The sequence below is a fragment of the Mustela lutreola genome, chromosome 18 (assembly GCF_030435805.1).
Source record: "Mustela lutreola isolate mMusLut2 chromosome 18, mMusLut2.pri, whole genome shotgun sequence".
Taxonomy (NCBI): Eukaryota; Metazoa; Chordata; class Mammalia; order Carnivora; family Mustelidae; genus Mustela; species Mustela lutreola.
This window is the reverse complement of record NC_081307.1, coordinates 833,459-905,547: the sequence shown is the minus strand read 5'-3', so window position 1 is coordinate 905,547 and position 72,089 is coordinate 833,459. Positions and strand designations below refer to the sequence as shown.

The window sequence follows — 72,089 nt, the reverse complement described above, 5'->3', positions numbered from 1 at the left end:
TGCGTGCTCCACTCTGAGGAAGGAGTCTGAGCAGAAGGCAGGCCTGTCCTGTACCTCTGGTCCCAAGGGGACAACATCTCCTTGACCACCTGTCCTTAGGGCAGACTTGGGCTAGCTACCAGGTGCCATACCAGGAACTCGCAGAAACAGCTCCCTCGAGAAACGGGCAGTCACATGCCATCTTCCTCCAACATGTGACAGCGTTTTAGGTGGCAGGGGGTTTGCAGGGGAAGGAGTGGGGACAATCCCCCAAAGCTCCCCAGACCAGTGAACGGGCGGTGTTCAGGGATCCTGTCGCCTCTCCTCTCCTGTGGGGAAGGGACTGGCCTTGTCCACGAGTCCGCCTAAGGTCCAGTGCCAAAGGCTAAGCGTTGCCTACACCAGGAGATGGTAGTGTGCAGAGAGTGCCATCTTAGGCCTCGCACGCTGCTGCAGGGTTATGACTGTGTCTGCTTATTTCGGCCTGGCAGGGTGAACACAGGGAGCCAACATGGAGCCCGGGAAAGCAAGGCACAAGAGACACCGGTTCTCCCGAGGCTCTTCTTCCCCGATGCGACAGAGCGAACACCCAAAGCCTTGCTGAGGAAGCAGCAGGGAAGTGCGGTTCGTGCCAAGCCGAAAAACTCTGCGAAAGCATAGCAGTCGCTGGGAAATCAGAGTCGGTTCTGTGGGCTGCAGTTGCTGCTTGCTTAGCCTAGTATTCGCAGCACAATGGGAGAAACCCGCATAGAGCGAAAGCCTCTTTGCCCTGGCATCCCCTATGTGAAAGCACAGCATTCTTTGTGAAATCAGAGTCCGGTCTGAGGGATGCTCCTGTTTGCCTGAGCTGGTCTGCTCAGCACGGTGTAATAAACCCGCATTGAGGGAAATCCTCTATGCCTGGGCATCCCCTCTTCCTGAGAGAGAAGCACGGTTGCACCTGTGGAAAGAGCCTTAAGGAAAGGGACACGTTTTCAACTGCGGTCTCCGGGAGCATGTCTGTGGAAGGTGCAGCATGCTTGCCCTTCTGGTCTGGAAATGGTTGCGAAGCAGGAGAGCCGGCTATGTCAGGAACAATGGCCGGTGGCAATACAAGTGTCACCCGCTCCCAGTGCAGAGAGACAGAAGCCTGGCTGCTATGGAGACAGGAGGGGATGAAGAGGGCAGGGCGCATGCTCCACTCTTAGGAAGGAGTCTGGGCAGAAAGCATGCCTGTCCTGAGCCTCTGGGCCCAAAGAGATAGCAGCTCCTTGGTCACCTGTCCCTGGGGCAGACATGCGCTAGCCACCAGGCGCCTACGCTGAACTCGCAGGAACAGCTCCCTGAAATAACGGGGAGTCATATGCTGTCGTCCTCCAAGATGTGGAAGCTTGGAGGAGGCACGGGGTTTAAGGGGAAGGAGTGCGGACAGGCCCCCAATGCTCCCTAATCAGTGCACGTGCCGTGTGCAGGGATCCTGTCGCATCCTCTCTCCTGTGGTGAAGGCACTCTCCTAGAACCCGAGTCTGCCTGAACGCCAGAGCAAAAGGCAAAGCCTAACCTACCCCAGGAGATGGTAATAGCCATAGAGTGCCCGCTAGGCCACGCACGATGCTGCAAGGTTGCAACTGCGTCTGCTTAGTTCGGCATAGCAAGGTGAATCCTGGGCATAAACTCGAAGCCCGGGAAAGCAAGTCCCAAGAGGCACAAGCTCTCCCGCGGCTCTTCCTCCCTGCCGCGACAGAGTGAACCCCCAATGCCTTTCTGAGGAAGCAGCAACGAAGTGCGGTTCGTGCCAAGCTGAAAACCTCTGCGAAAGCATAGCAGTCGCTGGGAAATCAGAGTCTGTTCTCTGGGCTGCTGTTGCTGCTTGCCTTAACCTAGTATTCGCAGCACGATGGGAGAAACCCGCATAGAACGACAGCCTCTTTGCCCAGGCATCCCCTCTGGGAAAGCACAGCATTCTTTGGGAAATCAGAGTCCGGTCTGAGGGATGCTCCTGTTGCCTAAGCTGGTCTCCTCAGCACGGTGTAATAAACCCGCATTGAGCGAAATCCTCTATGCCTGGGCATCCCCTCTGCCTGAGAGAGAAGCGCGGTTGCGCCTGTGGAAAGAGCCTTAAGGAAAGGGACACATTTTTCACTGCGGTCCCCAGGAGCATGTCTGTGGAATATGCAGCATGCTGCCTGGGAAGAAGAGCAGGAGCCGTTGGCCTTCGGTCTGGAAATGGTTGCGAAGCAGGAGAGCCGGGCCTGGCAGGCATAACGGCCGGTGGGAATACAAGTGTCAACCGCTCCCAGTGCAGAGAGACAGAAGCCTGGCTGCTATGGAGACAGGAGGGGATGAGTAGGGCAGGGCGCGTGCTCCACTCTTAGGAAGGAGTCTGGGGAGAAAGAATGCCTGTCCTGAGCCTCTGAGCCCAAGGAGACAGCAGCTCCTTGGCCACCTATCCCTGGGGCAGACAAGCGCTAGCCATTAGGCACCTACACTGAACTCGCAGAAACAGCTCCCTGAAATAACGGGGTGTCAGATGCCGTCTTCCTCCAGGATGTGGAAGCTGGGGGGAGGCACGGGGTTTAAGGGGAAGGAGAAGGGACAGTCCCCCAAAGTTCCTATTCAGTGTACTGGCAGTGTGCAGGGATCCTGTCACCTCTCCTTTCCTGTGGGGAAAGCACTGGCCTAGTCCGAGAATCCGCCTGAGCGCCAGAGCAAAAGGCAAAGCCTAACCTCCCCCAGGAGATGGTAATAGGCGTAGAGTGCCATGCTAGGACACACAAACTGCCGCAGGGTTGTGACTGTGTCTGCTTAGGCATAGCAAGATGAACCCAGGGCATGGACTTGGAGCACGGGAAGCAAGTCCCAAGAGGCACCAGCTCTCCCGCGGCTCTTCTACCCTGCCACGACAGAACGAACACCAAATCCTTTCTGAGAAAGCAGCAGCGAAGTGCGGTTCGTGCCAAGCTGAAAAACTCTGCGAAAGCATAGCAGTCGCTGGGAAATCAGAGTCGTTTCTGTGGGCTGTTGTTGCTGCTTGCCTTAGCCTAGTATTCGCAGCACGATGGGAGAAACCCGCATAGAGCGAAAGCTTCTTTGCCCTGGAAAACCCTCTGGGAAAGCACAACATTCTTTGGGAAATCAGAGTCAGGTCTGAGGGATGCTCCTGTTTGCCTGAGCTGGTCTGCTCAGCACGGTGTAATAAACCCGCATTGAGCGAAATCGTCTATGACTGGGCATCCCCTCTACCTGAGAGAGAAGCACGGTTGCACCTGTGGAAAGAGCCTTAAGGAAAGGGATACGTCTTTCACTGCGCTCCCCAGGAGCATGTCTGTAGAAGGTGCAGAACGCTGACTGGGGAGAAGAGCAGGAGCCGTTGGCCTTCTGGTCTGGAAAAGGTTGTGAAGGAGAGCCGGCCCTGGCAGGCAGAACGGCCGGTGGCAATACAAGTGTCACCCGCTCCCAGTGCAGAGAGACAGAAACCTGGCTGCTATGGAGACAGGAGAGGATGAGTAGGGCAGGGCACGTGCTCCACTCTTAGGAAGGAGTCTGGGCAGAAAGCATGACTTTCCTGAGCCTCTGGGCCAAAGGAGACAGTAGCTCCTTAGCCACCTGTCCCAGGGGCAACATTCGCTAGCCACCAGGCGCCTACGCTGAACTCGCAGAAACAGCTCCCTGAAATAACGGGGAGACAGGTGCCGTCTTCCTCCAGGATGTGGAAGCTTGGAGGAGGTACGGGGTTTAAGGGGAAGGAGTGGGGACAGTCCCCGAAAGCTCCCTATTCAATGCACGGGCGGTGTGCAGGGATCCTGTCACCTCTCCTTTCCTGTGGGGAAAGCACTGGCCTAGTCCGAGAATCCGCCTGAGCGCCAGAGTAAAAGGCCAAGAGATGCCTACACTGGGAGATGGTAGTATGCATAGAGTGCCATCCTAGGCTACGCACGCTACTGCAGTGTTGTGACTGTGTCTGCTTAGTTCGGCCTGGCAGGGGGAACCCAGGACGAGAACATGGAGCCAGGGAAAGCAAGGCCCAAGAAGCACCAGCTCTCCCGCATCTCTTCTTCCCTGACGTGACTGAAGCCTTGAAGAGGAAGCAGCAGCGAAGTGCTGTTCGCTCCAAGACAAAGCCTCTTCAAAAGCAGAGCATTCACTGAGAAATGTTCTGCGGGCTGCTGCTGCTTGCCGGAGCCCAGTCGCGCGGTGGGAGAAACCCGCATACAGCGAAAGCATCTTTACCTGGGCATCTCCCCTGGGAAGCTCAGCATTCCTTGGGAAATGAGAGTTGGGTTTGGGGATGGTGCTGCTGCTTGCCTGAGCTAGTCTCCGCAGCTCGGTAGAAGACACCCGCATGGAGCGAAATACTCATTGCCCTAGCATCCCCTCTGCCTGAGAGAGAAGCCAAGTGTGGGGAAGGCGCAGCACGCTGTCCCTGGAGAAGAGAAGGAGCCATTGGCCTTGGGGTCGGGAAACGCTCGGGAAGCAGGATAGCCTGCGGTGGCACGAACAGCAGGCCGGTGGCAAGACAAGTGTCAACCGCTCCCTGTGTGGAGAGATGGAAACCTGGCTGCTAAGGAGACGTGAGGGGACGCCTAGGGCAGAGGCGCGAGCTCCACTCTGAGGAAGGAGTCTGGGCAGAAGGCAGGCCTCTCCTGTGCCTCTGGTCCCAAGGGGACAGCATCTCCTTGGCCACCTGTCCTAAGGGCAGACTTGACTTGATACCAGGTGCCATACCCAGAACTCGCAGAAACAACCCATGGAGAAACGGGCAGTCAGATGCCGTCTTCCACCAAGATGTGGCAGCGATGTTTGTGGCAGGGGTTGTGCCTGGGAAAGAGTAGAGACAGTCCCCCACAGTTCCCCATCCGAGTGCACGGGCCGTGTGCAGGGATCCTGTCGCCTCCTCTCTCCTGTAGTGAAGGCACTGGCCTAGACCCGGAGTCTGCCAGAGCGCCAGAGCAAAAGGTAAAGCCTTACCTACCCCAGGAGATGGTAATAGGCATAGACTGCCATGCTAGGACACGCACGCTGCTGCAGGGTTGTGACTGTGTCTGCTTAGTTCGGCATAGCAAGATGAACCCCAGGCGTGAACTTGGAGCCCAGGAAAGCAAGTCCCAAGAGGCACCTGCTCTTTCGCGGCTCTTTTCCCTGCAGCGACACAGCAAACACCCAAAGCCTTTCTGAGGAAGCAGCAGCGAAGTTCGGTTCGTGCCAAGCTGAAAACCTCTGCGAAAGCGTAGCAGTCGCTGGGAAATCAGAGTCGGTTCTGTGGGCTGCAGTTGCTGCTTGCCTTAGCCTAGTATTCGCAGCACGATGGGAGAAACCCGCATAGAGCGAAAGCCTCTTTGCCCTGGCATCCCCTCTGTGAAAGCACTGCATTCTTTGTGAACGCATTGTCTGGTCTTAAGGATGCTCCTGTTGGCCTGAGCTGGTCTCCTCAGCACGGTGTAATAAACCCGCATTGAGCGAAATCCTCTATGCCTGGGCATCCCCTCTGCCTGAGAGAGAAGCGCGGTTGCGCCTATGGAAAGAGCCTTAAGGAAAGAGACACGTTTTCCACTGCGCTCCCCAGGAGCATGTCTGTGGAAGGTGCAGTACGCTACCTGGGGAGAAGAGCAGGAGCCGTTGACCCACTGGTCTGGAAACGGTTGCGAAGCAGGAGAGCCGGCCCTGGCAGGCACAATGGCCGGTGGAAATACAAGTCTCACCCGCTCCCAGTGCAGAGAGACAGAAGCCTGGCTGCTAAGGAGACAGGAGGGGATGAGTAGGGTAGGGTGCGTGCTCCACTCTTAGGAAGGAGTCTGGGCAGTAGGCAGGCCTGTCCTGTGCCTCTGGTCCCAAGGGCACAGCATCTCCTTGGACAACTGTCCGTAGTGCAGACTTGGGCTTGCTACCAGGCACCATACCATGAACTCGCAGAAACAGCTCCCTCTAGAAACGGGCAGTCAGATGCCAACTTCCTCCGTGATGTGACAGCGTTGTCGGTGGCAAGGGGTGTGCTGGAAAGGAGTGGCAACAATCCCCGAAAGCTCCCCATTCCAGTAACGGGCGGTGTTCAGGGATCCTGTCACCTCTCCTCTTCTGTGAGGAAGGCAAAGACCTGGTCCGCGAGTCCACCTGAGCGCCAGAGTAAAAGGCCAAGCGAGGCCTACACCGGGAGATGGTAGTGTGCATAGGGTGCCATCCTAGGCTCTGCACGTGACTGCAGGGTTGTGGCTGTGTCTGCTTAGTTTGGCATGGCAGGGTGAACACAAGACACGAACCTGGTGCCCGGGAAAGCAAGGCCCAAGAGGCACCAGCTCTCCTGCAGCTCTTCTTCCCTGAAGCGACTGAAGCCATGCTGAGGAAGCAGCGGCGAAGTGCTGTTCGCTCCAAGCCAAAGCCTCTGCGAAAGCACCGCATTCCCTGAGAAATGTTCTGCGGGCTGCTGCTGCTTGCCTGAGCCCAGTCTCGCGGTGGGGGAAACCCGCATACAGCGAAAGCCTCTTTGCCTGGCCATCTGCCCTGGGAAAGCACAGCATTCTTTGGGAAATCAGAGTTGGTTTTGGGGATGCTGCTGCTGCTTGCCTAAGCTAGTCTCCGCAGCACGGTGGAAGATATCCGCATGGAGCGAAATACTCTTTAACCTAGCATCCCCTCTGCCTGAGAGAGAAGCGTGGTTGCACACGTCTGTCACAACGCTTCCCAGGAGCAAGTATGGGGACGGCGCAGCACGCCTCCCCTGGAGAAGAGAAGGAGCCGTTGGCCTTGGGGTCGGGAAACGCTCAGGAAGCAGTAGAGCCTGCCGTGGCACAAAGAGCAGGCCGGTGGCAAGACAAGTGTCACCCGCTCCCTGTGCGGAGAGATGGAAACCTGGCTGCTAAGGAGACATGAGGGGACGACTAGGGCAGGGGCGTGTGCTCCACTCTGAGGAAGGAATCTGGGCAGAAGGCAGGCCTGTCCTGTGCCTCTGGTCCCAAGGGGACAGCATCTCCTTGGCCACCTGTCCCAAGGGCAGACTTGGGCTTGCCACCAGGTGCCATACCCGCAACTTGGAGAAACAACCCCATAGAGAAACGGGCAGTCAGATGCCATCTTCCACCAAGATGTGGCAGCGATGTGGGTGGCAGGGCGTGTGCCGAGGATGGAGTGAAGACTGTCCTCCACAGTTCCCCATCCCAGTGCACGGATCCTGTGCAGGGATCCTGTCGCCTCCTCTCTCCTGTGGTGAAGGCACTGGCCTAGACCCCAAGTCTGCCTGAGCGCCGGAGAAAAAGGCAAAGCCTTACCTACCCCCAGGAGATGGTAATAGGCATAGAGTGCCATGCTAGGCCATGGACGCTGCTGCAGGGTTGTGACTGTGTGTGCTTAGTTCGGCTTAGCAAGGTGAACCCCGGGCGCGAACTTGGAGCCTGCTAAAGCAAGGCCCAAACGGCACCAGCTCTCCCGCGGCTCTTCTTCCCTGACGCGACAGAGCGAATGACCAAAGCCTTGCTGAGGAAGCAGCAGTGAAGTGCGGTTCGCGCCAAGCAGAAACCTCTGCGAAAGCATAGCAGTCGCTGGGAAATCAGAGTCGGTTCTGCGGGCTCTTCTGCTGCTTGCCTGAGCCCAGTCTCGCCGTGGGTGAAAGCCGCATACAGCGAAAGCCTCTTTGCCCGGTCATCCCCTCTGGGAAAGCACAGCATTCGTTGGGAAATCAGAATCGGATGTGTGTGATGATGAAGCTGAATGCCTGACCTAGCTCCGCATCATGGTGGAAGATACCTGCATGGAGCGATATCCTCTTGGCCCTAGCACCCCTCTGCCCGAGAGTAGCGCCTTTGCGCCTGTGGAGAGAGCCTTAAGGAAAGGGACACGTCTTTCACTGCGCTACCCAGAGCATGACTGTGGAAGATGCAGCTCGCTGCCCAGGGAGAAGAGCAGGAGCCGTTGGCCTTCTGGTCTGGAAACGGTTGCGAAGCAGGAGAGCCGGCCCTGGCAGGCAGAGCGGCCCGTGGCATTACAAGTGTCACCCGCTCCTTGTGCAGAGAGATGGAAGCCTGGCTGCTACGGAGAGAAGAGGGGATGAGTAGGGCAGGGCGCGTGCTCCACTCTTAGAAAGGAGTCTGGAAGAAAGCATGCCTGTCCTGAGCCTCTGGGCCCAAGGAGACAGCAGCTCCTTGGCCACCTGTCCCTGGGGCAGACATGCACCTGCCACCAGGCGACTACGCTGAACTCGCAGAAAGGACTTAGGACTTTTTTTTTTAAAGGACTTTAAACAAAAGACCTTTTTAAGAGACAGTTGGCTGTTTAAACCAAAAGTACAACTCACTGAGAGAATCGCCGCATTATTTATTCTGGTAGAAAGGACCTGGAATGTAGAAAGACCCATTCTGCAGAGGAAAAAATAGAATCACTAACAGGCCTCATGCCTTGCACAGCCAGTGGCTAGAATCCCTGCCTCATGAGACCCTGTGCTAGAAGTCCTCTAGAACCATCTCAACTATGTTAGTCTATCTTGGAAGCCAGCAAATGTTTGCCCAGTTAAGAGCACGGTAACAATCAGTCACGTTATGTTATAATGATTGTCGATATCTTTAAAAGCCTTGTCAAGTTCCTTTTTGAGTAACCCTCACCCCACCCTTAGAGAAATTTATCTGTGGTTCACCTCTTTGAAATACATCATTGTTGTTCCACATTTACCATAGCCCCAAAAAAAAAAAAAAAAAAAAAAAAAGCTTTTTATTAACAAAGTGTTCAAAAGGGGGCGCCTCTGTAAACAATGAGAGTTTTTGCTGCAGGGACAACTTTGTTGCAGAAACAGCTGAAAGCAATCAGGTCAGACAGAGCCAAGTGCTGGAGGGATTTTCAAAATTACAAAACCCGAACCAAATCAAACCAAAACAAAAATCAAAACCAATGGCCAAGATTTCAAGTTTGCTACTAAAGGTATGACATTCTTCTAAGACATGCGCGTGACTTGATCAATATATTTATATATTTATATTTGAAGAAGAAGGAACTATTTGATGCAGCAAATCCACATTGATTAAAAATTACCAGATATGGGGGCTCCTGGGTGGCTCAGTGGTTTAGGCCTCTGCCTTCGGCTCAAGTCATGATTTCAGGGTCCTGGGATGGAGCCCAACATCGGGCTCTCTGCTCAGTGGGGAGCCTGCTTCCCTCTCTCTCTCTGCCTGCCTCTCTACCTACTTGTGATCTGTCAAATGGGTAAATAAGATCTTTAAAAAAAGAATTACTAGGTGTGAAATACATCGAGGCTATGGGAAGGAAAATGATTTCACTTGATCAGACTAGGAAGTGGTTGAAGCCTGAATTAAAGTGCTATAAAAAGAGTAAAGGGGATGCCTGGGTGGCTCAGTTGGTTAAGCAGCTGTCTTCGGCTCAGGTCATGATCCCAGCGTCCTGGGATCGAGTCCCACATTGGGCTCCTTGCTCAGCAGGGAGCCTGCTACTCCCTCTGCCTCTGCCTGCCTCTCTGTCTGCCTGTGCTCGCTATCTTCCCCTCTCTCTCTCTAATAAATAAATAAAATTTAAAAAACAGCAATAATAACTGGCTGCTCTTTATTGATCCAGATCCTGCGGTAGGCAAAGAAGAGCTGGTTTTAGCCAGAGGATGATCTCCGTTTGTCTTCATGATCTGGCATTTCCTGCAAGCCAGGCATGGGGCTCTGCACTAGAGCTGCAAATGCTGGGGGGCCCTCACTGTCCCTTTTCTCTTCTTAGGGGGACAACAGGCATGTCCATGGTGCAGTGTGACAGGCTTTACCACAGGTTGGTTAAAGACTGCCAAGGGTAGGTTGGAGCTGGGAAAAGCCAATTAGGAACAGATTTTCAGGGGAGGTGATAGACAAGGGCAAAGCGAAGAATGAGGATGAGTGTGTCAAGTTTCAAAGTGCCAGGAGGCAGCACAGTGCATTCGGGAAACTACAGCAAGTTCCTGACAACCGACAGCTGATCTCACAGCATCACCTGGGGATGGAGGCTGAGCCCCGGGGTTAAAACTGGGGATGAGATGGTTTGTATACTATGCCGAGGAGGTGAGGTACTACACTGTGGGGGCACAGGGAGCCAACAGAGGATTTCAAATATCAGAATCATAACCATAATAGTGTATTTAATTGCATCCTAGCTTTCATCAAGAGTAAGATGCACTATAGTTTATGTTCAACTAAGAAAGAGAAATGCTGTCAGTTAAACTAGGATATGTCATCAAGTGCAAGGTGAGTGCCACCTTAAGAGGTATTAAAATGGGGGGGGGAGGACAAATCTTAGAACAAGTAAACTGTGGTACTAGAATAATTAAGAAAGGTCGAACACTTTGATCAACAAAATACGTGATTATTGCTTACCATGTGCACCAAACTATATTAAGTCTTAGAACAAGAGACATTCTCATCTTGATGCCCCGCAGCTGTTAGCCCCAAAGTACAGAGGGCAGTAGCCAACGACCAGCAGGCCCCAAGTGCCATGTGCAGACTCTAAGAGCAACTGCCTTTGATAGAGGAAACGGTTGAGAGTGGGCTTTCTGAGGTAGAGAATTATTAGCTGGGAAAGTAGGAAAATTGACACAGAATCAGAATTGATGCCCCTACATGACAGAGTTGGTGAAACTTCCCTTCTCAGAGATCTTGAGGCTCCTCAGAAATGTATTTTCATTTTGGACGGAACATTCAGGATAAATATGATCTTTTCAGGACTGTTTCTTAGGCTTCACTGGCACAAGAAAAGGGTTTTGGTAGTCCAGGATAAATCCTGACAAAAGCAAAGCATGGTATCTATGAAAAACTAACCACTCAGAAGAGAACAACAGATAAAAGGCCAAGCTGACCTGACCCTGCAGGATAGGTAAGGTTGGTCCGGCAACAGGGGTAGAGGGGTAGTGCCCATCTCCTGCTAGAAGAGCTAGACATATATAAAATTGGTTCATATCCGAAATATATAAAATTATAGGGAAATGACACCCTCCATTCCATTATGAGTAGAGCTTTTAAAATGCTATTTGTCACAACCTGTCATCTTGTCATTATGTAGCATTATGTAGCATTTAAAGAATGTATACTCTTCACTATGAAGTCTTTTAGAAATCTAAAATATGACTTTCTATGGTTTGTGTTTCCATATTTCGTTATTGCCAGTTTGAACAAATCCACATGCTTTGATTCAAAGGTAATAAATTCCTCTTATTTGGAAAAATGATTTTTATTTTTGTTCTCTCACCCTTAGCAGGTGGTTTCATTTTAGCACACTTCAGAGTTATAATTTCATGATTATTAAAAACATTTTTATGATCTACATAGATGAATGAAACTTTCATTTTATTAAATTATTTGCCAAAAAATCTGTAATTTTTAAAAATGTATTTCCTTTGAAGGGTTATTTTAGAGCATTCAGAGAGGATCTAGGAGTGTGGTATTATGCAATTTTTAAGTAGGTTTTAAATGGTTATTTATATGATTGTTTCTTTAAGGCTTTTGTCTTATTTTGGGTTTTTTTTTGTCTATTTTGTCCATTATATGCTATAAAATATTTTGAAAGTAAATTTAAGGTATGTTTTACATAGTTTATTTTTGGAAAAAAATATTGAAATGACTTATGAAATTCAGTATACTCTCAACATTAATTTATTCTGAAATTTACCAATTGTCTTCTGTACCTATTATATGGCAGATATTACTTCAGACTACACTGGTAAATGAAATACTTGGCTTTGTAGAACTTTTATTTTAATGGGTGAGACAATTAAAAGCTATAAACCTTAATAAAAATTGCATAGTGCATTCAAAAATGATGAGTACAATGGGGAAAAAGAAAAATTAGATCAGGGTGAGAAAAATCAAGGTTGCTAGGCAGGGGATGGGGAGTTAAGAATTTTAATAGGAATATCAGGGTAGTTACAGTGAAGCTGACAATTGAACAAAGGTATGGAAAGGTGATGAATTTGCCCAGAACTATCAGCAATAAGGTCACTCCAGACAAAGGAATTGGCTATCTTGAAGGCCATAAGGTTGGATCGTGCCTGGCTTATCTGAGGAATAGCAAGGAGGCCACTGTGAGGGACTGAAGAGTAGCAGGGAAAGAGGTCACAGAGGTTAAATGAGTGGCTAGATCATGTAAAAGCTTAGAAGTCATTGTAAAATTCTAGCTTTTATATTTGGAAACTTACTGTGTGATAGATTTTTTGCTAATAACTGAGAGTTCAAATGTCCATAAAATTTCAAGGATTCTTATTCTAGTAAGACAGAATAAAGAAAAAGAGTTCATATTTTCACATGGTGAAACAAATGGTTGGAGATCCAAGTGTAGGAAACTATGGGAGCACAAAAGAAGGCACTAAAATCACACCAATATATTTGATGACTGTGACTATATATAAATTTGTATTTTCTAGATTTTTTTATAGTCATGGAATCACACAGTATATACTATTCATTGCCTGTCTTTTCTTTTCTCAGCACCATTACTTTGAGAATCTCCAATTGTAAATAGTTCATTTTGATGTTGAATAGTAATCTCTTTAATGAATAGCTCATAATTTGTCTTTGCTCTATTGATAGACATTGATGAACATTTCCACTGTTTTCAATTCTTAAAAATAAAGCTGCTATAAAATTCATCTACAAGTCCTTGTACGAACATAGGGTTTGTTTCTCTTGGTTAAATGCCTAGATGTAAAATGGCTATTCGTGTAACGGCAACATATTTTGCATTTAAAAAAATTTTCAAACTATTTTCCAAAGTGGTGGTATCATGATATATGCCAGCAACAGTTTAGATTTTTTGTTGCTTCTCAATCTAGCTCAGACGAAGTAAATTAGCCTTTATAATTTTAGCCATTCTAATAGATATGTAAGCATGTCTCATTATGATTTTAATTTGTATTTCTTTAATGTCTAAATGTTGAGAAATTTGTCATGTGCTTATAAGCCATCCATATCCTTTTGGTGACATGTCTCTTCAATAATTTTCTTCACATGTAAAATTGGATACTCTGTTTGGTTATTAGTAAGGTTTTTTATTTTTATTCATTTTTTAATAATCAGAGTTGATGTCCATTATCAGATATATAATTTGCAAATCCCTTCTCCATCTTTACGGTTTCTCAATGGAGCTTTGATAGCTGTGTCTTTCAAGAAATATGCTACTTCTTTCCTGGTACACGGACGTATGACTAGAACATTATCAATGTTGACCTTTGCAAAGAAAATCATGGCTTAAGATATATGTAATCTGCGGTTGTTGGGAGTGTTCTGTAATATCAAGCATATCTAGTTAGTTGATAATTTTGTTCAAGTCTTACATATCTTACCAATTTGATGACCATTTGTCTATATAATCTTAAAGGTTTTGAAATTTTTTTCCATTTCTCTTCTAAGGTAGAAGTTATGATTTTTGTTTTTAGTTTTTCCCTATATATCCCCAAATCTGTTATTAAGTATTAAAAGTCAAGAATTATTATACTCCCTGATAAATTAATCCTTTTACTCTTCTGTAATTTTGACTTGATCTTTATGTCTGATAATGAAATTTGCTTTAAAATCACTTTTCATTATCTTGATATAACCACCAAAGTTATAGTGTGATTAGTGTTAATATAGTATATTTTTTTCTTTTACTTTATAAAGCACTTTTATATTTAATCCTGAAAAAAAAAAAAACCCAGCTTTTTAGCTCTGGCAGCATCTTTCTAAATTATCTTTTCTTTTTTTTTTTTTAATGAATCTGTAGCAACTTTTTTAAGGGACCTAAACTGAAAGTAGGTTTAGAACTTTATTTATTTATTTAGTAAAATAAATAAAGGAAGCGCACAAGCGGGCGTAATCACGTGCAAAGGGAGAGGAAGAAGCAAGCTCCTTGGGGTGCAAGTAGTCCCATGCAGGGCTGGATCCCTGTACACTGGAATCATGACCTCAGCCAAAGGCAAACATATGCTTAAACAACTGAGTCATCCAGGCACCCCTAGAAAATTAAAAAAAAAAAAGACCCTTTAAAAACATTTTGTTTGTTTCTTTTTTTTAAATATTTTATTTATTGGACAGACAGAGAGACAGGAAGAGGAACTATAAGCAGGGAAGAGGGAAAAGGAGAAGCAGGCTTCCCACTGAGCAGAGAGCCTCATGTGGGGCTCCATCCCAGGACCCTGGGATCATGACCTGAAAAGAAGGGACACTTATGGAGGAAGCCACCCAGACACCTCTTTTCTTTGTTTTTAATATATGGCAACTGATGCTTCCCAGCCACGATTAAACCTTTGATAACAAACTATTTAAAAAGGTGTGTAAATATATACTTATTCAGATTTATACACTTTGTGTTTTCTTCATAGTTTGGGGCTGGACCCCATGGTCACAACACTGCTTCCAGTCTTTGCCTTCCCATCTTTTGATACCAGGTATTTGGTCAGCAAACAAATTAGCTTCAAAATTATTAAGCCCTTGGCACCATATCTCTGGAGCAGGGGTTGCTCTTAGCCAAGGCCCAGAGCAGTTGACCTCCCCCCGCTAGTGCTATAGCCCCAAGGACTAGGTCTCTGCCACCAGAACTCAGTCTTACATGTTATGCTAAGCAGACAAAACCAAAACAGGAAAGCTCTGACAGCTTTCACTGGCATGCCTCATCTCCCACTCCCTTGACGTCCAGGCAGTACCAGATGCCAGGGAGGGGTCTTGGTTCAACATATGGGAGGGAAGGAAGTAGCCACGAGCAAGTACCTGCCTCTCTGTGCCTTTCTTTCATGAGCAGGTTGTAAGGATGAGGAAGAGGAAGGGGAAGAGAGGTGAACTTCAAGGGCTGAAGGCCTCAGGTAGGCAGCTGGCTCCTGCCAGTAGGAAAGGGACAAAGGAGAAGGCAGTGAGTCTTGCAGGGAGGGTGTGGGGTAAGGGTTACAGCTTATGACGGAATCTGGACAGGAGTAATAGGTATACTAGTCATTTGAGTCCACCATTGGCAAGCTGGGCTGGGTGTCAGGGCAGATAGGCCTCTCTGGGCAACGGCACATGAGAGAAGGTGGAATTCTTCTCTGAGGAGCAGGTGGAGCTTTGGGTGTTGGGAAAGCATAGACAGTATTGTTCCAGGGCCAAGGACAGGTCCGGGTACTCCTGGTTGGAGGTCAAGGCCACAGTATGATCCAGGTCTTCTACCAGCAGCTTGAAGGTACCACATGCCAGCCACCCCTCATTATTGTGTATAACTCTCTGGTGCACTTATTGGCTTATCCATCAAATGACTCCTTCAGCAGCTTGAAAACCACCTCCACAGGCACTCCAGGATATGGGAGGCTTCCAGAGTGAAGATTTTGCACAGGATCACCCCAAAAGACCAGAAGTCACTCTGGTGGATGTAGATCTGGTCAAACATGGCCTTAGGGACCATCCACTTCACAGGCAGTCCACTGTTGGTTGTCTTTTTATAGTAACTGATGTGGTGATATCTCTGGCAAGGCTGAAGTATGAGATCTTCATCATGTTGTCCTTTGTCACCAGCACTTCCCTGGTGGCCAGTTCTTGGTGTATGCACCTCTTGGAGGCAAGGTGCTCCATGCCTCAGGCTACCTGATAGGCACAGGATACCAGGTCCTTGGAGGAGAGTTGCTCTGCTGCATTGTGGCTGATATTGTAACAGTACTCCAGGTCAGGAGGCCTCTGGGCCTGCAGGTACTCCTGTATGTTGTCTTTGGAGGCATATTCCATGAGTGTGTACGAAGGACCGTCCTGTGTGCAGGACCCAGCAGGTTGATGGTGTCCTTGTGCTGTCCAATCATCTTCATCATCTCCATTTCTGAGATTAGGTTTGACAGGTCTTTCTCTGTTGCATCTGACTTCAACATCTTCACAGACACTTTAGTCAAATGGTTTGATTTGTCTTTGTCCAACCCAATGGCCTCCTCCAACACCACCTGCCCAATGTATGCCTGTCTTAGGGGTCTGCCTAAACTGCCTACAACCAGCCTGTCTCAAGGCAGTTATGAACTCTAGATTATCCTCAAAAACATTAAACCACAAGCTAAAAGTTTTCTTCACTAGGTCTCTGTCGCAGGTCTAATTTTCTTATCTTTCATCATTTATCTTTTTCCTAATTCTTATTTTCAGTATAGTTTATTTTGCTTCCAGGTGTTTCCCCTGGTTTCTGTATGCTGTTTCAGAGGGAAGAATTATCCTGTCATAAAATTATTTCTTGAGCATTCTTTACATCTCTCAGTTAAAATGGGTTCTTTTATGGTATTGATTCATTTGAGTTTTCTCAAAATGGGAAGAATTTTCAAAATGGCGTTTTCCTCAAAGTTCAGAGTATGTCTTAGCCTCATCTTTACTCTTTTTGAAATTCACTTTTCAAATCCTTGTCCCTCTTTTTATCTTTTTAAATTTAAATGTTTTATTTTTACTATTCTTTTATTTGAGTATAGTTGATATTCAGTGTTACATTGGTTTCAGTTTTTCAATATCTCCTTATATTATTCTATGATCACTACAAATATAGCCACCATCTGTCACCATATAACACTATTATAATATCATTGACTATATTCTCTACACTGTCCCATATCTCTTTTTAAAATCTCTGATTTTTATGTTTTCTGTTATTCCAATTTTCGACCATCATTTTACTTGGTTACTTTAATAAAATATGCCTGATTACACACTCTTTGCTGAAAACCATAGCATTTGATTTATAGTATTCTTCTTCTTCTTTTTTTTTTTTAAATTAACATAAAATGTATTATTAGCCCCAGGGGTACAGGTCTGTGAATCGCCAGGTTTACACACTTCACAGCACTCACCACAGCACATACCCTCCCCAGTGTTCATAGCGCCACCACCCTCTCCCTACCCTCCCCACCCCCCCGGCAACTCTCAGTTTGTTTTGTGAGATTAAGAGTCTGTTATGGTTTGTCTCCCTCCCGATCCCATCTTGTTTCATTTAATCTTTTCCTGTCCCCCAAACCCTCCATATTGCACCTCCATTTCCTCATATCAGGGAAATCATAGGATAGAGTCTTTCTCTGGTTGACTTATTTTGCTAAGCGTAATACCCTCTAGTTCCATCCATGTCATCGCAAATGGCAAGATTTCATTACTTTTGATGGCTGCATAGTATTCTATCATATATATATATATATATATATATATATATATATATATATATATAAAATTCATTTGTTGATGGACATCTAGGTTCTTTCCATAGTTTGGCTATTGTGGATATTGCTGCTATAAACATTTGGTGCACGTGCCCCTTTGGATCATATAGTAGTCTTCTTTACCTCTATCAGAACCCCCAGAAGCTTTATTTATTTATTTACTCACATAAACAGATGATCCAACACAACGTTTATTGATGTTCAAATGTATTATAATGTCTTACTGCTTAACACTATGCTTACTGTTCTCTTTCACTGTCTGACTAAATCCTCATCATCACTATGCCATTTAATCAGAAAGAGCATTTGAACTCAGAGTTCTCTCCATATCAGCGAATGAAGACTCCACCCTTCTGTTTGTGCAGGTAAAATAAATGTTGATATTGTCTGTCCTGCACATACTCCATCCTGTTCACCAGAATATTCACCATCAAAATATATACAAAATAAAAACCATACCTCACCACTTCTATTACCACCCAGCATGCTAAAAACACCATCATATGTTCCTGAATTATTGACTTGATTGTTAACCCCAATTCCACACATACTGCACTCCTCTCTCCCTGGAAATTTATTTTGTTACAGCAACTAAAACTAAAAATCAAGTCAGATGATTTTATTCTGCTGTTGAAAGTCTTTTGGTATCTTCCCCTTTCATATTAAATAAAAACTGAAGGTGTTTCAATGTACTAGAAGGTCATGCATCAATACGTTCTTCCTCTCTCCACCACTATGAACTCATTGGCCTCCTTGCTTTTCCTCAAAAGTAACAGACCAGCTGTTCACACAAAGTCTATATACTTACTTTCTATGCCTAGAGCAATATCTTCCTTTAATATTTGTATAGCACCCTCCTTCACTTGTGCAAATAACATCTCATAAATGAGATATAACCACCCAACACAAAATAAAATTAACTTTCATCGCAGCATTCTCCAATGGCTTTTACCTTTCTTGTATTTCTTTGTAACACTTATCACCATCAACCATCAATCATTATTCTATTACTGGTTTATTTTCTTATTGGAGACAGAGAGAGAGAGAATTGGGAGGGGTCGCAGAGGAAGAAGAAAACACCCCACTGCCTAGAAAGCCTGCTGGGGAGTTACATCCCAGGACTCTGAGATCATGACCCAAGCCAAAGGCAGTCACTCAATGGACTGAGCCACCGAGGTGCCCCTCTATTATTGGTTTATTTCACTATTATATTTCAAAAGAATGTAAGCTCTTTGTGGTCAGGTATTTTATATGTTTTATTAATTGAAGTATTCTCAGAAAGGTAGCTGGCAGATTGTAAGGGATCACTAAACTGTATTTTGTTGTTATTATTGGGCTCCTTTATGGGCTTTACCTCTTACGCTAGACATCTATCCTTCAGATGTAAGCAATAAGAATCGAGCCCTGCTGCCTGTTCAAATGAGTAAAAAGCCTGTATTAAGTGGATATTTTAAAAGCTAAATGAATGGCTTAATAGTTGTATATAGGGGGAAAGGGAACATATTTTCTATGGTTTAGAAGTGGAGTTCTTTTATTGAGTTCTTGCACAAGCCTACACTATTGAACGATAATGGGCAGTTGTACATTCCAATTATACAAACACTTTGGTAATTTATATCCTTTTTCTGTAATTCATGACTACATCATTTAATTCCTTAGGAGCATTATAGCATTTCAACTTTTCATGTTCAATAAACTTATTGGGGTTGCTACCTTTTTTATTCAAATGGAGAAATAGTCATGATTTAATCTAAATAAAGTGTTATTGATTGTGTTGTTTTCTAGGAATGAGTCGCACATGCTAGTTAAAAGTTTTGTTAAATTCCCAAGTCTGTCACCGATAAAAGCCTTTTGTAGATTAGTAACTTGATCAAAACAGAAAAGTTAAGTAACACTCAATTGTTATACTATCTTTGTTTCCATCTTGCATTGTAATAACACCCATCTTAACTCTATTTAAGACAAGTCATCGCCAGATGTCTTTCTGGCATTGATTGCATGATATGAAATCTAGTATAACTAAAAGTTTTTGCTTTTAGTAGCATATAAATCAATTTAGAAAAATATATGTATTTCAATATAAGGTAAAGTTTTTAATTATTTGGCAATAGAAAACTAAACTTTTTTTTGTAAATTTTTATTTTCTAAAATTTCATTGAGCTATTTTGCAATAAGAAACAAGTTACAAAAAATTAAGGTTTATTTACCCCAATTCAAAATTATTAGGAATATAATCATAGAGGTTGAAGTATTTAAAATATTGAACCCCAAATATTTTATTAGGTAAATTCATGAATGCTGAGCATTCACTGTTAAAATATACTAATACTATTGATAGACTGTTAGAAGCCTAAAATCAAATATTTATTAAATATTTATATCCATATCTTTTCATGGCTTGGTAATTCTTTTCTCTAGCATTAAATAATATTCCATTGTTTGCATGTACTACACTTCATTTGACCTTTCACCTATGGAAGGATATCTTGGTTGCTTCCAAGCTTTTGTCAGTTATGAATAAAACTACTATAGACATCTTTGTGGGTATAGATTTCATCTTCTTTGGATAAATACCAAGAACTGCTACTGCTGAATCATCTGGCAAGAATATGTTTAGTTTTGTAAGAAACTGCCAAGTTGTTTTCCATTCTTTATTCTCAATAGACATGGAAGAACATTCCTGTTGCTCCACATCCTCACCAACATTTCATGTTCTGTTGTCAGTGTTCTGGATTCTGGGTATGTACTGGTGTCTCTTTTTTGTTTTAATTTGCATTTTCCTGATGACATAGGATGTGAAGCATCTTTTTATATGCTTATTTGCCATCTGTAATATTTTCTTTTGTGAGGTATCTGCTAAGGTCTTTGGCTCATTTTTAATCAGGTTTTTCCCCCATTGTTGCGTTTTAAGGGGTCTTTGTGTATTTTTGATTAGCAGTCCTTTGCCAGATGTGTATTTTGCAAATTTTTTCTCATAGTCTGTGCTTTGCCTTTTCATTCTCTTGGAATTGTGTTTCACAGAGTAGACATTTTTAAATTCAGTGCTTGTGCTTTCGTAGCTAACGTTATTGCCAAAACCAAGGTCATTTAAATTTTCTTCTATATTACCTTCTACATGTTTCATGTTTAGGTTTATAATCCAATCTGAGTTAATTTTTGTGAAGAGTGTATGATATCTGCCTGGATTTATTTTATTTTATTATTTTATTTTATTTTTATTTTATATTTTTACATTTAGCTTCACCATTACTCCAGAACCATTTGTTTAAAAGATTGCATTTTGCTCTCTTGTATTGCTATTGCTTTTATATTAAATATAAAATATAATTGATAATATATATTCTGTTCCTTTAATCTAGTCTTCCTGTGGTATTACAATATCTTGCTTACAATTATCGTTATGGTATACTTTTTTTAAGATTTTATTTATTTATTTGACAGAGAGAGAGATCACAAATAGGCAGAGAGACAGACAGAGAGAGAGATGAGGAGAAGCAGGCTCCCTGCTGAGCAGAGAGCCCAATGCGGGACTCGATCCCAGGCCCCTGGGATCATGACCTGACCCGAAGGCAGAGGCTTAACCCACTGAGCCACCCAGGTGCCCCATCGTTATCGTAAACTTTGAAGGCAGTCCTCAGTCTTTGTTCTCCTTCAACACTATGTTGAATATTGTGAGTCTTTGCCTCTCCATATAAACTTTAAAATAAGTTTGTTAATATTTAAAAAAAAAGAACTTGCTGGAATGCATTAATTGTATAGATAAACGTGGAAACCAGTGACCTCCTGAGCTTAGCAGGAGATAGACCATGGACATCAGTTGTCACAGTGGTGCCTCTGGCAGAACCTATTGCAAATCCCTAGGCAAAATGAGACCTCAAGGATCTGAGAGAATGTCTAAGAAGTACTTGATACATCCCTTGGGTATGGTTTATTGAAGTGTCCACCTGTCTGAAAGCTGGGGAATCTAGATAAGGGATGGAAAATTAGTTATGATAAAACATATCAACAAACATCAGTAAATTTTGTAAAACTAATTGTCATGGCTCATATACAATATGACCAACAGAAGAACCATCAAAAGGAAAGCATCCGTTATGTTTATTGTGAAATATTTTATTCAAAATAAAGCAATGCGAGGGGATGACATAATGAGAAAATTACCATTTTTTAAATGGTAAACTTCTTACAAAATGGAATAGGTTTTATATTCTAAGTAGTATATTGAAAAGTAAAACATTGGGGCGCCTGGGTGGCTCAGTGGTTTGGGTTGCTGCCTTCGGCTCGGGTCATGATCTCAGGGTCCTGGGATTGAACCCTGCATCAGGCTCTGTGCTTCGCAGGAAGCCTGCTTCTCTCTCTCTCTCTCTCTGCCTGCATCTCTGCCTACTTGTGATCTCTGTCTTTCAAATAAATGAATAAAATCTTTTTACAAAAAAGAAAAGAAAAGTAAAACATTAAAAAATAAAATTTAAATTTAAAAAAAATTATGTAATTTTTAAAAAAGCTTAAAAACAGCAGAACCATTTTTGTTATAACTGGAAAATACATTGTATATATATCTATCAAAAATAACATGTCGGGCTCCTGGGTGGCTCAGTGGGTTAAGCCCCTGCCTTCAGCTCTGTTCATGATCTCAGGGTTCTGGGATGGAGCCCTACATCGGGCTCTCTGATCAACGGGGAGCCTGCTACCTCCTCTCTATCTCTGCCTGCCTCTCTGCCTACTTGTAATCTCTCTCTGTCAAATGAATAAATAAAATCTTTAAAAAAAATTAACTTGTCATTGTGGCACCTGGGTGGCTCATTGGGTTAAAGCCTCTGCCTTCGGCTCAGGTCATGATCCCAGGATCCTTGGATCGAGTCTCACATCGGGCTCTCAGCTCAGCAGGGAGCCTGCTTCCCACTCTCTCTCTGCCTGACCCTGCCTACTTGTGATCTCTGTCAAATAAATAAATAAAATCTTTTATATAAAATTAAAAAAAAATAACTTGTCGTGTCTGGAATCAGGAGCATATGGAAAAAAATAATATCTGAGGACAACACTTCTGCCATGCTTTGTGCCTTGTTAATATTTTTAAACAGTCAGGGAACTTTTAGCTTTATTGAAATACCTGCTAAGATACCAGCAGTGCCTTTTGGAGCACTATGACTATAAAAATTAATTGCAAATATTCAAAATGTTTACTATGGTGTCACTATTTAGGCCCACCACCAAGCATGTTTCAGAAGTAAGCATAACTGTTACTCTTCCATATGGCAAAAGGGCATATTTTCAGGAGTTCCATCTGCTGTACCAGGAGGTGAATCAAGTAATGATTTTTGTCTATAAAATAATTCACTTTTCAGTCTAACATTCCTCATTCCACATTATAATAATAAAAACTAGGAGGAGACTAAAACAAACAAACAACTACAACTACAACAACCAGCTTTTCCGTCAGTGGAAAAGTAAATAGAACCTTATGAGTAGCCTGAAATTTATTTTTAAATATTTTTAAGATAAGCGTTTTTGTTAAAAAACCATATATTTTATATTACTAAGAAACAACAGGCAAAGTTTTAGTAACTTCTAAAAAGTCTAGTTACTTCTATTTATCTATTAACTCATCTCTTTATGAAGTAGAACATGATCACACCTATTGTATCTACCCAAGTTTGTATGCTTTGGTTATTTTATGTTTGCTATTTCCTTGCTTAATTTTTACAATATTTGATACATAATAGTATCTTTAAGTCCATCTATGGTTTCACAGAATTTGTTTGAACTTCATAAAAATGTACCATACTTTTTGCCCTGCCCTTGTTTTACTTCTCTATTAACTTTCCAAGATTTACTCTCTTTAGAGTGTGTAGCTATCATTTATTTTTATTCCTCCATAATGCTATGTTTACAAATTTGTATTTATCTGTACTTTTAAAAATATCTTAATTATATACCATTTCTCATCTCACGTAACACTCATGTTACTTCTACACTTATCAGATATTATGTAACTGAAAACCACAACTCAGCAACAATATTGCAGCATTTTTCAAAATTAAATGGCTTACCAGAATTCTTTAATTCTATCCTTTATTTGTATTAGATGACCCTTTATTCTGTTATTTGGCATTGTTCATATGGAGGAAAGCTTATAAGTTGATATTCCATAAATAGAAGGATTTATTATGATTGATTAATTATTTTCATTTAGAATGCATAGAATATGGTTGATTTAATATTTCTTTCTTACTCTCTGCCTGGAACATAGTGCTATCTATGTAATCACCACTAAAATATTAAGTTAATCACCTAGACTTTAAACTTCATATGAATAGGAATAACATACAGAACTCTTCTCAGATTGGGACTCCTGGGTGGCTCAGTCAGTTAAACGCCTGAGCCTTTAGCTCAGGTCATGATCTTAGGGTCCTGGGACTCAGTTCTGCAACAGAATCCCTGCTTAGCCGGGAGTTTGCTTCTCCCTCACCCTGCTGCTCCCCCTGCTTGTGCTCTCTCTCACTCACAAATAAATAAAATTAAAAAAATAAATTCTTCTCAGATAGCTAATATAGAATATCGTCTTTGTATTCATCAAAGGGAAAGTGCCATATAATAATGAAATTCAGACTACTTCAAATTCATTCTTTAACCAATAAGAAAGTACTGGAAACAAGCCAAAAATGTCTTCAATGAATTAAAGAGATAGATTGATTTTCAATATCTTAATGTTTCTAAAATAAATTGAAAGATTTTTATACTAGATATCAGTGTAAATATTCATTATTCAAGGATATTCTAAAAATAAACGTGAGAAAACTACTTGACATATATGATGACAAAAACGAGTTTGACAAAAGTCAGTTTGGGTAAACTTACAACACCTACCTAACCACCTGAAACTCTTGTTCTATAATTTAATTATTTAAATTTACAAAAATACAAAAATAATATTTCAGAGTAAGTCTATTGATAGCTTTGAAGGTATGCTCTGGTTGTGCACTGTTTACTATTTAAAGAGGAATCAAATATGTGATGCTTATGGTGTGACTATATTAAAATTCAACAAGTTCAGAGGCATACGAGGAATAGAATAAAGACAAAAGATGACCCTTACTTATCCTAAAGATAGACAATGGTATATATGTGCTAGTTGGGGAGAGAATCCAGTCAGTAGATGGAGGATGTGGTAGTGGAAAAAAAAAAGACACAACGTTTTGGTTGAACGTTTAGCACTATATTTAACAAAGTGAAATTGTGTGTTAATAGCCTTGAATAAAATCCAAAAAATATTTTCAATTCATTGAAGATTATTTAGGAAAAACTTGAAAAATACAACTTGATTAGGATTCCAATAAAAGATTCATAAGCAATACAAGTTTCAGAATTTTTAGTATATTTTCCCTAAAAAGCCATTTGATTTAAATTAAAAAGAATTCTATTTACCTGCCACTTAAATAAGAGGAAATTATTTCGTTTTGTAATAAGTCAATAAAGTAAATTAACATATCTTGAGAAAACAGATATGCACACTAAGTTAAAAATAATAGTGCTTAAGCTGTTCAGCAAACATTTGTAAAATTCCTTGCCATCAGCTAGCTCTGGAGTTCTGCTAGGTGAGTAAGGCCATGTATGTTACTGCTCAGAGTACTGACGCACAGCAATTGTTACCTTCATATCCATTTTTTGCCGTTGATATGTCATGCTATGTTGTTTAGAGATACATAGATGGCCCTACATGAAGGCCTTTTTTTGTGTGTATATGGGTGACTGGTGATTTAACTTTCAAATCAGATGGCTCCTGATTTACAATGATTCAACTTACGATATATTTGGCAATGATGTGAAAGTGAAAGTGATTCAGTAGAAACTGTACTTTGAATTTTGAATTTGGGTCTTTATAAAAAGGGCCAGTGACATGTGGTATGGTGCCGTCTTGTGATGCTGGGCAGGGGCAGTGAGCCACAGCTCCCAGTCAGCTAGAAGATTACAGGGGTGAACACCTGATATTCTTACAACCATTCTATATATAAGGATTCTTCTTTTTTTGTGTAATATTTAATAAATTGCAGGTGATATTTGATACTATATTATAAAATAGGATTTGCTTAAGATGATTTTGCCCAAAATGCAGGCAAATGTAAGTGTTCTGAGTATGTTTAAATAAGCTTAAGGTAAGCTATGATATTTGATAGTTTAGGGGTATTAAATGCATTTTCAATTTTTTATGTGTTTCTCTGTACATAGCCCCCTTGTAAGCTGAGGAACATCTCTATATGTATATGTAGCCTTGGTATGGCTTACATATTATTGGCATGAAACATCTAGAACAGTACGTGTGCCCTATAATTGTCTACAACATCAAACAAGTTTCTTGAAAACTTGTGCCAAAGGGGTTATGTCTTTAAGGATTCTTATTTCAGAAGGGTTCTCTCAAATGTAAGATTTTTCAGAAGTTAAGTGAAAATCTGACCAAACTAAACATTTTTCCATTTTCCCTAGTGAGCAAAGATAGCTAAAATCTATCTGCCATTTTCAACACTGTACTCAACGACTGTAATTCTAATTTAAGAACATATTATTTATATCAAAACCACATGTTGGCCTAATCTTACACAATATTCATAAATCTCACTCAGAGCCTTGGACACTTTTATTTGTTGAGTCTATATGGTACTACGGACATTCATCTTTTTTGACCTCATAGCTTCATGTATGTCTATACTTTTGAAATACATGCATCATAGTTCCATTGTAAAATATCTGGGTTATAAAATGTGCTATGCTATCAAAATGGTAATAAGAACATACAAATGACCTGATGTAATGAACTGGATCAGATTGCCAGATATCACATTTCATACCAGAAAGATTCAGTGGTAAGTTTTAAAATGGCCAGCTATACTTCGACTGAATTAGAACTCATTTAACTTCTTTCTTTGTGTACAGTATTATACATTAGTCAGTATTATAGTAAATAAGTACTTTGGACAGATGTAAATATGCTGTAATAAAAAATGTTTTTCTTCTTTCTTTTAGTCCTTTTTACTTGTAAGACTAGCCACAAATACCATGCCTCCTCCAAAATAATTTGCAATCCAAATTTATCTCTAAATGAATTTATTGCACAGAAAAAAAATATATATATATACACTTAGAGCAGACATGTTCAAAAATAGTTACACATCAGCCAGGCCCTAATGTAAGCAGTATAGTTGTTTTGTTTTATTTTGTTTTTTTTTCTTTAAAAAAAAAAAAGAGGTTATGTGAAATATTGGAATTTTATTTCGAGGCCTAGTATTTCAAGACAGTTAACTACACTTTCGGTGTCAACAGCCTCTTGTTGGCAGTATGATTTTATTGGCTCCATGGAATAACAGCAAGAATTTACTATTGCTTCTTTCTTTTATGACAAACACAGAAAAAAAAAATTGACACATTTGCTCAAGACCAACCAGAATCATTTTAACCTATCAAAATTGATGGGAGGCCTTCACTGCCAAAGTCACTGCTGGGTTTTCACAATTCATTGCAGACAATCTGCTACTCCCATTATGATAAAGGAGAGAAGAGTCATAATCAGGGAAGAAAGCTAGATTAATACTTGTAATTATCATTGAATTATTTAGCCTGCTATAGGATAATTATTATTAGTGTCATTTGATAATTTTCTCTCATTTTATTAAACACAACTGTGAGTAATTACCCTACCTAATATTTCTCTGTATTGGCTGACTAGCTAGCAAACATTCATGAAAATATCCATTAGCCACACGTATAAAATGCTGCATTATGATGCTGTTGAATCAAAACATACCACTACCTGATCCTGTAGCTCTTTGAGGATTTGCAATTCAATTAATTGTATGTTTATTGGATTCTTCCCATACAATTAGAAAATTTATAATAGAGTCCATGAACATTATTAGTTTTACCATTTTAAAACAGCAATCACACTTTGATTTTTACAACAAAAGCAGAAATATAAACACACACATTTGGGTCAATTTTCTGTTAGTCTGTCTGGACTTCAAAATCCTATTCCTCAAGATAATGCACACCAAAGTTCTGGATTAAACAAGAAATTAGATGGCACCTGAACACTTGGTTTAATATTCTCCAAAGGACTATGCAACTTATTTCTTACATTATGGCATTGTTTTACAAAGATCCACACTTTTATAATGTTAGTATTTTTAATAATCAATAAAGTCAATTAATCCTGATTAAAAATCAAACATAAAAATTTCTACTTTTTGCTTTTGCCCCCTCCATTTAGAAGTTATTTATAGCCTGATAATTCAAAGGTCCCTATGTTTATGAAAATCTGGACAGAAATAGCCCTAACATCCCATTCAGAACTTGATATTAATCTAAGTCTTTTGGCTCCATTTATCCTGAGAGCAAAGAGTAGGACAAAGGATTTGAGTACTGTTAGTTTATCTTGGAGATTATCCAAGGTAGAAAAGAATGGGAAAGTGATACAGTGAAGAAGCAACTTTGTCAAAGAGGTACATTGTTGATATAATTGTTGTGGATAGAAAAGGAAGGCTTGCTTTTACTGAAAGGTCCTGAGAAACTTCTTCAAGTTGTCCTCATGAAGACCTGAAAACTGACAATTTTATCTATGGTTCTTATTTCCACTTCACTGAGAGCTGTCCTCAGAGGACATTAACTCTCGTCCTACACTTTTGGGTTGTGTTGGACACATTCTAAAATGAGAGAGAGAACATGAGATGCTATCAGTGTTAAGTAACTGCAATTTCCCATGGAACTATCCACCACAGGTTTGGCTATAATCAGGTGTTGGGCCTTGATATCAGAGGGATTTGAGGCAGTATCATTTTAGGTTAATCATTATATCTGAAATTTCCAAAAACTTCAACTGATGAAACTTTGATTATAAATCTATAAATATAACAATAAATCTATAGTATTCAAATTATTTTCATAGAAATACACAGACAAAGCATCAATTGATTAATATTTATATGTTACAAAATACTGAACTGAAAGAATTTGGTCATATAACAACGTGTAAGAAGTATAACTTAGGTTTAGGTTAGAACTAGGATGCATTTGAGACTCAGTTAAGAAATTGAATATAGGGACGCCTGGGTGGCTCAGTGGGTTAAGCCACTATCTTCAGCTCAGGTCATGATCCCAGGGCCCTGGGATCGAGCCCTAAATCGGGCTCTCTCTCTGCCTGCCTCTCTGCCTGCTTGTCATCTCTCTCTGTCAAATAAATAAATAAGATCTTAAAAAAAGAAATTGAATGGATGTCTGACTATCTTATAGGTTTGCTAAAAATCAGTGACTTTGTGTTCACGTGTGGCTATGCAGGAATTTTTAACTTTCTCGAAGAAGTTATTAGATTTGATTATATAATAGCAGTAAAGGATGGGGAAAAGCAAAGTACAAACCCAATAAAGACAAAGATACTGAGTATGAGAAAAGAGTAATTTTCCTCAATGTATTTGAGGAAAATGGGAATTGAAATACACAATGATTGTTGACTTTTTTAGATGGGGAAAACAATACTAGCTTGCAAGAAGGAAATAACAGAAGACATGTTGTGATGTGAGACAGAATCCTGGAAAAGGCAGTAACGTGGAATAAAGGAGTAGGGAGAGCATATCAGGTAATTTGGATAGGAAGGAGTTAGGAGGTAATTGCTTGATAAATTTTATATGGCCCACTTAAATGCACAGATTTCTCTTCTTTAATTTATATGGAGAACAGGGTGTCCTTTCTCTTCCCTTTCAGAGCACCAGAGGTGTACTCTTTCAGACTGAAAACCTGAAAAGCTCAGGACTCAGTTGCTTAAGCACAGCTGAAAGGACATATTTCAATTAAGATTTACATTTTGCTGTATGTAGTAGACTTTCAAATGTGGTTTAACCATATTTTTTCATTTAACAAGATGACTACAGAGATTGTTTTCTGGTATTGGTTCAGAGTCTTAAGAAAGTCAAGTGAACTATCTTAGAGGTTTTCATGGCTTTTTATTCACAGTTGCAAAAATTGCTGTTGGAGTTCTCACTATTAAGCCCACATTTCTGGCAGAAAGATAGAGGTAAAGAGAATGATAGCTTGTACGACTGATACTTTGTCATATGCATACAATATAACTAGAAAAGAGACAATAAAATATTTGATGTTGTTTTAAGTTTCCTTGTTGTCAATCCCTCAGTGCTTTCTGATATTAAAGGAAAAAGTAGATGTTGATATTTGACCTGGCAACTATCAACACCTGTCAATCTCTCTTGGATAACCAATATCTCTATAATCTCTTCTTCCAGTAAAAAAAATAAAATATATTCATAACCCACACTGTGTCATCTCAAGTTACTGCACCAGAATAAAATTACAATGATTTTCAGTTGTTCCAGTGGACAGAATACCCTTCCTTATGATATCATGTCTTATAAGATAGATAATTGGCTTGCTACCAATATACCCAGATGTGACTGTGGAAGAGCCAGGAAAAATCTAATAATATTTATTTATTCCTTGGGTTGACCCTGTTTACACAGATGCATTACTATTAGAAAAGGTTGGTTTGGGACATTGGAATGAATTTACTTAATGGGTCTGTATGTAGTTGGGTTGGAGGAAATTTTTAATTTCTACAAAAATTAATAGAATTCTATCTTATTCTCTTTTGTTAACTTTCACATGTTAACAAAGCCAACGTTTTTGTCTAGCAGACAAGATCTTAAATCCTAACAAAACTCAATTTTTTCCTTTTTTTTTTTTTGTTTGAGAGCCTCATCTTCTCTCATGCTGCTTTAATTACAACTCAAAAAAAAAAAAAAAGGAGCTAAGTGGGGCAGTAAGACCAGACTTTTTATTTTATTTTATTTATCTTATTTTTAATTAAAAAATTAAACATTGTATTTATTTATTTGAGAGAGAGAGCCTGAGTGGGGCAGGGGGAGGTAGCTGCAGAGAGAGACTGAGAAGTATACTCCCTAATGAGCAGGAAGCCCGATATGGAGCTCAATCCCAGGATCCAGACTGAGATCATGACCAGAGACAAAGGCAGATACATGTGCAAAATCCGTTTCTTTCTGGGAAACAATACTTTACAAGGTGCTTAAAAAAGTACTGGGGAATCAACTTTAATCGGAGATACATAAATTTAATTGACTATTGTAAAGCTACAGGGATCCAAATGATGGGAATCCCAGCCCGTTTAGGTTGTGGACCATAGAGTATTCTTCTCTGTAATATTTTATTTTCTTCCATGTCTACTAACTCCAGTCCAAGTTCACTGATCTCTTTTTAGATAGTGCACCCGTTTCTCCATGGGGTTGTTTCTGCGAGTTCCGGGTATGGCACCTGGTGGCAAGCCCAAGTCTGCCCTTGGGACCAGAGGAACAGGACAGGCCTGCCTTCTGCCCAGACTCCTTCCTCAGAGTGGAGCACGTGCCTCTGCCCTAGTCGTCCCCTCAGGTCTCCTTAGCAGCCAGGCTTCCATCTCTCCGCACAGGGAGCGGGTGACACTTGTCTTGCCACCAGCCTGCTGTTCATGCCAAAGCAGGCTATCCTGCTTCCCCAGCATTTCCCGACCCCAAGGCCAACGGCTCCTTCTCTTCTCCGGGGGCGGCGTGTTGTGCCTTCCCCACACTTGCTCCTGGGGAGCGCGGTGACAGACCACGCTTCTCTCTCAGGCAGAAGGGATGCAAGGGCAAAGAGTATTTCGCTCCATGCGGGTATCTTCCACCGAGCTGTGGAGACTAGCTCAGGCAAGCAGCAGCAGCATCCCCAAACCCAACTCTGATTTCCCAAGGAACGCTGTGCTTTCCCAGGGGAGATGCCCAGGCAAAGAGGCTTTCGCTGTATGCGGGTTTCTCCCACCGCGAGACTGGGCTCCGGCAAGCAGCAGCAGCCCGCAGAACATTTCTCAGCGAATGCTGTGCTTTCGCAGAGGCTTTGGCTTGGAGCGAACAGCAGCACTTCGCTGCTGCTTCCTCAGCAAGGCTTCAGTCACGTCAGGGAAGAAGAGCTGCGGGAGAGCTGGTGCCTCTTGGGCCTTGCTTTCCCGGGCTCCATGTTTGCGTCCTGGGTTCACCCTGCCATGCCGAACTAAGCAGACACAGCCACAACACTGCAGTAGCGTGTGTAGCCTAGGATGGCACTCTATGCACACTACCATCTCCCAGTGTAGGCATCGCTTGGCCTTTTACTCTGGCGCTCAGGCGGATTCTCAGACTAGGCCAGTGTTTTCCCCACAGGAAAGGAGAGGTGACAGGATCCCTGCACACCACCCGTGCACTGAATAGGGAGCTTTGGGGGACTGTCCCCACTACTTCCCCTTAAACCCCGTGCCTCCTCCAAGCTTCCACATCCTGGAGGAAGATGGCATCTGACTCCCCGTTATTTCAGGGAGCTGTTTCTGCGAGTTCAGTGTAGGCGCCTGGTGGGTAGCGCATGTCTGGCCCAGGGACAGGTGGCCAAGGATCTGCTGTCTCCTTGGGCTCAGAGGCTCAGGACAGGCATGCTTTCTGCCCAGACTCCTTCCTAAGAGAGGAGCACACGCCCTGCCCTACTCATCCCCTCCTGTCTCCTTAGCAGCCAGGCTTCTGTCTCTCTGCACTGGGAGCGGGTGACACTTGTATTGCCACTGGCCGCTGTGCCTGCCAGGGCCGGCTCTCCTGCTTCGCAACCGTTTCCAGACCAGAAGGCCAATGGCTCCTGCTCTTCTCCCCAGCAGCGTGCTGCACCTTCCACAGACTTGCTCCTCGGGACCGCAGTAAAAAACGTGTCCCTTTCCTTAAGGCTCATTCCACAGGTGCAACCGCGCTTCTCTCTCAGGCAGAGGGGATGCCCAGGCATAGAGGATTTTGCTCCATGCGAGTTTATTACACCGTGCTGAGGAGACCAGCTCAGGCAACAGGAGCATCCCTCAGACCGGACTCTGATTTCCCAAAGAATGCTGTGCTTTCCCAGAGGGGATGCCCGGGCAAAGAAGCTTTCGCTCTATGCGGGTTTCTCCCATAGTGCTGCGAATACTAGGCTAAGGCAAGCAGCAACAGCAGCCCACAGAACCGACTCTGATTTCCCAGCGACTGCTATGCTTTCGCAGAGGTTTTCAGCTTGGCACGAACCGCACTTCACTGCTGCTTCCTCAGCAAGGCTTTGGGTGTTCGCTCTGTCGCATCAGGGAAGAAGAGCCGCGGGAGAGCCAGTGTCTCTTGTGTCTTGCTTTCCCGGGCTCCATGTTGACACCCTGGGTACACCCTGCCAGACCGAACTAAGCAGACACAGTCACGACCCTGCATCAGCGTGCGTGGCCTAAGATGGCACTCTATGCACACTACCATCTCCCGGTGTAGGCAACGCTTGGCCTTTGGCACTGGACCTCAGGCTGACTCGCGGACAAGGCCAGTGCCTTCCCCACAGGAGAGGAGAGGCGACAGGATCCCTGAACACCGCTGTTCACTGGAATGGGGAGCTTTGGGGGATTGTCCCCACTCCTTCCCCCGCAAACCCCCTGCCACCGAAAACGCTGTCACATGTTTGAGGAAGATGGCATGTGACTGCCCGTTTCTCGAGGGAGCTGTTTCTGCGAGTTCCGGGTATGGCACCTGGTAGCTAGCCCAAGTCTGCCCTACGGACAGTTGGTCAAGGAGATGCAGTCCCCTTGGGACAAGAGGCACAGGACAGGCCTGCCTTCTGCCCAGACTCCTTCTTCAGAGTGGCGCATGCGTCCCTGCCCTAGTCGTCCCCTCATGTCTCCTTAGGAACCAGGCTTTGTCTCTCCACACAGAGGGCGGGTGACACTTGTCTTGCCACCGGCCTGCTGTTCCTGCCATGGCAGGCTACCCTGCTTCCCATCCTTTTCCTGACCACAAGGCCAATGGCTCCTTCTCTTCTCTGGGGGCGGCGTGCTCTGCCTTCCCCAGACTTCCTCCTGGGGAGTGCAGTGTCAGACGTGTGCAACCACGCTTCTCTCTCAGATCTCAAATACACAACATAACCCTACACCTAAAGGAGTTGGAGAAAGAACAACAAAGAAAGCCTAAACCCAGCAGGAGAAGAGGAATAATAAAGATCAGAGCAGAAATCAATGAAATAGAAACAAACAAACAAACAAACCCAAACCACAAAAAACCAACAATAACAAAAAAAAAACAATAGAACAAATCAACGAAACTAGGAGCTGGTTTTTTGAAAGAATTAATAAGATTGATAAACCCCTTTCCAGACTTATCAAAAAGAAAAGAGAAAGAACCCAAATAAATAAAATCATGAATGAAAGAGGAGAGATCACAACCAACACCAAAGAAATACAAACAATTATTAGAATATACTATGAGCAACTCTACGCCAACAAATTCAACAATCTGGAAGAAATGGATACATTCCTAGAGACATATAAACTACCACAACTGAACCAGGAAGAAATAGAAAACCTGAGCAGTCCAATAACCAGTACGGAGATTGAAACAGTCATCAAAAATCTCCAAACAAACAAAAGCCCCGGGCCAGATGGCTTCCCAGGGGAATTCTACCAAACATTTAAAGAAGAATTAATTCCTATTCTCATGATACTGTTCCAAAAAAATATAAATGGAAGGAAAACTCCCAAACTTTTTTTTTCTGAGGCCAGCCTCACCTTGATCCCAAAACCAGACAAGGATCCCATCAAAAAAGAGAACTACAGACCAATATCCTTGATGAACACAGATGCGAAAATTCTCACCAAAATACTAGCCAATAGGATTCAACAGTACATTAAAAGGATTATTCACCACGACCAACTGGGATTTATTCCAGGGCTACAAGGTTGGTTCAACATCTGCAAATCAATCAATGTGATACAACACATCAATAAAACATATGATACTCTCCATAGATGCTGAAAAAGCATTTGGCTTAGTGCAGTATCCCTTCCTGATTAAAACTCTTCAAAGTGTAGGGATAGAGGGCACATATTATCAATATTATCAAAGCCATCTATGAAAAACCCACTGCAAATATCATTCAATGGAGAAAAACTGAATACTTTTCTGCTGAGGTCAGGAACACGGCAGGGATGTCTGTTATCACCACTGCTATTCAACATCGTATTAGAAGTCCTAGCCTCAGCAATCAGACAACAAAAAGAAATTAAAGGCATCCAAATTTTGCCAAATTGGCAGAAGAGAATTCAAACTATCCCTTTTTGCAGATGATATGATACTGTATGTGGAAAACTTAAAGGACTCCACTCCAAATCTGCTATAACTTGTATAGAAATTCTGTAAAGTGTCAGGATATAAATCAATGAACAGAAATTGGTTGCATTTTTTTTTATACCAACAAGACTGAAGAAATAGAAATTAAGGAGTGAATCCCATTTACAATTGCACCCAAAACCCTAAGATACCTAGGAATAAACCTAACAAAGAATCTATACGCAGAAAACTCTAAAGTACTCATGAAAGAAATTGAAGAAGACACAAAGAAATGGAAAAATGTTCCATGCTCCTGTATTGGAAGAACAAATATTGTGAAAATGTCTATGCTACCTAAAGCAATCTACACATTTAATGCAATCCCTATCAAAATCCCATTCATTTTTTTCAAAGAAATGGGACAAATCATTCTAAAATATATATGGAACCAGAAAATACCTCTAATAGCCAGAGGAATATTGAAAAAGAAAGCCAAAGTTGTTGGCATCACAATTCCAGACTTCAAGCTCTATTACAAAGTTGTCATCATCAAGATAGTAGGGAACTGTCCCCAAAACAGACATAGATCAATGGAAGAGAATAGAGAGCCCAGAAATACACCCTCAACTCTATGGTCAACTAATCTTCAACAAAGCAGGAAGGAATGTCCTATGGAAAAGAGACAGCCTCTTCAACAAATGGTGTTGGGAAAATTGAACATCCACATGCAGAAAAATGAAATTGGACCATTTCCTTACACCATACATGAAAATAGACTGGAAATGGATGAAGAAGCATAATGTGAGGAAGGAATCCATCAAAATCCTTGAGGAGAGAACAGGTAGCAACCTCTTTGACCTCAGCAGCAGCAACTTCTTCCTAGGAACATCGCCAAAGGCAAGGGAAGCAAGGGCAAGAATGAACTATTGGGATTTCATCAGATCAAAAAGCTTTTGCACAGCAAAGGAAACAGTTAACAAAGCCAAAAGATGACTGTCAGAAGTTATCTGGGAGAAGATATTTGCAAATGACATACCAGATAAAGGGCCACTACCTATCCAAAATCTATAAAGAGCTTATCAAACTCAACACCCTAAGAACAAATAATCGAATGAAAAAATGGGCAGAGGACATGAACAGACATTTCTGCAAAGAATACATCCAAATGGCCAACAGACACATGAAAAAATGCTCCACATCACTCGGCATCAGGGAAATACAAATCAAAACCAGAATGAGATACCACCTCACACCTTTCAGAATGGCGAAAATGAACAAGTCAGTCAATGACAGATGCTGGCGAGGATGTGGAGAAAGGGCAACCCTCCTACACTGTACGTGGGAATGCAAGCTGGTGCAACCACTCTGGAAAACAGCGTGGAGGTGCCTCAAAAAGTTGAAAATAGAACTACCCTATGACCCAGTGATTGTAGTACTGGATATATACCCTAAAGATACAAACGTGGCATTCTGAAGGGGCACATGCACCCAAATGTTTATAGCAGCAATGTCCACAATAGTTAAACTATGGAAAGAACCTAAATGTCCTTCAACAGATCAATCAATAAATAAGATGTGGTATATATGTACAATGGGATACTGTGCAGCCATCAAAAGAAATGAAATCCTGCTATTTGTGAGGACATGGATGGAACTAGAGGGTATTATGCTTGTCGAAATAAATCAATCTGAGAAAGTCAACTATCATATGATCTCCCTGATATGATGAAGTGGAGATGCAACATAGGCGGTTTTGGGTGTACGAAAAGAAAAATAAAAGAAGATGGGATTGGGAGGGAGACAAACCATAAAAGACTGAATCTCACAAAACAGACTGAGGGTTGCTGGGAGGAGGTGTGTTGGGAGAGGATGGTGGGGGTATGGACATTGGGGAGGGCAGGTACTATGGTGAGTGATGGTGAGTGCTGTGAAATGTGTAAACCTGGTGATTCAGGTACCTGAATCACTGTACCCCTAGGGATAAAAACACATTATATGTTTATAAAAAATTAAAAAAAATAATTTAAAAAATCCATTAAAGAAAAAACACATATTGCAAGCCCAGAGCTAATCTCATATTCAATCAAAAAAGTTTGAAAGTTTTCCCCTTAAAGATCAGAAAAAAGACAAGTGTGTCCACTTTCACTACTCTCATTTGACATAGTACTGGATGTCCTAGCCAGAGAAACAAGGAACACAAAGAAATAAAAGACTCCAAAAAAAAAAAAAAAAGGAAGAAATCCTATAGTGTTTGTCCTTCCTGTCTTTCCTATTTCAGTTTAGTTTATGCCCTCTGGGTCCATCAATGATCCAAAGGACATAAATCCCATCCTATTCTAAGGCTCAGTAATGTTCCATTTCCTCTAGGTTGCTTACCTTATTTGCATATAGTTGTTGGTCATAATTTCTGATGGTTGATCTTATTTCCTTGGTGTTAGTCATGATCTCTCCCCTTTCATTCATAATTTTACTTATTTGGGAACACTCTCTCTTCTTTTGGAATAGTTTGGCCAGTGATTTCTCAATCTTTTTGAGTCTTTTAAAGAACCAGCTGCTAGTTTCATTATGTGTTCTGTATCTCTAGTTCCTAACTCATTGATCTCTGCTTTAATCTTGATTCTCTCCCTGTCTTTGTCTGGAACAAGGGCATGCTGCTTGGTCCCTGAGAAAGGTAGGCCAGGAATCCCAGAGGGGAGGGGCACCCGGAGCATACTGTCTCACCCACAGACGCCTCCATGGCGCACTAGATAGGCTCAGGCCAATGCTCATCTAGGCCATCAAGTATTTCTTCACACCTACAGGTGGAAAGATAAAGGGATCAGGGCTACTGATACCAGCTCCCTGCCTTGGAAACACACTGAGGTCCTTTGGGGAAACCCTGGGCATCCACAGAGAATCTGTGTTGTGGCGTCCTCGTCCCTCCCTCCCCGGGGACTATCATCCACCCAGCATAAGCACAGACCCTCCCATCCACTCTACCCTCAGGGCCAATGGGACAGCAGGCTCTCTTCCAGATGAAGAGCAGAGGTGCCAAAACACAACGTCATGGGGCTTGCCATCCATCCAGAATCTCTCCGTGAGAACAGATGGGGAAAGTCCCCAGCATCTGAGGAAGAAATGCACTGTTTGGACTCTTGAGTATTTTGATTTTGTCATTTTCCAGTGGCTTCTACCTTGCGTTTCCCCTTGCAGTACTACTCAAAATGTCAAAATAATTGTTCCTCCAAGAATACAAGTCAGCCATCAGATCTACCCAGAAATCAGATCCTAAGTACCATCTAGATGGGATGTCCTCCAATCTTCTTAGTGGGATGCAGTCCGAAGGCTCAACTAGCTTGGATGACCCAGGAACTAGGAAACTGCCACCTTCCAGGAGAAGAAGTGACCCGAAGCAGGGATGGTAGGAAAACACACTTGGATCATTGGTGTCTTCCTGTTAGAATGATGGCAGAAAAGAGATGGAGGAGAATTCTCAATGAATATTCATAACAAAGGAAGCTTTGCTAAGAGAGTCACACTGAAACTAGAGTGTGAAGGACAATCAGGAAGGAAATCATAGGACTATCTCCTGTTTCAAGTATCTGAGTACCATGAACTTTTAACTCCTGGCACAGGGACCTGCTCATTGGGAATCCACCACAACCTGGTACACATTCTTCTACTCTGGACTGAAAGAGAGACAAAGTAACGCCTGTAAGCCGCCAGGACTCATCATCATTCTTTCAAAACAAGTGCCTTTGCTTTTCCCTCACGAACCTGTACTCCCTGCTCAAAATCAGTAGCACACCTGATTTCTCTCCACGCTGTGTCTCCCAGATGATGGTCCATAAGTCCCCAAACAAAAGTGTCTTTTTTTGCTTCTTTCTTTCCCAGCACCTGCTTCTTGACTGACACACTGATATACCAATGCAAAGGGCCATGTGAGGCTATTTGTACATCGTCAGGTCATGGCAAATGTCAGAGAAAACATTAAAATGCTGAAGTCCACCTCACCTTAAATTCAGATTCCTGAAATTGATGTGTTCCCAGTTTGGTCTTTTCGGAAAATTTCTTTCCAAAAAACCAGCCCAGGGTGTCGGAATTGAAATGTCTATTTTGACAGAATGTCAGAAATCCATGCAATTTCCTCCATCATAGTCTATAAGCTACTCGAAATAGCTACACTTTTTTTTTCACACCACCACTACCAAGAAAACCCTCGCCAAGTCATAAACAACAATTAACTGTTATCTGACATTTGCCAAAGTGACAGAGGTTACTTGATATTGTTCAAATCTTAATTCCTTAAAAGTACATATGCTCATAAGATCCTTAAGAAATTTTTCCAAAACTGTGCCAGAATAATGATAGATTTAGATACCAATTAGATAAAATGGTATAATTGTGTTACCTGAAGTGGCTTGACAATTGTATTGTCATGTATAAATATGTGCTGTTACTCAGGGTTTTGTTTTCCTCCCATAGTATTATGTTGAATAAATCATAAAATATTTTTATTTACGTTTCATTTTTATAAATGTGCTTATTTATCGTGTAAGAATTGTATTCACTTCTTTGCCAGAGACATAGAGCTCACAAATAGGCAGAGCGGCAGGCTGAGGCAGCGGGAGAAGCAGGCTTTCCTTCCCTAGGCAGGTAGCTCGACTTGGGCTTGATCCCAGGGCCTGGACCTGAAACGAAAGCAACTGCTTAAGTGACTGAGAAACCCAGGTACCCCAGGTAGAAATTATTTTAAAGAGATCACGTTATATTTGCTGCTTACAAATGCCTATATCCCCTGGGATTTTGCGAAGGAGTTCTGAATTGTCACTTTTCAGGAGAACACACAGCAGTGACCAGTCCTGCAGGGACTTAAAATGGTTGTGGCCCCCAGCATTCCAAGCTCCAGGGGGTGCAAGGATAAGAGGTCAAGCCAGCAGAGAGGTTTGGGGTCCAAACACTCCAGAGTGCAGAGACTGACCTCGGCAGCCAAGACGGGCCTGCCCAGATGTCACCTGCCTCATCCTCTGTGTCCATGTAAGGACACCACGCATGCATGCCATGTATGCAGGCCCCGGAGGCTCCATCCAGTGATCGAGAAGACCCACTGTCCATAAAGGGTGACCCTCCCTGCAGACAGGAAATTGAGGATGGGTGGGAGGCAAGAGGGAGGTCAGTGCACTAAGGGCCTTTGAAATCAGACACTTACGGGAATCCAGTGTTTTCAAAGAGTATCTCTCTGTCCCCTGCAGAAAGGGCACCTTGGGATCCAAATTAATGCAACTCACTGGAAAACAACAGACATATGTTTGTATCCTTAGCTCATGGCTCAGGCAGTCCACCACACAGACAATATTAGTAACTGTCATCCTTGGCACCAAGGCTCTCCTGGAAGGAAAACAAGCCCTTCTTGTGGAGGAGAGCCCCGCAGGAAGTCCCTTTTTTTTTTTTTAACATATTTACTTATTCAACACAGGAGGCATGACTTGGGTGAGGGGCACAGGGAGAAACTCTCCCCCCTGAGCAGGGATCCTGATGCTAGGTTTGATCCCTGGACTCCAAGAGGAGTACCTGAGCTGATGGCCAATACTTAATCCACTGAGCTACCCAAGAAGTCCTAGTTAGACTTTGTGAAACAATGTCTTATAAATAGGAGTTTTACAGAGTAGCAGATGTAAAATGAACATTTAAGTTTCTTATGTGCCCTCAGGAATATTTTTTTAAATAAAAGAAAAATAGTTATTTAACATACAGTGCAGCTTTGCTTTCTGCAGTAGAATTCAGGGACTCAGCTAATTCAGTTTGAATCAGCTTGGGAGCCGAGCAGAACACTGGTATCAGTGGGGATCTACTGGCCTTCAGGAAGGTCGTGGGTGACAGTGCTGACCTTACAAACAGGTGGGGGAACATGGCCAATGCTACACATTCCTGGTTCTTCACTAGGGCTCCATTTGGAAGAAACTATTACATTTTTTATGTCAGGGCCGCAAACACAGAGGTGACTGAGGGCTGAGTCTTGTCTAATGGCACTCGGTCTCCCCTAAAGAAACACTGGCAAGGGGGAGGAGTCAAGATGGCGGAGAAGTAGCAGGCTGAGACTACTTCAGCTAGCCAAAGATCAGCTAGATAGCTTATCTAAAGATTGCAAACACCTGAAAATCCATCGGCAGATCGAAGAGAAGAAGAACAGCAATTCTGGAAACAGAAAAACAACCACTTTCTGAAAGGTAAGACTGGCGGAGAAGTGAATCCAAAGCGACAGGAAGATAGACCCAGGGAGGAGGGGCCGGCTCCCGGCAAGCGGTGGAGCAATGGCGCACAAAATCAGGACTTCTAAAAGTCTGCTCCACTGAGGGACATCGCTCCAGAGGCTAAACGGGGGCGAAGCCCACGCGAGGTCAGCGTGTCCTCAGGTCACGCAGGGTCACAAAATGATCGGGGGTGTCTGAGTGTCGCAGAGCTTGCGGGTATTGGAACGGGAAAGCCGGCTACAGAGACAGAGCCGACAGTAAGCTCACAGCTCGGTGTTACCTTGAACCGGTCGCAGGCTCGGTGAGCTCGGAGCGCAGCCGGAGGTCAGGCAGACAGGAGTAACTGGGCGCGGTTCTCTGAGGGCGCACTGAGGAGTGAGGCCCTGGGCTCTCGGCTCCTCTGGGCCGGAGACCAAGAGGCCGCAATTTGTATTCCCCGTCCACCAGGAACTCTACGGAAAACGCTCAGGGAACAAAAGCTCCTGAAAGCAAACCCGAGCGGATTACTCACCCCAGCCCCTGATAAGGGCGGTGCAATTCTGCCTGGGGCAAAGACACTTGAGAATCACTACAGCAGTCCCCTCCCCAGAAGATCAACAAGAAATCCAGGGGAGACCAAGTTCACCTACCAAGGAGTGCAGTTTCAATACCAAGGAGAGCAGCAGAATTCCAGAGGAGGAAAAAGCAAAGCACGGAACTCATGGCTTTTTCCCTGTGATTGTTTTTAGTCTTGCAGTTAATTTAATTTTTTCTTTTTCATTTTTTGTTTTTTTGTCTCGCCTTGTGGTTAAATTTTTTTTAACTTTTACCTTTTTCTTTTTTAACGTTTTTTAACTAGTTTATCTAATATATATATATATATTTTTTCTTTTTTATATTTTTCTTATTTGTTTTCTTTTTTTAAAAATTCTTTTCTTTTCTTTTTTTTTCCTTTTTCCTTTTTTTTTTTCTTTCTTCCTTTTTGAACCTCTTTTTATCCCCTTTCTCCCCCCTCACGATTTGGGATCTCTTCTAATTTGGTTAAAGCATATTTTCCTGGGGTTGTTGCCACCCTTTTAGTATTTTACTTGCTCCTTCATATACTCTTATCTGGACAAAATGACAAGACGGAAAAATTCAACACAAAAAAAAGAACAAGAGGCAGTACCGAAGGCTAGGGACCTAATCAATACAGACATTGGTTATATGTCAGATCTAGAGTTCAGAATGACAATTCTCAAGGTTCTAGCCGGGCTCGAAAAAGGCATGGAAGATATTAGAGAAACCATCTCGAGAGATATAAAAGCCCTTTCTGGAGAAATAAAAGAACTAAAATCTAACCAAGTTGAAATAAAAAAAGCTATTAATGAGGTGCAATCAAAAATGGAGGCTCTCACAGCTAGGATAAATGAGGCAGAAGAAAGAATTAGTGATATAGAAGACCAAATGACAGAGAATAAAGAAGCTGAGCAAAAGAGGGACAAACAGCTACTAGACCATGAGGGGAGAATTCGAGAGATAAGTGACACCATAAGACAAAACAACATTAGAATAATTGGGATTCCAGAAGAAGAAGAAAGAGAGAGGGGAGCAGAAGGTATACTGGAGAGAATTATTGGGGAGAATTTCCCCAATATGGCAAAGGGAACGAGCATCAAAATTCAGGAGGTTCAGAGAACACACCTCAAAATCAACTAGAATAGGCCCACACCCCGTCACCTAATAATAAAATTTACAAGTCTCAGTGACAAAGAGAAAATCCTGAAAGCAGCCCGGGAAAAGAAGTCTGTAACATACAATGGTAAAAATATTAGATTGGCAGCTGACTTATCCACAGAGACCTGACAGGCCAGAAAGAGCTGGCATGATATTTTCAGAGCACTAAACGAGAAAAACATGCAACCAAAAATACTATATCCAGCTAGGCTATCATTGAAAATAGAAGGAGAGATTAAAAGCTTCCAGGACAAACAAAAACTGAAAGAATTTGCAAACACCAAACCAGCTCTACAGGAAATATTGAAAGGGGTCCTCTAAGCAAAGAGAGAGCCTACAAGTGGTAGATCAGAAAGGAACAGAGACCATATACAGTAACAGTCACTTTACAGGCAATACAATGGCACTAAATTTATATCTCTCAATAGTTACCCTGAATGTTAATGGGCTAAATGCCCCTGTCAAAAGACACAGGGTATCAGAATGGATAAAAAAACAAAACCCATCTATATGTTGCCTCCAAGAAACTCATTTTAAGCCCGAAGAAACCTCCAGATTTAAATTGAGGGGGTGGAAAAGAATTTACCATGCTAATGGACATCAGAAGAAAGCAGGAGTGGCAATCCTTATTTCAGATTAGATTTTAAGCAAAAGACTATAATAAGAGACGAGGAAGGAAACTATATCATACTCAAAGGGTCTGTCCAACAAGAAGATCTAACAATTTTAAATATCTATGCCTACAATGTGGGAGCAGCCAACTATATAAACCAATTAATAACAAAATCAAAGAAACACATCAACAATAATAAAATAATAGTAGGGGACTTTAACACTCTCCTCACTGAAATGGACAGATCATCCAAGCAAAAGATCAGCAAGAGAATAAAGGCCTAAATGACACTGGACTAGATGGACATCACAGACATATTCAGAACATTTCATCCCAAAGCAACAGAATACACATTCTTCTCTAGTGCACATGGAACATTCTCCAGAATAGATCACATCCTCGGTCCTAAATCAGGACTCAACCGGTATCAAAAGATTGGGATCATTCCCTACATATTTTCAGACTACAATTCTCTGAAGCTAGAATTCAACCACAAGAGGAAGTTTGGAAAGAACCCAAATGCATGGAGACTAAACAGCATCCTTCTAAAGAATGAATGGGTCAACTGGGAAATTAAAGAAGAATTGAAAAAAATCATGGAAACAAATGATAATGAAAATACAACGGTTCAAAATCTGTGGGACACAACAAAGGCAGTCCTGAGAGGAAAATATATAGCGATACAAGCCTTTCTCAAGAAACAAGAAAGGACTCAGGTACACAACCTAACCCTACACCTAAAGGAGCTGGAGAAAGAACAAGAAAGAAACCCTAAGCCCAGCAAGAGAAGAGAAATCATAAAGGTCAGAGCAGAAATCAATGAAATAGAAACCAAAAAAAAACAATAGAACAAATCAATGAAACTAGGAGCTGGTTCTTTGAAAGAATTAATAAAATCGATAAACCCCTGGCCCGACTTATCAAAAAGAAAAGAGAAAGGATCCAAATAAATAAAATCACGAATGAAAGAGGAGAGATCACAACTAACACCAAAGAAATACAAACTATTATAAGAACATACTATGAGCAACTCTACGCCAATAAATTTGACAATCTGGAAGAAATGGATGCATTCCTAGAAACATATAAACTACCACAACTGAACCAGGAAGAAATAGAAAGCCTCAACAGACCTATAACCAGTAAGGAGATTGAAACAGTCATTAAAAATCTCCAAACAAACAAAAGCCCAGGGCCAGACGGCTTCCCGGGGGAATTCTACCAAACATTTAAAGAAGAATTAATTCCTATTCTCCTGAAAATGTTCCAAAAAATAGAAGTGGAAAGAAAACATCCAAAGTCATTTTATGAGGCCAGCATCACCTTGATCCCAAAACCAGACAAGGATCCCATCAAAAAAGAGAGCTATAGACCAATATCCTTGATGAACACAGATGCGAAAATACTCAACAAAATACTAGCCAATAGGATTCAACAGTACATTAAAAGGATTATTCACCACGACCAAGTGGGATTTATTCCAGGGCTGCAAGGTTGGTTCAACATCCGCAAATCAGTCAATGTGATACAACACATCAATAAAAGAAAGAACGAGAACCATATGATACTCTCAATAGATGCTGAAAAAGCATTTGACAAAGTACAGCATCCCTTCCTGATCAAAACTCTTCAAAGTGTAGGGATAGAGGGCACATACCTCAATATCATCAAAGCCATCTATGAAAAACCCACCGCAAATATCATTCTCAATGGAGAAAAACTGAAAGATTTTCCGCTAAGGTCAGGAACATGGCAGGGATGTCCATTATCACCACTGCTATTCAACATAGTACTAGAGGTCCTAGCCTCAGCGATCAGACAACAAAAGGAAATTAAAGGCATCCAAATAGGCAAAGAAGAAGTCAAATTATCACTCTTCGCAGATGATATGATACTATATGTGGAAAACCCAAAAGACTCCACTCCAAAACTGTTAGAACTTATACAGGAATTAAGTAAAGTGTCAGGATATAAAATCAATGCACAGAAATCAGTTGCATTTCTCTACACCAACAGCAAGACAGAAGAAAGAGAAATTAAGGAGTCAATCCCATTTAAAATTGCACCCAAAACCATAAGATACCTAGGAATAAACCTAACCAAAGAGGCACAGAATCTATACTCAGAAAACTATAAAGTACTCATGAAAGAAATTGAAGAAGACACAAAGAAATGGAAAAATGTCCCATGCTCCTGGATTGGAAGAATAAATATTGTGAAAATGTCTATGCTACCTAAAGCTATCTACACATTTAATGCAATTCCTATCAAAGTACCATCCATCTTTTTCAAAGAAATGGAACAAATAATTCTAAAATTTATATGGAACCAGAAAAGACCTCGAATAGCCAAAGGGATATTGAAAAAGAAAGCCAACGTTGGTGGCATCACAATTCCGGACTTTAAGCTCTATTACAAAGTTGTCATCATCAAGACAGCATGGTACTGGCACAAAAACAGACACATAGATCAATGGAACAGAATAGAGAGCCCAGAAATAGACCCTCAACTCTACAGTCAACTAATCTTCGACAAAGCAGGAAAGAATGTCCAATGGAAAAAAGACAACCTCTTCAATAAATGGTGCTGGGAAAATTGGACAGCCACACACAGAAAAATGAAATTGGACCATTTCCTTACACCACACACAAAAATAGACTCAAAATGGATGAAGGACCTCAATGTACGAAAGGAATCCATCAAAATCCTTGAGGAGAACACGGGCAGCAACCTCTTTGACCTCTGCCGCAGCAACATCTTCCTAGGAACAACGCAAAAGGCAAGGGAAGCAAGGGAAAAAATGAACTACTGGGATTTCATCAAGATCAAAAGCTTTTGCACAGCAAAGGAAATAGTTAACAAAATCAAAAGACAACTGACAGAATGGGAGAAGATATTTGCAAATGACATATCAGATAAAGGACTAGTGTCCAGAATCTATGAAGAACTTAGAAAACTCAACACCCAAAGAACAAATAATCCAATCAAGAAATGGGCAGAGGACATGAACAGACATTTCTGCAAAGAAGACATCCAGATGGCCAACAAACACATGAAAAAGTGCTCCATATCACTGGGCATCAGGGAAATACAAATCAAAACCACAATAAGATATCACATCACACCAGTCAGAATGGCTAAAATAAACAAGTCAGGAAATGACAGATGCTGGCGAGGATGCGGAGAAAGGGGAACCCTCCTCCACTGTTGGTGGGAATGCAAGCTGGTGCAGCCACTCTGGAAAACAGCATGGAGGTTCCTCAAAATGTTGAAAATAGAACTTCCCTATGACCCAGCAATTGCACTATTGGGTATTTACTCTAAAGATACAAACGTAGTGATCCAAAGGGGCACGTGCACCCGAATGTTTATAGCAGCAATGTCCACAATAGCCAAACTATGGAAAGAACCTAGATGTCCATCAACAGATGAATGGATCAAGAAGATGTGGTATATATACACAATGGAATACTATGCAGCCATCAAAAGAAATGAAATCTTGCCATTTGCGACAACATGGATGGAACTAGAGTGTATCATGCTTAGCGAAATAAGTCAAGCAGAGAAAGACAACTATCATATGATCTCCCTGATATGAGGAAGTGGTGATGCAACATGGGGGCTTAAGTGGGTAGGAGATGAATCAATGAAACAAGATGGGATTGGGAGGGAGACAAACCATAAGTGACTCTTGATCTCACAAAACAAACTGAGGGTTGCTGTGGGGAGGGGGTTTGGGAGAAGGGGGTGGGATTATGGACATTTGGGAGGGTATGTGCTTTGGTGAGTGCTGTGAAGTGTGTAAACCTGGTGATTCACAGACCTGTACCCCTGGGGATAAAAATATATGTTTATAAAAATAAAAATTATAATAAAATTTCAGCTATGAAAAAAAGATAAAGAGATCAACATCCCATAAAAAAAAAAAAAAGAAACACTGGCAAAGGGAATTTGAGATTGTGAGGGCAGCTCTTGGTTCAGGGGTTCAGAGTGTTTTCTCAGGGGCACTGAGTGGTTGTCAGGGGCTTGGGATCTCCATCCACAGTTAAACAACAGCATTCCTGTCCCAGATCCATCCCTCATCAGGGTGGCAACTCTTGACAGTCCCTTTACCACACTACATTTCAGTGCCTTCCACTGTGAAATGGGGCTTCCAGCCTGTTTCCACTCCCATTGGTGCTGCTGTGGGGAGGATAGGAGAAAGGGACATGGATTCTCTGTTGGCTATAAAGCATCATTCTCATGTGAAGGATAAAGAGGGGGCTTCCATCCTCCCATGCACTGGAGATATCCCAAATCCTATGTCTGGATTCACCCACAGCCAGCCGTGTAGCTGATTCCCTAGGCAGTATGTTCCTCAACACCTGCAGAGCAACTGGGAAGCATCCCGTTCTTTCCTATGTACCAGGGGCTCCTTGTGGTAAATCACTTGGGACACCCTGATGGCACACTAATGTCTAGGCCGGAGGACAGAGAAACCGGGCACAGAGGGCTTTCAGGGATGCTCTTGGGTAGGTCTGGCTGCTCAATGGGATGTAAACCCAGGCCATCAGGCATGCTGACTGCGCTCTGCTGCATTTCTGTAATGTCTATGCTAAATACAAGCAGATGCCCACAGAACCTGTGGTGTGGGAGGGGGCGGAATTCAGAGCACAGCACATGGTGACATCTTCCTAAGTCCCACCTGGAGGGAGCAATGCCTGCTGTGCAGCTGGTGAGTAGGGGGAGGAGATTGTTGGACTAGAAGTAAAGAATGTCGAATCCTGGGCACCTGGGTGGCTCAGTGGGTTAAAGCCTCTGCCTTCGGCTTGTGTCATGTTCTCAGGGTCCTGGGGTCGAGACCTGCATCGGGCTCTCTGCTCAGCAGGGATCCTGCTTCCTCCTCTCTCTGCCTACTTGTGATCTCTGTCTGTCAAATAAATAAATAAAAATATAAAAAAAATGTCGAATCCCCCTATGGTCTTCTGTCAACAAGATGCCAACACTACTCTCTATTTCTATGTGTCATCCAGCAATCTCTGTGGATCATCCCCCTGAGAATGCAGAGGCATCCACTACCATGCCAGCCCCTCCACAAGTACCCAAGAGGAATATACGGTTCTTCCTCCAGGATCAGGTCTACCCCATCAGGGACACCCAAGAATGTACCTTGGATATTGACTCATTACGTTGATTGGAGACACATTTTTCTACTCAGTAATACAGACATAACCCAAGCTTTCAAAATGCTGAGACACAATTTCCTATGATTTCACTGGTAGCAGTTTCCCTCTATGCTGTCCATCACCATTAAATCCAGAAGTCAAGATGGAATTCTGACTCAAACTGGATCCAAGGGACACCGGAAAAAAGTGCCTACACAGGTCCATATAGCTCTCTCCAGGAAACATGGTTCTTAGATGTGTATGAAGGAAGAGACTATTTTTTCCACCAGTAACACTGAACATAACAATGGAACAGAATACAAAGAAGGTTTTACGATCCCCCCCATCCACTTCCATCCATTAGCCACATCTTACATGAGTGTGCTAGGTACCTTCAAAGGAACAAAACGACCTCATATTTGGGGAACTAAAGTACCCAGTACATTCCATGTGTTTACCATTCTACAAATTGGGCAAATGCATTCTGTGATATCTTCTCATTCTGGAAACAGAAATATGTGCACGAATGTCTAAGACAGCTGGGTTCCCAATAGCCATAGACAGGCACAGCCCCCAAATCCATCATGGGAGAAAGGACACATCAAATGGCATACATTTGCACCATGGAGTGCTATTCAGGCATAAGAAGAAACAAAAGTTTCCAATATTTTAGGAAATAGAGGGGTCTTGGAAACCTAACACACATTTTGAGAGAATGCACACAAGGAAAGAGGTACATTACATGATCCCAGGCTTTGAGGACACTAGGGTAGGGACATTCGTAGACCCAGAAAATGGAAAGTACAGTGCAGGGAGGAAACGGGGAGGGTCGGTCATGTTGTCATGGGTACAGAGGTTCCATGAGATAGGATGGCAAAGTTTTCCACATAGATGGCAGTTATGTCTACAAAGCATCAGGCATGTGAGCAGTGTCACTGAACATACATGTGCTAACAAATACAACCATCAATATTACTTAGATTCCATCACCAAAAAACCCACTACTCCAAGGCAATAGAGAACCAATAGGATCACAGCAGAAATGCAGGAGAGGCAGCTGAACTGGCCCCATGACCAGGTGAAGAAGTGGCAAGCTGGCTTGGCTTCACAGTGGGCAGGAGGGTTCAGGGGACCACACCCTGAAACCCAGTGTGCCTTGAGTGTTTCCCAGATTGACCCTGATGCTCAGGTCAAAACCCACTGATCACTCCCCCCCCCCATTTGAAAGCCAAGGACCCGTTTCCCTTTTCCACCTTCTCCCCCACTCTGTGTTTCTATGTACACCAAGGATGTTGGCCCAGCAGCAAGTCAGGCCTTGCTTGGTCACTCTCACATCCATTCACTCTGGCCTCCCATACACATCAAGCAGAGTTAACTGCTAAGTCATTCCTGAGTAGTGAAGCCAATGTCCTGACAGCTCTTCTGTGTTATCATAGATCCTGTAGATGGTCAGTCCAATTACCTTCTTAGGGACTGGACAGAGGAAGGTGCCCCAACTCTCTCTGAGGTAAGCTCGCCTCTCTTTCTCAGAAACTGAAATGTTCCTTACTTGATTTCTTCTATCAGTGGAGGATGAAACTCTGGCACTTTACCTCCCATGGGAAGGGGGCAGCAGTCTCCCCTCATGGAGAAATGCTGGGTCCAACCTCTTATGGACAGTGGACCAAAAAAGGGTGATGACACAGGACAGCCACAGTTACAATCTCGATGGGATCAAACAACTTCTTCTGCAGAAAAGGTTTCTACTTGAAAAAAGAATGTTTTATCTGTTAATCAGAATGGACTTCAGAGATCTGCCAAGAAAAGCTCCAAAATCATTCCAAGTGCCCTCTTTAACTCGGGTTGGGGGACATAGACTCAACCAAGGGACCTCATTCAATTAACTGCCTGAAGTCCTCCCCAAACCAAAGAGCTGGCCCAACAGTGTACAGGATGCTGGGATCCTCACTGTGTTTTCTTTTTCCTAATCACAGGTAGACTTTGGGAGGAATGACAGCTGTACATACTTAAGAGCATCAGGATCTGGGAGGAAATCTAGAATACAAAGAAGCCTGCCCCTGAATCTGGGTTCCAACAAGGAATGGGGGTTGGGAGATACTGACTGAGACTGTCCAGTGAGGCATGGTCACCACGTTGTACAGGGCCTGGAAGAACTAGTACCTGTGGAAGGGTGATTTGTGTGCATGTTGGATGAAGGTCTTGTGTGTGTGGCTGTATGGTTGTGGGTCTGTGTCTATGTGTTATGCTTGTGAACACAAATGTGTGCCTTTCTCAGGAGATCTTTCTCATACTTTCATCACATTCAAAGTGTCACCCTGCCAAAACAGTCTCATCACCCTGCCACACTTTACATACTCCTTCCCTTGCTCACTATAGATGTACCTGGAGGATGTTTCTGTTTGCTTTTCTGAGATGGCCATGGCTCAGAGATGAATGATCCAAACCCTTGACCTCCTACTTGGAAAGCCAAGATTTGAGCTCAGGTTTCAATATGAAAGTTGCTCTGGGCTACACACCTGTGTTAGACCCTCAGCCAGGGGGTCATGATGTACCATAGGTGCTAGTTAGCAAAGGGGCACCAGCATCTGTGTATACAGCCAAAACCCTATATTCTATGAAGTTCCCGGTAAAGAACCATCATGACACATTGGCTTCCAAGGTCACAGATGCTGGGGAAGGATAGAAGCCCATGTTAAAGATTACAGCCTGGTCCCTGGACTCAAGGGCACAGAGAAAAGCCACATCCTTGTGCTCAAGCCCATAATGCTGGAAAGTGTGTGTACCCATGGAGGACAGAATAGGGCAGCATTAGGCATAGCCAGTCTCAATGTGTACACACGACCAACGGCAGAAAAGCATAACACAGAGAATTTAGTGTACTTGATAAGATTTCTGTAAGCCTCAGGAAGGATGAAATTCTCAAAGCACACACTCATGCACCACTGGCAAATAGGAAATCAAGGTCAAACTTGCTTGGAAAGGTTTGGACCCAACATTCCCGGGGCAAATCTCCTGAAAAGCCAGCCTACAGAGTGTCATCACACATTCCAGGAGTCCTTTGTGTAAGGAACTTCCCACTGGTCAGAACATCTGAGAGGGTTTGGACAGCCACTGTCTTCATCGCAAACACACACACATGGAACAGCTCAAGAATAGTGGAAGGAATACATCAAAGTTTATGTAGGCTACAATGTTAGTTTTCTCCAGCCTTGTACATGGGATTTTCTGAAGACAAATGATGAGTGAAGCAAACCACTAGGCTTCTTTTCTGAGGGTTGAATTCAGCCCGACAAGCAATGCCACTTTTTATGCTGTGCAAATTCTTAGAGACATGATGCATGCAGTCATAGTATATGGGGATTTTGGTCCCAGAACTCCAAAGAAGCAGCATGTGACACCTTAGTGGCATGTCAGTCAGGAGAGGTTATGGGACTTGGTCCTCACACAGAAACCAGGTTTAGGTTCACATGTATTGGACTATTTGACTTTGATCAGTCTTGTTTTAGCTAGAAAGACAAAAACCTTATTTCCTTCCTGCTCCTCTCGCATCCCTTCCTCTCTGCACCGAGGAGAAGGTCCAGCAGCAGTGCGGTCTGTACCTCCTATGCACGCACACACACACAAACACTTGCCTCCTGTCTTCATCCATCCAAACTCCCAGCCTACTTCCAGAGCAGCCACACCAGTGTCCTCACAGTGCCTCTGTATCCTCCTAGATTCCCCTGAGGACCTGATGGAAGAGCTACCCATTTTGAGGTCAGAGGAATTAACACAACTCTCACTCAGGTAAACACATTTTTCTTTAAGATTTTATTTATTTGCAAGAGAAAAATAAGGAGTCAGAGAGAGAGAGAGACAGACAGAGCATGGTAGTGCAAGCAGGGGGAGTAGCAGAGGGAGAGGAAGAAGCAGGCTCCTTTTCTGAGCAGGGTGCTCAATGTGCGGCTCCATCCCAGGACCCTAGGATCAGGTCCTGATCTGAAGGAAGAAGCTTCAATGTCTGTGCCGCTCTGTCCCCTCAGTAAAGTCATTTTGTACTTCTGAGGGACAAGCAGTGTTTGATTTCTCTTTCCATGAGTATCTGAGCATGTACATACCAGAGGGGAGAGACAATTTCCTTGGTGCTGAGAGCCTGCAGTGAGTTTATATCAGTAAGGGACACCATATTTAGAGAGGCACTGAGAAAACACCACCACCATTCCTTAAGCAATGGATGGTCATGAGCATTTTCCACCAGGTCATTCAGTCTAGGAAAATAGCTTTGATTTGAGTTGCTGAAGAAAATAGTCTTGGGATATTTGACATTCCAAGTTGGAGCCTTTTCTCGAGGTCATTTTCTCCTTCTCTGGATCATAAATTCAATGACTGCATCCCATATGGCTTGCTTCTGACACCAAGAGCACATTGATAAGTGCACATGGTGTGCACAGGATGCTGGGATCCTCACTGGGTTTCCCTTTCTCCAACTGCAGGAGGCAGCAACTGTAAAGGGGCCATGTGCATATTCTCCCATCAGTCACTTTGGGGATACATCTAGCTGAAGAACAAGGTAGGGCTTTGTCTATTCATTTGGTCTGGAGGGCTTCCTCCATTCTGAGTTCCTGCTCAGAGCGAAGGCTGGGGCAGACTGAACAAATGGAGTGTCCTGTACAAAACCAGGACCCTGTGCTACAGTCCCTGAAAACCAGTAGGTCATTCAGGTGGTGTGCTTGGTGCGTCTGAGGGTGGGGGCTTGTTTTTGTGGGGGTCTATGCGATGCAACTGGGCCTGTGGGTTTGATGAGTGCACGTGTTTCATCAGAAGACATCTCCCACTTAATGGAGTTCAGGATATGGGTCAAAGTTTCAAAGCCAAACCTCCTTCATCCCCACTGCACACACCCACCTAGGACACTACATTCCTCGCTGACCACAGATATACCTGGAGGGTTGCTTAGGATTCCCTTTCCTCAAACAGGGATGGGGAGAAAGGAAGCAGCACACATCTTTCCTAGCTGGGGACATTTCTCAGACAGGGTCAAAACACAAAAGAATCAGAACCTACTTCAGTCTACCAAAACATCATCACCAGACCTACAAAAATGCTCACATCTTGAATGCACAGAGGGAAGGCTCACTGGCAAATGGCAACTGTGAGGAACGCCTCATCATTAGCTTGGCACCCGATCAAATTTCCTGACATTCTGCTACATGGCCAGGTTAGCGAGTACCCTTCTCTTGCCTGGCCTCCGCTATCTCATGAAATTGCTGGTTCCTGATTGAGGACGGGTTGGGGGGACCTCCTGGGAAACTAGGTCCCACTGACTCAAAGGACACACACACATACCACAGGAAAGGAAGACTGGGAAAAATAAGCACTTTGAGGATGGGGACTCTTTTGTAATGTACATATGTCAGGACATAGAAATCCTATGTCTTTGGTTTTCTTCACCATGCATGTCTCAGGAACAAATAGAAACCTCTAGGGTACTTGTGCTTCCATTGAATGCAACCCTGCCACACAGTGTTCTTCTGAAGAAATACAATCTCCTAGAAGAGGTGAGATATAAGGAGGAGCCTCACAGGTTGATCCTGGCAAAGAAACAGTCTTGGCAATGACCATGACACAGTTGCTGGTTGGAGGAACTTGCCTGTCAGTACAACAGAGCATGCACAGTAGTGTTTACCCACTTCTGATTGAAGAGATCACCCTGATTCAATTCCCTGTAGATAAAGTTCAGAGTCAATGTTTCTCTCTCCATCCCGGCTCCTTGCACTGACCATTCTTGATGAAGCATCAGCTTGCTCAGTCCATACCCATGTAACCCAACGTCTCCATCCATTCCCATGTATGCTGGCCCCAAGCTAAACTCCATGAGCTCTTCCTGACGAGCCCCACCAGTGGACTGAACATTCTGTGTATCTCTCCCTAGCTTCGATGGATGGACAGGTATGTGAACATTTCACAGGAATGACAGAGGAAGACACCCCATTTTTTATAAGAGTGGTACATCAGCCTTTCTTTGTGGGAGACACAAAATTCTTCTGGCTTTTTTAATCAAGGTCACATACAAAAATCTCAGCATACACAATTTACAAGGTAGGGAGAAGTCTGAGTAAGAGTCTTTTAACAAATTTTACCTAACCCCAGAGACATTGCAGGGAGGCGAGACAACTACAGGAGGACCATCTACCATCTGTAGGGCAGTGAGTTTTGGTACAGGTAGCAGCTATTTCTCCTTGCCACCTATTTTGTCCAGTGTAACCCAGAACGTGGAACCTGTAGGAAGACTGGGCCCATTTGTGTATGACTCATTTTGCTCTCTTATCTGGATAAGAGTTATGAAGATAAGAGTTATGAAGAGTTATAAAGGATAAGAGTTATCTTAACTCTTACCTCTTATCTCATTTGCTTTCTTTGGTATGTATACTTTGGGGCTCACAGGCCTCTAGCACACTTCTCCATCTTCCCCAGGAAAGAGGGGTCCTCTGCGCTTTGCAAAGTGGTGAAAGAGAACCTCAAAACCTCCCATCCCCCAGGGAACAAAAGAGTCACGCAAACAGGACAACGCATGATTTGATGATCTTACTGTATTCTTTCCTGAAATCACAGGTGTCCCAGCTGGAAGGGGAGGGTGGTAAGTATTCTGTACTCTAGAGTCACTCATTTCTTTGCAACAACCTGGAAAAGGGGAAAGGTGGGGCTTCGTCACAGGCTCCATGATGAAGCCACCCTGATTCCAGGTCCTGCGGGATTGAGAATAAGGGTCATAGTAACAGAAGAGTATTTTCTGGAGAAAGACTCGTGGCCTCATGGCCCTGTCCCCGGAAACTATGCTGCTGCCTTTAGGTGGTGCAGATTTGGGTGCAGGGAGTAGGTGTGCCTTTGAGATGGACTTATTTCACAGCTACTCCATGCCCTGTAACTCCAATAGGAGGCAGAGTTACTATTCACATCCCTTCTCCTCTTCGGGACCTTTCTTCCTCCATCCAGGAAGGGCCAACTGAAGCTTAGTCCATACTGATTCACTCCCCACCTCCACACACTTGTCCACACGTGCACACCAAACAAAGCTCCATGAGCCCCGTGGGTGACAGGACACTCTCTGTGTGTATCTACCTAGATCCCTGGCTAGCCTGTGCAATTGCCTTGATGTGGACAGCACAGAAGGAGAGGCCCCATTTTTCACCAAGGTGGTAAACTAGCCTTTCTTCATATGAGGTACAGCAACCTTTGATTCTCCTATACTCGAAATCAGATCCAAACACCTCAGCACGTACAAGGTCCTTGGTGGGGAGATTATTGAGGGAGAGTCTGTTACCCATGGATACCATATTCCAAAGACCCTGCAGGAAACAGCATGTTCTGTTACAGTCCACAGGGTAGTGAGCTTTTTCATGGGTACTACTTACACTGCCTTGGCACCTGTTTCGTCCAATGGACCCAGGGCATGCAACCTCTAAGTACATTTCATATCACTGCCCATGGTCCTGCCCATCACCAAGAGAAAAAAAAGAGCTCTACACACAGGACAAGGCATGATTTGATGTCCATAATATTTTCTTTTTTGAAATCACAGGTGGCCCTGCTGGAAAGGGAGAATGGTATGTATGCTGTATTCTAGAGTTACTCATTGGTTTGGAGCAACCTGGACAATGGGCAAGGTGGGGCTTCATTGCAGGCTCCATCTTGAGAGCCACCCAGAATCCAGATCCTGCAACAAGGAGACTAAAGGTCATGTTCCAGACCGTGACCCGAGGCCTCATGACCCTGCCCCCGGAAGCTACCGTGCTGGTCTTAGTTGCTGTAGGAGTGGGTGCTGGGTAGGTGTGTTTACATGGGAACCCATGTGCTGTGATTCTCAGGTTTGGTTTTTGTGTCAGTTGGGTGAATAGTATGTTCTCAGACGTGTCTGTTCCCTTCCACATGGCGATTAATGGTGTCCACTTTCTCAGGGAAGTCTCCCATCACCATCATGTCATGAACATCCATGCACATGAAAACTTCAACACCTGCAATTTAAATAGGTGTTCATTTTCTCTTAAGATTTTATCTATTTATTTGATAGAGATCACAAATAGGCAGAGAGGCAGGCAGAGAGAGAGAAAGGGAAGCAGGCCCCCTGGTGAGCAGAGAGCTTGATGCGAGGCTCAATCCCAGGACATTGGGACCATGACCTGAGCCAAAAGTGGAGGCTGAACCCACTGAGCCGCCCACGCGCCCCTTTAATAGGTGTTCTTTCCTTGCAACTATACATCGATTCCCCTAGAAAACAGATCCCATCACTAAATAGGAAGGGGGAAGCTGTGCTCCAAAGACACAAGTGTTTCTTTTCCAATCCCTTTTACTGAGTCAGTGTCCATGGGTCTCTGATGTCATGGTACATCGCGGGCATGAATGGTCACAGTACTTCTCTCTTTCCACTTCACTCACACACACGTCTCTGCATCTGAGGCCCCATGATGCATCTTCCCAACCTCATTGGAAGCACTGAGTGCTGGGACAGTCTCCTTCCTTCTGCAGGCGTCTTCTGGGGCAGCATCATGCAACAGCCCATTCAGGGAAGACCCTGACAAAGGAGCAGTGGCCACGAATAGATGGGGCCAATTCACTCTGTGTTTCTCCATGGAGATCTACCATTTCCCTGCAGATGTCTAAGAATTAAACTGGCCTTCTCCCATGGGAAATCACACACCCACCACTGGCCCTAGCTGGGGCTTTCTGAGGTAGGCCCAAAAGGTGTCCTATCAAAGGAGAAATGAGGTCGTATTCAGGGACTGGGCATCGTTGTGTGGTCCTGGGCACCCTCCATGCAGGAACGAGGGATGCTCTGTGCATTGCAAAGTGGTGAAAGAGAACCTCAAACCTCAACAGGTGTGACAGGACAATCACCACACATTTCACTAGCCATCTGTCCATGCAAGAGGGGCTTATTTTATTCAGAAGGTTTAGGCCAATAGACAAGTCAGGGGAGGTCCGTGCCTGGGAAAGGAAACAGCCAGGTCAGGGTTTCAAGTTTCTTTAGCAGCAAACAAGACTTTCTCTTGGTGAGAAACACATGTTTGAAAAGAATCTGATTTTCTGACATCTCTTTTCCTCACTCGCATATGTGGGATCCACGGGAGTACCTTTTGCTGCTCTCTGAGGACACTCTACAGGCTCTTCCTGGGTTGCTGCACCATTCTGCATTCCACTAGTTTCATACAAAGTCTCAAATTTTCTGCATCCTTCCAACATGGGTTCTGGGCTTGAATTCCTGGTTTGGATCCTCACTATCCTAACAGACAATGCCACAGCTCAGCGACTTTTGGATTGTCATTGCCATAATGATGCCTTATATTGGTTCCAGGAACCCTTCACTGCAGTAACTTCCAGAGGACAGATGGTCCTTTCCACTCCACAGGATCCAGTTAAAACTTCTCCCCTGCATTCAGTGGCCTCTTCATTTCACAAATATGACACAGATAGGGCCCCCAACTGACCAGGAATGACCCAACGTTAGGGACAGCTCTATGCCCCTATTCAGCAGGAAGAACTTACAGAAGATGAGACCATCCTCCTTCAACAACCTTAATGACAGAAGAGTCTAAACTGTTCAGGGGCACACAAGGAGGGAGGAGAAAGCCAGTTGAGCACCAAGCAGAAGCTGGCACACAACAAAGTCCCCACCCCCAACATGTGATATGAGTGACATACCTCAGGTGCTCTAACTGCCCTAAAATAAGGAAAGAAAAAAAAAAAACAGATTATCCACAAATAAAGATCAAAACCCTGCAAGACCAGAGTCTTCCTCAGTTTATAAAAGTCCTCATGATTCTCAAGGAAGAGGCTTTCTTAACAAGAGGCTAGCTACCATAACTACCATAACTCCATTTCCTGAAGCCCTAACATACCCCTCCCTTCCATCACAGTGAGGAAGGCTGAGGCAGAAGGAAATGTCAATAAAACGGAATTTCTAATCAAACCTGCAGTCCCTTGAGAAGGACTTGGGAGAGGAGGAAAGTAATATTCCTCCAGGAAGCTCCCAACTCTCCTTCTATTTAATGCCTTCCTAGTAGGAAAATCTACCTTCATTTGACAAGAGCAAAGTCTCCTGTATCCTGTGTGTCCTCTGTCCTACTGCATCGTTCTTGTAAAATCTCCCTTTTGCCTGACCACCCCCAACCCCATCATAGAGTCGGCCTCCCATCATGACCCCAGCATAGCATAGAAATCTGAATAGTTTTATTTCTAGACTGAAATGCACCCCAGGTCAAACCATCAACTGAGTGTCTGTAAAAGTCACTGTCTTGAACACGACTCAATGATATAGCTTGAAACTCAAACATCTAAAATTTAATCAACAGTTGACATGGATGTGAGGCTACCATGTAGGAAGATCTATCTGAATTCCGGAAAGTAACGTGGCACCTGACTAGAAGTGGCATGCAGAGGTTGATGCAGAGACAATTCCTGAAGTAAGGGGCTGGAATTCGTATGTTGAGTCAGGAAGGGAGGAACGTGAGTGAGCAGTCCTTCCACAGCCCCTCCTGTTTTGGCCATTAGCAGTGGTTCACCCTGCACAGGAAATCGGCCAATGCTGGGGCACAAGAGGTAGATTTCTCATGTACCTCACCTCATTCCATGTGTGCTATGTCCTGGGAAGAGAAACCTTGTATTTATAGACAATGTGGAAGAAACTTCCTCCATGTGTCCCCAGTTCAAATGACATCAGAACTCGTTCATCCTGGATTGCACCACACGCATCTTCCCAGTGTGGGAGAGCCTTTGGTCGGGGCTCTAACCTCGGGAGAAACAAGAGAACTCACCCTTCTGAGGAAAGTAGACATGATACACATGGGGGAAACAATTCCAGGACAGGGCTCACCTCTGCACACAGCAAAACCACAGGAGAGGCACCTTAGGGATGTAACAAAGGTGGGATACCCGTCATTCAGAGAGCTCTGTTCTTATTCTTCCCCATAACCTCACATGGGTTAGAAGCCATGTGGTGGCATTGCTGTACCAGAGCCTGCAGCAACATACATCCCTTCGAGGCCATGGGCACATTGCCATAGACAGAAGCTGGTTGAATCCATCTTCAAGGGAAAGCATTTAGTACAGCCATACCCTTAGCCAGCATCTGAGGATCCACACCAGTGGGAACCCCTACAAATGTGGTCAACGTGGAAGAGTTGTTAGATACAGATCTCACATTTGGAGACACCAGACAACTCAGAGCAGGGAAACCTGTGTCTGTCATTACTGGGGTCCTTCCTGTACCCAGAGTGCCCACCTTTCTCACCACCACAGAAATCATAGAGTACAAACCGTGTGTCTTTGATCACTGAACCAGAGCCTTCTGCCAGATTTGGTCACTTTTCCAACACCAGAGAATTCACACGAGGAGAGCCACTAGCGTTGTACCTTGGTGGAAGAAGCTTCAACTGGGGCTCAGACCTGAGCTCCTGCTACCATCTCAGAGAGCGGGTCATCCCTCATTAAGGAGCGAAGGTGCAGGGACCTCCTGGGACACCCTGCATCATTGCTGCTGCTGAATGCTGATGAAATCTATGTAGGAATCCCATTCCTCATGAAGCCAACATGTTAAGGACGTGGGAGGATTCATACAGAAGAAAATCCTCCCGGAGTGATGAGGAAAGGAATGTTCTCAGGTATCCCTTCTTCCTTAGCCAACAACGACACCCTCACATCGAGGAAACACTGATCCCAATGCAATGGGGGGATATTCTTACCCGGGCACTCACATGAGAAAATCCCTGGGCAAATACCTCCAAAGGAATTTCTTAGGGTGAAAATGATGTACAAACCCAGACACTGACAATTTTTTCACTACAAACACATACAACTGTGTGACGTTCTGAGGGATGCTGAATGCAGTATTTCAGTAATCAATAGCTAGAAATAAAGCAAATCTGCTCCCATCCATCAGTACTTGCATAAAGGCCAGGGTCACTGAAAAGGAGGGGTCTCACAACCATTCACACTATAAAATTGGGGGACTTTTCCTTTACTAGCGCTCACAAATGACACTGGTACTGTCTCTTGGTAGGAAGTTTGAAACATATATACACTGTCTGGGATCCATGAAAACATCAATTGAAAGGGTAACTTAGAATCTTAGGACAAACGGTGATTGACGTATGTTCATGAAAACATTAATCTATTGATGTATGTAGATTGCAAGGATGAATGGCAACAAGACTCAACAAACACATGGTTTGTGATCTACCTCTCATGGGTCCTGAATTCTACTAATATTGTCCTCATAAATTGGAAAGGATTTATAAATTAATTATATGCTTAGAAATATTTCTATTTTCATTACTTATTTGAGAGTGAGAGAGCTAGAGAGGGAGCAAGAACAGTCCGAGTTGGGCAGCAGAGAAGAGGGAGAGAAAGCAGGCTTCACATTGAGAAGGGTGCCCAATGCAAGGCCTGATGCTCCAGGATCCAGGGATCCTGACCTCAGCCAAAGGCAGATGCTTAGCCAACTGTGCCACCCAGGGACTTGCAAATTAATTTCATCTTTTACAATGGTGCTGTTTTTGAAGAATTGTGTATATCAGGACAGGAATTAAACTGTACTGTTCAGATTCAGGCAGTGAGGGCTTCCTACCCCTCTATGAGAATTTTTTAGCCAACTGCTTTTTCTCCACCACCAAGAATAGCTCCTTATCTCTTGGCCTGAGAAGATGTAAGACCACTGCTGATATGGAAACAGTCCCCGATTTAGATGATTTAGAATAGTAGGGGATACGTATGCTCCCTTCCATAAACACAAAGCACATCCAGGAATGCCTGTATGGTTCTTTTATTTAAAGGACAAACTCTTGATTTTCGCTGAGATCCTGATATCAGGGTTATGAGATCGAGCCCCTGGCATGTATCATGCTCTGCACCGCAGGTGGAGCCTGCATAAAGGTCTCTCTCTCCCTCTCTACCTCCCCTTCCAATCTTGGCTACCAGAAGTTCCACAATGTCTATGCCAGACTAAAGGAGGAGCGTGTAGGACAAGAGGTAACCCAGACGTCAATCACCATTGGCAACTAGTGACAAGAGACTAAATAAATTTCCTGCTGCTCCCAGAACCAAAAACCTATTGCAGAAACCCTATTACAACTGCATTTCACATGACCATCTTAGCAATGCTTACTTCTTCTAGAATCTTCATATTAGAAATATTTTCTCATTCATCTACCCTGAATCTTCAGTGATATGGAATTCCTACAGGAGCTGTGCAAACACTATACCTCCTCATGTTTTCTCTACTCTATGTGAGTGACCTTCTTACTGACCCTCTTGATTTTGGCTGAGATGATGATTCCAGTGTTGTGAGATTGAGCCCTGCAAAGTGTGTGGTGCCTGCCCACTGTCTCTGTCTCTCTCTCTCTTGCACCTCCTCCTCTAAAAAAAAAAAAAGACAAACAAACAAACAAACAAAAAACAGCATGTCCACTCAGAGGTCCATTTGTAAAGATGCCCGATATTTTTTACTCTAGTTTACTGGCCCTAAAAAGAATGTTGACATAAAACACTATTTTGGAGAGAATGTCTATTTATAAGATAACCCTGCAATAATTCAGGATTCTGCTAACAGAAGCAAACTGTAGTTCAGATGTTTTGTTTGGAGCAGGGACTTGCAGAACCTTCTCCATATGTGCCACTAAGTAATTTTCCCCCAAGCAACAAATTCTAGATATTCTGGCTAAGGGTACATCTCCAATTTAATTGAAAAGAAGACGGTATCTTTCCCTCTGGAAGAAATACAGAAGCCAGCAAAAGAGGCACCCAAGTTACACCATGGACCTCAACCCAGGCAGAAAGTTCAGAACCAGGACAACTTACTGCTGTGATGCACATCCACCATGGAGACGACAGGGGTCACACTACTGTATGTGTTGCACTTGAATCTGCACTGAAGAGACAGAGGCCAGATGCACTGGATGCTGCCAAGGAGGCCAAGTCACCTGAGCCTTGAAGCACCACCTGTAAAAACACAGAGAGCATTTAGCTGAGGTCACAGGACCCATACTCAGGAAGACACAATATCATACAAAACTGAAAGCATGCTCCTCCCTTCCAGCAGAGAGCTCAAGTTCAAAGAGGCTAATACCACAGGATCCCGAAATTTGTGAAAGACTTAGCATCGCTGCTGGCAGACCTTCAAATAATACATGCATGGTAAGTTGGCTACCAGGAGTTCCATGATATCTATGCCAGTCCCAAGCAGGAGGATGTGGGCCAGAAGATGGCCCGGAGGTCAATCATCATTTGCAACTAGTGACGAGAGTCTAAGTAAAGTTCCTGCTGCTCTGAGAACCCGAACAGAAGATCTGCAGAAACCCTATTTCAACTGAATTTTGCATGAACGTCCTAGGGTTGCTTACTTCTCCTTGAATCTTTTTTCACATTTGACATGCGTTCTCATTAATCTACCCCATAACTTCAATGACACAGAACTCCCATAGGAGATGTGCACATACTCTACCTTCTCAATGTCTTTTCTACTCTACCTGAGTGACTCTGTTAGTCTTTCTTTCTCTTTTCACAACTCTATTTGGCTGAAATGAGCCTCTGGTCTTTCCTTTCTAAGACATGCCTCTCATGGACCCTGGAACTCAAAAAAAAAAAAAAAAAAAAAAAAAAAAAAAAAGAAAAGAAAAGAAAAGAAAGAAAGAAAGAAAACCAACAACTAATCACCACCCAATATGAATGTAACCTATACCTTCGAGATTAAAGTTGCTTCACTCTAACCAGAGACTATGCTACTGACCCAAAGGGCCAGCCCTCCAGCAACTAGCTTCTACAGGATTCTGGGACAATTTGGGGTATAGTTCTGATAGGATTTTCCCAATAAGAAAACACTGCCAGCCTCCAAACCTGATTGCAAACTAAATAGAATCAGAGCTTCACAGGACCCACTGTGAGGCAAAGAAATGCCTCGCGGTGGTGGCAGCAGGTGCCAGTCCACGCGGCTGATGGATTTCAGTTCAACGGATTTGGGATCATTTCATAGATGCAAGAAGGCTGCCGCAAGCACACTTGGTTTATTAGCATCTATTGTAACTAAGCCTGGCAGGCATAGTGATGGACCATTTCATCCACATTTTGAAATCCCCACCTCATTTTATGAAGCCAACATGTCCCTTATCGAAACCCCCCAATGTGCCCCAAGAAAATGTCAGACTAATATCTGTCGCGAACATAGACATAAAAATTATCGCATAAATCAAACTAATGTTCCGCATTCACAAAATGAAGGATCAGCATCATAGGACCATCTCAACATATGTAGAAAAAGCATTTGATAGCGATGCTATCAAATCACCACACCCCCATCTGTGTTTCTGCTGCCTGGTTAGTGCCCAAACCCCATACCACGGCCACCCCACTGTGCCATCCCCCCACTGCCACCCTGCTGCGCCCCACAGACCTGCCTCTGTCCCTTCCACATCCCATTGCTGGCAGGCCGCTGCAACCAGCACTGCCACCCTCCACCCTGCTACTCCACAGCAGTGCCCCTTTGTCCCACAACAGCTAACCCTCGCTATAGCTGCCCTGCCGCCCTGTGCTTGCAATTGATGCCCTGCTCTGTCACCCCCAGTGCCCCTACCACTCCCTTGTGCACCTCCAGGACTCTGCCACCCTGCTGTGCCACTCTCCAGTGCTTCCACTGGCCTGGTGCCTGCGTTTCCAAGCACTACCACTGCTACCATGGTCACCGTGATGCTTCTTCCCATCTCCACCATCCCGCCCTGCCCCCAAGCCATGCTATGCCATTGCAAGGCAGCTGCTGCCCCGCTGGTCACTCCCAACCACATCAGGGCCAATCCCTTCCCGCTTCGCTTCCACGTCACTGCCTTTCTCAAGTCACTGCTGTCTCACTGCCCCCCACTGCCATTTCCTCACTGCACACTGTCCCCTTGCTCCCGCAGCTGTGCAGGGCCCCTGCCCTGCCCACACAGATATTAACCTGATGCTCTTGCCCAGCTGGTCCCACCAAACACCCCCAACATGCTACTCCAGTGCCTCTAGATTCCCTCCCCGTTGACCTGCTGCTGCCGCCCCACTCGTCCCAGCTTTCTCCCAATGCTACTACTTCCTGGGTGCCACCGCCTCATGACCCTGCCATCCGCAGCACACCCCTCATTCTGTCCACATTACCACTGCTGCTGTAGCTAAGCTTCTGCCCTGTGCCCCAGGCCACTGCTGACCTTCACTGTCCAGTCCCCACTGACATGCATTAAGGCCCTACACCGCCCTTCATGCCCTTCCTGAGCAGTTGCTGTGCCACTGCCTCCCAGTTGTTTCCATCCCCCCTTCTCCCCATGCCACCACCCGCCTGTGACCCCACATGCACCCGTGCAGCTGTGCTGTCCCACTCCGCCCACCAGCATGCTCATTACTGTCCTGCTGCCCCACCATATTGCTGCTACCATCCCTCTTGCTCTCCCTGCACCTCTACCCTGCCGGGTGCCCCACACCCCCACTACCTATTCCCTGCCCTGACTGTCATTGCCCACTTACCGCCACTCTGCTTCTGATCTGCTGCTGCCCTGTGTCCCACTCTTGCCCTATATCCTGCTGCTGTCCTGTGTCCCGTTGCTGCTGGTCTTCATAGTCCAGCCCTATGCAGCCCTTCCCTGTTGACTTGCATGCCTGCCCCACCTGCCACGCTGCCCCTGTGTTGTTCCAGCCACCCCTCCCTGCAGCTACTACCTAGTGCAAACCCTGCCCCCCACTCCGGAGCCTTTCTGATTTCCTACCCCTGTTGCCACGCTGCTGCCTTCCCACGAGTCCTACTCCACCTTCCCCGCACTGGTACCACCAAGCTGCCCTCACAACATGAGCTGCTCCCACCACGCTGGACCGATGTTCACAGTGCCCCCACTTACAACCACCATTTCCTCTCCGCTGCTATCCTGGGTCCCTGCTGCTTCTGCTATCAGTGGTGCCACGCTATAGACATGCACCAAGCCCAGCAAAGCCAGGCCTTGCTCGCTGCCTGAACCACCACACCATGATATTGGTGTCCCCCTTATACCCAGCTAGTCCTGCCCAGGCCCAAGCGACAGTACTGCCTAGCTACTCCCCTCCCCCCACTCCAATGCCTCCTGTCTGCCAAGCATGTGGTTGCCCAGTATGTCCACCACACCCCACACTGCTACCAGCTTTCTGACCCCAAAAAATGCACCCCTGCCACACTGCAGTGCCCTCTCTGGCCCCCTTACTGCTGCGCGACCTCTGTCCTGTGCCCACAGCCTCTGCTGTGCTTCGCTGTCCCACCTTGTTGGCATGCACTATGAGCAGGCCCAGTAAGCCAGCCAAGCTGTCACTGTGTTGCTGCCTCAGGACTGGTCCCACCCTCCCTACACTGCCCTGCCGCCTATATTCCATTCCCCCACAGATGCCACACGGCTGCCCCACTCGGCTGTCACACAGCTTCCCCTTACCTCAAGAAGCTTCCCTTCCCTTTTCCAGTGCTGCCTGGTGACACCCTCACTCCCTCCCCCGCCGGCCCCGCCCTCTGAGTGTTCTAACCTCTCTGCCACCTCCTCGCCCTCATGGAGCTTAGCAGACTTGCCCGCCACACCATGACACTGACGCCCCGCTGATGCCAGGCTGGTCCCTCCCCTCCACCCGCCACGACCGAGTAACTGTTTCCCCCTCCCCCTGCTCTGTTGCCTCGCCACGGCCACGCACATTACTGCTTCGCACACCCACCCCTGCCCCTCTCACACTGCCACCATCTTGATGACCCTCACATGTACCCTTACCACCCTGCTATACCCCCCCACAGAACCCTCTTTACTACTGCTCCTGCGGCTCCACTGTTGCCCTGTGTCCCAGCTTCTACTGTGCTTTGGTGCCCCGCCCCCTTGACGTGCACAAATGGCCCGCCCCCTACGCCTGCCCCACTGCTGCTACCCTGCCCCCTTGATGTGCACAAATGGACCGCCCCCCATGCCTGCCCCACTGATGTATCCCGCTGTCTTTACGTGCACTATGGGCCTGCCCACCACACCTGCCCGACTGATGCTGCCCGTCCCCTTTATATGTATGATGGACCCGCACACCCTGCTCTCCTATCTACTGCTACCCCAACCCATTGACGAGCATGATGGGCCACCCACCACGGGCTCCTAACTGTTCCTGACCCGCCCCCTTGACCTGCATGATAGGCCCACCCACCACGTCCTCCTAACTTTGATTCCCTGCCCCCTTGACGTGCACGACAGGCCCGCCCACCAACAACCTCCTAACTGTTGCTGACCTGCCCCCTTGACCTTCACAATGACCCACCCACCATGCCCACCCCGCCGCTGCTGCCCCACCCCCTTGACATGCACAATGCGCCCGCCCATCACGCCTGCCTAACTGTTGCCACCCCGCCCCCTTGATGTGCAGAATGGGCCCGCCCACCACACCCTTCCTGCTGCTGTTGCTCGTCCCCCCTTGACGTGTACCATGGGCCCGCCCACCACGCCATTCTAACTGCTGCTGCACTGCTGCCTGGCGCTGCTCCCACCTTCTCACACCCTCTGCGGCCCCCTAGATTCCACCCATCCTCCACAGGTGCCATACAGCTCCCACTCCTCCCAGTGCCAATACTGCCTGCCCCCATCTCTGCCTCTGATAACTCCTGCTCCCTCCCCTGTGATCCCAAACCCCTTCCTCAGTGTAGTCTCCTGGCGGCCAATTCCTCAGGCCCATGCAACCCCACCCACCGTGCCATGACCTTGACGTCCCACTGACTCCCATGTGGTCCTGCCTCCCCCCACACGCCAAGACTGCCTAACGGCTTCCCCCTCCCTCTGCTCCGTTGCCTCCCCGCTGCCAGGTGATTTACCATGTTACTTCCACCCTGAATATCTGCCCCTCTCCCCACGCAGCTCACATTGCTACCACCACATGCACCCCTGCCACCATGCTGTACCTCTCACACTGCCCGCCTTACCTCAGCTGCCGCGGCTCTGCGGCTGCCCTGTGTCTCTGGTCTCTGCCGAGATTCGGTGCCCCGCCCCCTTGACGTGCAGGATGGGCCCGCCCACCACGCTCGCCTAACTATTGCTGCCTGCCCCCTTGACGTGCAATCTGAACCTGCCCACCACGCCCTCCTAACTGCTGCTGCCCCGCCCCCATGACGTGCACATTGGGCCCGCCCACCACGCTCACCTAACTGTTGCTGCCCCTCCCCCATGATGTGCACGGTGGGCCCGCCCACCATGCCCTAATAACCGTTGCAGCCCAGCCCCTTTGATGTGCGCTGTGGGCGCGCCCACTATGCCCGCCTAACTGCTGCTGCCCCGCCCCAATGACATGCATGATGGGCCCGCCCACAACGCCCTCCTAACCGCTGCGGTCCCGCCTCCAAGGCGTGCACTCTGGGCCCGCCCACCACGCCCGCCCGGCTGCTATTGCAGCAGAGCTGCTACCTCCAGGCTGGCCCCACCCCCACTCTCAGTTGCTGCTGCCTAGATTCGACCCACCCCCAACAGTCACTGCAGGGCTTCCCCACTTGGCTGTCATACAGCTCCCACATCATGGGCCCTCCACCGCTCCCTGTGCCACGACCACTTGGCTGTCCCCACACCTGCCTCTGGTGACCCCTGCTCCCTCCCCCATGGGTCCCGCCCCCCTACCATAGGGTCATCATCTGGCTGCCACCTCTTCCCGCTAGGGCATCCCCATGGCCCCACTTACTACTCCATGCCGTGATGGCCCCATGCCCCACTGAGTTGCCCTTGATTCCCCCTGCCACGCCCTGTCCCCCACAGCTACCACGCCACAGGGTCTTGCTGTCCCACTGCACATCCCCCGATTGCCACTGCAGCCCTCCCCAACTACTCTCCACGTCACCCCTTCTTGCCACCCTGACTCCGCCCCACCGCCCGCTGGCCTGGTGCTGCTGCCAGTGATTACAAGGCAACTGCCCCTTCCTTGGTTGCCCTGCTGCTGCTGCTGCCTTGCCCCACTACCATGAGACCACCACCCTGCTGGTCCTGCCCACCCCCCACCATTAACCCCCACTCCAGTACTGTCCTGCTTCACACCCCCCATTCTGCTGCTGACCCACTGTGCCCTGCCAATGCCACTGCCACCCCACTGCACCTCCCCAAAGCTGCCGTGACTGTGACCCAGTGACATTGCTTCCCTGCTGCTCCCCCCATTGCCCCTGCTGCCTCACTGCACCCCTCCGGTTTCTGCCTCCCCTCCCCACTGTTGCTTCCCACCCCTCCACTGTCAAGTACCACATGCAGGCCCTCAGTACCATCCTACTGCTGCCCAGGTGCTGCCTGGCTGTTCTGACATTACTCTCGTGCCCTGGAAATAATCAGTGGGAGACTGGCGGTAAGAGAATTTCTGCATAGGGACTGGCACCAGGTGTGTTCTGGAAGTGGGTTGGTGGTCTAAGCAAGGGTTTAAATCCCAAGAAGGAAAATAGCATAATTATGTTACCTCTTAAAATAGCCTAAAGAGCTAAATTTAAAGTGCTTTTAATGTCTCCTTCTTTTCAACACAGTGACATTAGTCATATTGTGCACCTGAAAATAATATAATCTCAAGTTAGCTAACTGGAATGAAAATCAAAACTGTAAAAAAAAGATAAATACAAATCTTTCAACATCATGCATCGATTGACATACAGACATTAAGGGAACAGTTTGCATAATAAAATTTGTATATGTGTCTAGGTGCTCTTTCTCAACAAAGACTGTTCAAAATCATGGAAAAGGTGAGTTTTATTTATCTTTAGAATCACTCACTGTTCTGGGCTTTCATGTATAGTGTACATACATATGAACAAGCTTTTCTCAAACACTAAAAGAAAAAAAAGCTCCCAAGAACCAGCACTAGATGTTCACTGTAGAATTGCATGAACAGAAATGCCCTCATTAGCTTTGTAGTATGAGAAGACCTTGAATTATACTCATTAGAGAAATAAGTGTCAAGTGAAATACATCATAAACAAGAACTTCTTCCTTACCCCTTACCATAATGCTGACTGGGGAACTTTAACCCTCGATTTTATTTTTCTCTGGTCACCAGAAAAATCAAAACTTAACAGCGCACATAGCCCAGTGGTTATATTAAATTTATGCTTTGCTCTCTGTTAGTGGTAGAACTGAAACCTTGGGGTTGACTCTGTGATCATACATGTGTTACTTTTAGGATAAGATGTACATTAATTTAAGTATATGAATAAATTCACTCTCATTATGTTTTCCACTATGTTTTCATCCTCATTATGTTTTCAAGTATTTTCACTGACATAATTTCATGGGATCTTCATTACAATTGTGGGACTCGATCCCAGGACCCTGGGATGATGACCTGAGATGAAGGTAGAGGCTTTAATCCAATGAGACACCCAGGCACCCCTGTACATTGGTTTTGTATTCTGCACATTGCTGATTTGCTGTATGAGTTCTAATAGTATCAGCTTTCCATATAAAGGATCATGTCATCTACCAAAAGAGAGAGTTTGACTTATTCTTTGCCAATTCGAATACATTTTATTTCTCTTTGTTGTCTGATAGCTGTTGCAAAGACATCTAATACTATGTTGAACAGTAGTGGTAAGAGTGGGCATCCTTTCATGTCCCTGATCTCAAAGGGAAGGCTGTCAACTTTTCCCCATTGATAATGATATTTGCTGTGGGTTTTCATAGATAGATTTGATGAAGTTTAGGAATGTATCCTCTATCCCTATACTTTGAATGGCTTTAACCAGAAATGGATGCTGGATTTTGTTCAAATGATATTTCTGCATCAATTGAGAGGACCAGGTGGTTTTCCTCTCTTCTCTTATTGATTTGTTCTATCACAATGATTGATTTGCAAATGTCAAACCGCCCCTGCATCCCAGGAATAAATCCCACCTGTTCATGGTGCATCCACCTCTCAATGTACTGTCAGATCCTATAAATTGAGATCTTGTTAAGAATCTTGGCATCTATAATCATCAGGGATATTGGTCGGAAATTCTCTTCTTTGTTGGGGTCTTTCCCTGGTTTGGGGATCAGGGTAATTCTGGCTTCATAAAAAGCAGTTTCACTGGACAAATGTGGCTTACAGTTTTAGTAGCACCGTGGTGCAGAGACAAACTAGAGCTTCTATGACCCCTGAGACAGTGGCTGGGGCTGTGCTCTGCCAGTGGAAGTTGGCAGAGGGGGAGTCTATGTTCCCAGAGGGGAATAGACTGAGGCCTCTCTCTGAGGTGGAAGTCTGGGTAAAGTTTGCTTTCCTCTAAACTTTCAAAGAACTGTCCTTTTTCTTGATAGCTATTATATTTGGAGAAGCACTCTAATTGTTCCCATGCAGAGATCAAAAGACTAACTTTAATGAGTCTGGCTGGGGTCTCACCTCAATCACCACTCCAGGAAATAAACCTGAACAGAAGGAATCCCAGCTCAGGCAGCTCCTTGTTCTGATAAATGCTGCATGACTATCCCTTCACATAGTATAAACATTTCATCTCTGTCTTCCACAGAGGAGTGTTTCCTGCTCTCAAAAACACCTGCTGATATGTTAGAGGAAATAACCATACATTCTGCAGGCTAATGCCAGCAAAGGAAAGTGGACACTTGAAATAATTAGCAACATAATTCAAGTCCCCCCAAAAAATATTCAAGGATCAGCATGGCAGTAGTACTCTCTACCATGGTTGTTGTTCTTAGATTGCATTGCTTGGGGAATTCTTGACACAACTGTGAGTGGGCAGGAAATAGACTACAATTTAATTTCTGAAGGACACCAGTTCAGGAAAATAATTAGCTTTGTGTATTTAGCATCCACTTAAAATTACTAGAATATGTTTATTCTCCACAGTAAGATCAAGCTGTATTCTATTTCTTCATATCATATTTGGTCCATCAGCAGCACTACCACCATTCAGGGAGGGAGGTGGGATGGAGATCTAGGTCTCAGATTGCTTTGAAGTTACAGTAAACCAATTATCACACATCTACCCAGACATTAAAGAATGGAGTTTTAAAATGAGCAGGAATTTAGGATATTTTCAGTATTTTTTGGTCATTTATTAAAAGCCAAGCATGGCATCAAATTTAACTCTAAACGTTAGACTGTAAATTTGCTTTGGACCAACAATGTAAATGCTTCCCCTAGAGTTCCACTCTATTTCCACTGATGTGTTGTTTCTAAATCCCACAAGACTGGAGAAAATGTCTCATTCACATTTGTATTCTCAGAAATTGGCACAGCTCTCCATCATAATGCAGATTCTCTGGAACGTTTACAAGATGAATGCTTGCATAAAATTTTGCGGGCCTACTGTGCAATGCCTTCTGTGATCTTGCCAAAGTCTCTTTTCTGGAGAAATCATTCTGCTTCTGAAATTTCTAAGAAAAAACTTCCGAATGAGTTCTCCCCATTTTAATATTTGTGTTTTATATGCATGGTCAATGAGCTTCTTTGAAACAAAATGGAAAATACTCTTTTTTTTTTTTTTAACTAAGCCTTGGTTATCCATATAGAATGTTGCTGAGGCTATGGATGCCTCAGTAATCAGTGTTTTGCAGATGTCTGCTCTTAATTATTTTTAATAGGTCCCGCAGCTCAGATGTGTGAGCTGTGTGAAGCTCACACCATTGCATAAATCTGGGAAGCCACTCTTTGCCTCCAACCAAGGTGTTGCATGATGGCGTCAGTGCAGAGGTTAGTGTCCCCACCAAGCACCTCACCAACAGACCGATAATGCACAAATAACCTCCATTACCAAGAGTCCTCAGGCCTCAGGTGTTTGGTTTTGGTTTTTTATTTTTTAATGTAAAATATGTAGCAAAGGGAAGGTTCACAGTTGGAAGCCATTTTCTCAAGCCATGAAGCCACCATCATGAAGAACTTGATCATATCTTCACTACCACATCCATCGTTGATGCCAGGCTTTGCAAGCATGAGCTGCTTTTGTTTTGAACACTTGCTCTACCAAAGAACACAAGCAAAATCACCCTGCAGTAAAATAAACTCACATTATGGTGGCTTCAAACAACATAGCCGCTATGATTCCCTGCATTCTTCTCATTAAGGACCTGAGCCTGCACCGTGGCCAGTCTTTGCAGAATTGCTGCTACCTCTGGCAGTGGGAGGACAGTCTTCAAGTGCCCCTGGGAATGAACATTTCACTGACATTCACATTTTATTGGCCAAAGTAAAGAACAAGGGGATTACCATTTTCACTTGTTTCTAGAATAC

General features: G+C 44.4%; 1 long non-coding RNA gene across 1 annotated transcript; it reads right to left on the bottom strand.

Moving 5' to 3' along the window:
- Positions 1-38,706: 38,706 nt before the first annotated feature.
- LOC131820697 (uncharacterized) lies at positions 38,707-61,855 on the bottom strand. The gene is made up of 3 exons (XR_009349740.1): positions 61,719-61,855; positions 39,398-39,475; positions 38,707-38,879 (listed from the first exon to the last, which is right to left on the bottom strand). It is a non-coding gene; the product is annotated as an uncharacterized LOC131820697 (long non-coding RNA).
- Positions 61,856-72,089: the final 10,234 nt, after the last annotated feature.